Source organism: Ambystoma mexicanum, chromosome 5p, assembly GCF_040938575.1.
Source record: "Ambystoma mexicanum isolate Mex_15411 chromosome 5p, UKY_AmexF1_1, whole genome shotgun sequence".
In the NCBI taxonomy this organism is placed as follows: domain Eukaryota; kingdom Metazoa; phylum Chordata; class Amphibia; order Caudata; family Ambystomatidae; genus Ambystoma; species Ambystoma mexicanum.
Window position 1 is genome coordinate 934777017 of NC_090930.1, and position 72089 is coordinate 934849105.

The following is a 72089-nucleotide window of genomic DNA, read 5'->3' on the forward strand; positions in this document are numbered from 1 at the left end:
GCCCTTTAAGGGAAAACAGAGAGGAAGCAGACTTTAAAATGAAGAATATCTGGTTTTGTAGGCAGGGGCACTCAGGCAATGATTTCAGTGCAACATGTCTAAATTATTGAATGTCTTTCAAAAGGTAGAAAAGGGGGCTTAAGCGTTACTCGGGTCCTTTACGGTGAACCAGAGGGGACTGGGCCACTTCAAATACCTTTAGTTATTTTCTTTCAGGGCTCAATAGCATCGAGGAGCCAGGCCTTTCGCCACTAAACCAGGAGTCAAGGTGATTTTAGCTTTTATCACCAAGCTGGGATCAACTCGGGAAGTGGAGGCGACTGGTCCAACAACGAGGTGCAGTTCTGCAGCAGCAACATTTTGCAATTCGGAGATGCTTGGAAACAGCAGATAGTGCAGGATAGGCAGTTCTCTGATACAGAGAACTGGAGACTTGTCTTCAGTGGCGAATAGGCACAGCCACCTCAAACAGTGTTGTACTACTGCAGCAGCGAAGGCTTGGGGTTTAAAGAGCCTGGTAGCCAGGCAAGCGATGTTGAGTTGGGGACACTAGAGGACTTGGCGGGTCTGAGATGCGGAGATAGCACGGTTGCAGTGCTTGAGGTCGAAGATGACTGTGGTGGCTCCCTTGTGGCACCTTATGGACGGTGCTGAAGGTGCCTAAAATGGCAGTGAGGCAGTTTGGAGATGAAGGGAGAGCCAGGGGTTGCTTCCGTGGTTCTGTGGTTACTGAGAGACACAGTCCAGGACCCCAGAGGCAAGATGAGTCCTTTCTTCTGCCTCTCTCAACAAGGTAGGCTTGTAGAGGGGAATTTCAGGGATCACAGTCCGCCAGTGAGTGGGGTCCTGGGTACCAGCATCTCAGTAGTCCTCATCCAGCCAATTTGTTATACCAAATAGGCCCTTGGGATGGTTAGGGAGAAGAGCTTGCCTTTTTTTTGGAGCTCTTGCTCTTCACCTCTACGGCAGAGGACTTTGGATCAGACTGTACTCCCAACAGAGGTCCAGGTGAATCCTTTTTCGAGAATGTTCCAAAAGGTGTATCAGCTAAAGTGAGGGTCTCTCTCCTTATGTAGGCAAAATGTCAAAGCAAATCGGACCACAGAAATCCATTAAGGGTCCAATCATGGTTTCTGTAACAATCCTCCTTTACTGTGTAATGTCATACTCATATTGCTCTGTCTGCAGGAAGTGGGGTGGGAGATGATGTGACCCCTCACCTGACAGAAGCTCACTCCTGAGCTATTCTAACTCTGTCCCATTCCTCTGTATGCCTACTTCAAAGGAACTTCAGTAATCAGCACCCTGATGTGAATGTACCATTACACGGGACCTACAAGGGAATATTCCTGTTACCTGGAGGAAGTCGACAACCCTTCTCAGGGGATCAAAACGATGTCTTCCTGGGATGGACCCAGCATGGTTGTTATGGGTACACCCTGGCCAGACAGCTTAATACACATCAGCCCTGTCATGAATGGGACACAGTCCATCACAGTGACAATAATATGATACAAATGAGTGTGTTTGTATAATTGTGTAATCTCAGTAGCCACCATGTGCAAACTAGACCTACTTATATTTAGTTTTAACAACGGTTATCTGAGATATGCAATTATGATGTTTTTATCCAGAGCCACCCCTGACTCTCACTGGTTTGTCCAGGAATACACATGCAACCTTTGAACCTGCCCTGCTGCCACTGCAGGGCCGCTGCTGGGGATGTCAGAAGACAGTTTCATCAAGGCAAATGTCTGTATTATGCTTTTTGTCATGGAGCATTATGAATGCAGGGTCTGATTAGCAGTCCTTCAAAAATACAATTAACTGCATTATTTTAGCATTCAAAATCACATTCAAAATCAAAACAGTTCCAGCTTCCCACCCGCACAGATGGCCTTCTGTCAGTGCCAGAGACAACTGCAGGGACCTAATTGAGAGGTCTCAATGACAGGTATAACTCCCAAGCTACTGACATTCCTTTGAAAACCGGAAACCATGTTTTTTGAGGATAAAACGGGAGCACTGTGATCAACTTCAACATCTCCTTCATGAATTTCACCAGCACTTTGGAAAGGGGGGACATTCTGACAGTATGCTCCTTGGAAAAGTAAGAGACACAGCACCCATTACCCAAACCTGGGCATCCCCGACCCTTGAGCATAACCGTGGAAGAAGGGTGTTGTTTTGGGAGAAAAATAAGATAATTCCACCGTCAGGGTCCCAAGCATTTAATTTAATAGGTGAAAGGGACAGGCAGAATTGTAGAGAGTATGAAAAAACGTAAACAATCGGCTAACCTATTGTGGCTCCCTCTTATGCATGCTGCTGCCAGGGACACCAGATTGACTTCTGCCCAAATAACAATCATCTCTTATTTGATCCTTGGGCCCCTGTGTCAATTTACATACGCTTTCGAAACTCTCTTATCTGTTCTGATGAGTACTGGTCTTCCTCTGATGTTTTAGGCAAAGGCATGTAGAGTTTATCAAATTATTTGAAGATCTTCCCAATGTGGGTATCCTCTTTGTTGGCCTATAATCCATCTTCATGGTACTTTCAGAGTTACCATGGTCCATTTTAGCTCAGACCTCTGTCATCTGTCATTGCAGTCACCGGCACATGGGGGTCAAGAACTACACCCTTTTCCATATTTTGTGAAAGAAGCCACAGGTCCAGTTTTTCTTTGGTTTCTATTGTCAGTGAATCGCCTCCTTACAACCGTAACTGATGCAGATGTCCAGTGTGAGGAAATGCAGTTTACCAGATTGTTTAGAAAATACTATGCCCATGACACTACACATAGTGTCACAGCCATGAATGCCTTTTTTTTAACCAGGCCCTAGCAGAAGCCAAAAAAAGACTTGGAGCCTCTTAAGACTGAGTCACTTTTTCTAGAACCTTGTAGCTGGAAAAACACATGATCCAGGTGAGTGCAGGATTGGGCACATATACATTTCAGATCTTGAAGTGGTTTTAGGTATACTTTCTGGTAATTTATCATAAATCCTTGTTGATCCAACAGACTGCACACTAGTGCTATAGCCTTCCTTCTCTGGTGCATGGATGTGAAATTCATCCAGGTCCCAAAGTACTCCTAAGACTTGAAAAATGAAACTTGCAAATCACTGGTGTAACCACCTTTGTAAAAAATAAAATAAAAAATAAAACCCTGTTATTACTAGTTCAAGGATTAAAAGACTGGGAACTAGAGTGCGTGCCTGACCTTTTCTTTTTTACTTAATGTTGCAGGAAGCCCGGGTCCTGGAGTCAGCAGCACCGGGGGTTGTCATTCCCTCACTTTGCAGAGCCATAATCATGGTTTTCCCCCCTGCCCCAATTTTGGGTAAAATGTGTGTGTTTGGAGGGGAGTTAGTTCCTGGTCTCCTGAACAAAACATTGTGCCATCACTACAAAGACCAGAATTCCTTGAGACTGTAATTAAAAAAAGCAATTGGCAACAGCTGAAAAGAAACACAGCCTCCCTGAAGAGAGTTGGAGACTCGAAAATACTTGGAGGAGCAGAACTACTGTGCATTTGAACTGGAAGTTGTGATTTAACTCTGGTATGTTTTTTGAATATTTTGTGGCATATGGATTTAACCCTGGTATATTTTTTGAACATTTTGTTGGATCCAACCCTGTTACCACTTACATTTGGGATTGAACCCTGTTATTTTTTAACATTGCTGGGATCAAACCCTGTTATTACTAGTTTAAGGATTAAAAAGACTGGGAACTAGAGTGCGCACCTGACCTTTTCTTTCTTTTTCACCTTTGTAAAAACTAAGGAAGCCATATTGAGACATCCAATGCCCTGTGTTCAAATAACATGATGAACTGGAGAAACCCGGTTTGAGCTATCCATTTTGGTATGTGGTTATTAGCATTTTGCAGGTCAAATGTCATCATGAATTCCTCTGAATGTAGTAATGAAATAGCTTTCTTCACATCCTCCATTTTGAAATGCAATCTTTGATATGTCTGTTTATATCCAGGACTAGCGTGTATCTCACTGGTGTGCTTGGCACCAGCAAGCCAATAGAGTAGAATCCCTCCCTCTTTCCTTTTGTGATACAAGCTGATCACTTTCTGCCTAAGCAAATCATGTGTGGAGGTCTGGGTTTCTGGGTTTTCAATATTTGGAGGGTGTGAATGAAAATGTTATCTTGTACCCCTATATATGTAATTTATCGAATCCATGCATCTGATATCCTCTTGTTCCATGTCCCCTTGAACATCTGAAGATTCCCCCCCATAAATGCCACATCATATCATTGTATTGCATTAGAGAACATGGCCATAGTTAGGACTGCTGTTGCTACCCCATCACATGGCCAGGTCCTGCCATTGAAGAATGAGGAGGAGATCTCTGTCTGTAGATTGAAGGTCCTGGTAGCTCATGTGGGTGACCACTTCTACGTTTTTTTCAGGATTATCATCAAGGATAGTTTCACCAATAGCTTTTTTGAAGGGAATGAGTCTCTTCCTTGCAACAGAAAAGATGATGGCTGTCCTCCACAGTATTATTCACAATGTTTTCCAATTTGCAACACAATTATATTCCTCCTAGCAATGGCATATGGAGCAATACATTATTTTGTCTGGTGTCTATCTTCCCACTTCTAGGATCACCAGTCCCCAACAGATCTTCAACTGAGGTCCAGATAGTGGGAAGGCTACTGAAAACTGCTTCTGGCTAAACAATAGTCTATGTGGCACTTAACAAAATAGTAAAATAAGTGATGACCAGTTTACCAATCTTAATTGTGCTGTCCCCTCGGTAGTTTGACCCTCACTTCAACCAGGAGCTTCCTTATGTTTGCTGCCTTGGATTACACAGCAGGCATCGGGGTACAGGATTCTTCTCTGGCCTATGGTTGAATCTTCACAAAATAGTGACTCTGCGTGCAGGCGGTGTGCTCGAGGGCCAAGCGTCTTTTCTTCTAATCTAATTCTCTTGTTTGCTTAGGCACCTCCTACATGGGATGCAGAGGGATGTAGGATGTGTTTGGTTCTGTCATTATCAAGTGTGAAGCATGCCAGTTGCATGATGGCTTCTCCGTACTCCAGGGTATCAGCTTTGCTGATTGTTCTGCCCTTGTGTGAGTGCAATCATCTTACCGGCAGGACGGAGACGATCCCAAAGATTACACAGGCTGCAGGGCCGAGCACGGGTCTGCTCCACCTCTAGAGGTGTGGGCTAGTCCGACAGCATGATGCTCCACAGACTCAGAAGCAGGAAAGATTTGGCAGTAAGGTCCTTGGCTAAGGCCAGTTGAGAGGAAACAATCAGGCAGGTTTTGTGGTTGAGGGCTTGTCTCTGGGCCTATTTTCATAGAAAGCTTCCCTAAAAGATACACTCGCTCACACAGAGGAGCACCAATACAGAGAGAGAGGGTTTCCCCTAAATGTTTCTTCTATTTACTCCAGTGGGCTGGGGTAGTGTCAATCATGTTACACTGTCACAGAGGTCTATAAATCATTTCCTTTCCCCTGAAAAGGATCAGTCAATTTCTAATCGAATTAATAGATGTGTACCCACACTTTAAATGTCCTTCTTCAAAATGGTGCATCTTGCTGGGGGACAGTACCCAGGAGAGTAGATTGCACCTTTCTCTGTTTCTCTTGTACTTATTCAGCTATGCACAGTGCTTTGTGGAGTGCAGAAGTTGTCCCTCCCGCGCCATGGTTCATTACTATTATTTTCATTAATCCCTCCTGTAAAGCATGACTCCTTTGATATGTAATCCAAATAAAGTACACAAAGTAAGTATACACAGTGCAAGAAAGAACACTGCTTTATTTCAAAACACAGCTCGGAGAAGCAATTCTGACAGTCCCGTGGAACTGAACTGGGTCAAGGAATTTCTCACCCCTTCCCAATGCCGAGACACATTTTTTAGAACAAAACATGAATTACATTTTTGGGGCAATTCAAACTAAATGATTGGCTAGCATCACTGAGCTTCCTAGGGGACTCTATACATTAGTCAATGCTGATTGGTAGAAACACTTCCTCGAACAAAACCCCTCACCACCCATTCATGATGTCATGATATCAAAATACCCCACCCCTTAATTACATCACTTTAAGCTGACCAGCAGAAAACTTCTTAGCTATAACTGGCTGGCAGAGTTCGACACACAAATAGGTAATAGCTGTAAGCTAATTAAATCATTTGTTTGGAGATAGCATGAGCCACAGACATTGTTACAGCCCTTGGAACATCATATCCCAGTCTCCTGATTAATTCCCCTCCTCCCTCGCTTTTTCCCTTGCATTGGGCCAGCTTCAGTTAGAAAAAACGTAGCAGGACACCGTTGATGGATTTCTATTTCTCCTATTTACTCCTCTTCAGCTATTGTATTCGTAATGACATCTGTAGCCTGAACTGTGCCCTTGAAATGTATCACGTGGGATAGTACCTGTGGTCTGGCTGGAGCTTTCTTCCCTTGAGAAACTTTTCTCTTTGCAACGAATAATTAGCTACTGTGGGCACTGATCCACTGTTTCTTCGTGTCAGCAGAAATTCAATTTTACTGTTCTGTAGTCTTTCAAACACTTAATAATAATGGCTTCTATCAAGTCTGCCCTGGGCCTGCTAAAACATGACCACACTGTTGTTCATTAATACACCTAACACTTAACCTTGTTATACTCCTATTTTACTCCTAATTCTACCTCTTGTGATTTCAATATATATATGTGTTGTTAATACAACCTAGGAGCAACAGTTCTGCTCCACCTAGGCTAATTAAATAAAAGACAAACAAAAAAGATCTATGTGCCCACATAACAAAGTGTGCATAAGTGTGCTCTAATATATTTCTCTGTGCAGCGCCTTACACCCTGGCGAGTGACACACTGTGTATTGTGCATGTGTTGGGATTTCACCATCCAAGTTACTTTTTGGCATTACTTTGTTACTTCTTTAGCTTGTATATGCACCCCTCTGCCCCTTCTCTGCACCGTTTAATTTACCCCTCCAAACTCACGTGAACCTGTGTATGTAAAGGGCCAATTAGCTAGCTGCAGGGGAGCACAGTGGTTGGTGAGATCTTGCCCCACAGCCCACTGCACCAAAACTGTCTTTGGGGGCTTGAGCCGGTGCCGGGAATGTGCATGACCCATGCATCTTCCTTTCTGTGATGAGGAAGCATGACACAGAATGTTACAACACTACAAAGCTTCACCCACTTTTATTTTCAGAGGGGTCATGGCTCAACTGTTCCCCAACATTGAGCACGTCAGGTACAGTGGCTCATGTTCAATTTCAGGTTGTGCATTCACTTTCATATCCACTAATCTCCACCAATATACTGCTTATATCAAAATGGGTATATCCCTTGCCATGCCCCTTAAGAGGTGCAACTGGTGGAATGAATGGTGGGTGATTGGAAAGGGCAGGGTGCACAAAGCTGCAAGCTGTGGGGTACAATAACTGAAAGTAATTGTGGTCATTTTTTTTCAGTGTTGATAGGTGTGACAAATCAACTTCCCAGGCAACAGTGGTCCAGGGATGAACATCGTTTTCTAAACCATCAATCAGCCCGACACCTCTAGTACACCAGAAGGGATCCGAAAAGATTGGAAACACAAGCAAATTATGAATCTCCTTGTCCAATTTTGGGAACGTGAGCGGAACAGCAGGCTTATCTCTGCAAGGTCGTTGATCATTTGTTAGTTGCAACACAGCGAAAATACAATTATTACCCAATGATAAAAGGAACTGTCCAGTCAAGGTTGTATAAAAATATCTACTTTATTATTATTCAACAGACAGTTCTAGCACACTACAAAATACAAGCCACCCTGTAAAGGAATGCAGAGGACAGACAGATTCAAGAAGGAAAGGGGATGGACTGTCGATAGTGACGGGAAGGTAGTCGGTAAAGTAATTCATCGCAATAGTTCAAGGATACTTGGTTTCAGCACAAAGGGAGCAATGGGTCGTAAAACGTCACTAGGGGCCTTCAGAGAAGGATCAGGGGGGCAGAACCACAATGTACCTTGTGCTTGTAGAAGTTCTTGGTGCTCGACGGGTTCGGGTCAGTTTCAGGGAGCTTTGCAACTTCAGCAACAGAGTTCAAGATGGGAGACAGCTGCAGGTATCAGACGGCAGGCAGTTCGGCAAGCGGGGCTGGATGGATGGCTGCAGGCTGGCCTACACATTGGCTTGCAGTCAGGAATCATTGTCTCAGTGCTGGTTGGTGGGTCTGAAGCACTAGTCGAGGCATCTCAGATGGCATGAGCGCCTGCGGCGTAACAATAGTCAGTGGTTCAGTCGGTTGCAGCTCGAGGGGCTCGACTGGCTCGAAAATGTCCTTTAAGGCGTACACTGGTGGATGCTTGTTGATGCGCTCCTCCTAGCTTCTTCACTGGACTCGTGTCGTAAGGCGGATGGCCCAATACTGAAGAGATTGTTGCAGGCAACGGCCTGGTCCTTGGTTTGGTTCATAGACTCTCTGGCACTTCCCAGCTAGGAAGCTAGCTGCAGAGCCTAGCAGGGTATGCTGTCTGCTGGCTGGGTACCGGTTCTGGAGCTGCTGGAGGGACCTCTGGATCCAGTATCTCCCGCTGTTTCCTGGGAGATGTTTAGGGGATGTATCTTGCCTCCCTGGCCTTCCGTCACTGGCAGAAGCTGTAAGGCAGCCTGTACCTTCAGCCATGGTCCAAATGAGTTCTTCTTGTTATTCCTTGCGAAGCCTTCAGTTGATCTGCCCAAAAGAGGGGCTTGACTCTCTTTTAAAGCCAAATGGACTCCAGTGATAGCCATGGGCTAAGTCTCCCTTAATGAACCAATCCTGGGCCCCCACCAAAAATCTCTGGTATGCATGAGGTCATAGCCAGAGTGCTTTGCAACAGAAAAAGTAAAGGGGTGAAAACATGTAATACTAAGACCCACCCAGCTTCCTGGCTGTTGTGGATCAAAGGGTCTCTCTAGTTTATTGAGCTCTATGTGGTTCCTGATTAAAGCAGCAGGTGTCCCTTGAAGCTGTGGCGGGACAAGACTTTTGGTCTCTGCCAAGGCACATACTCGTACCTTCTGAATGGGATCTACCTTCGGGGATGACTACTGTAAATACAGAATTCCAGACATGACAGGTCACTGCCCTTGATACTGAGAGGTGGGGGCTGGCTTCAGGTTGACACAGTGCATATCAAAGTTTGGTGGTGGGTTTTATGTCCTTTGTTTGTCCTACGACTAGGCCTCCTGTGGGCCTGTCTGAATGAACTCTGATTAGCATGCGAGGCTGCCACCAGCAGCTAACAAAGGAAAGGGCGGATCCGCATAGCCTTTGTTAGTTAATTAGGCTGGCCATGGCAGGAGCAAGGTTTTGCCTTCCCCCTTCTGAGATACCTTGATGTACTCTTGGCTGTCATATTCCAACTAAATATGACATGGGGGGTGGCGCCTGTAGGCTGTGTCCACCCAGAGTACACAGGTCTATGTGTATGTCATGCGGTAAGCATAGGAAAACGTGTGCAGATTAACCCAACACATTTTCCAGAGGTTGATCTACCATCATTCCATTTCATATAACATTTCAAAAAATCCCAGGTGAGCACACAACCCACAATAGTACTGTTGTAAAATACAGTGTTAAGGGATGGAGAGAAGAAAAGGCAGAACCCAGGTATTGGGTTTGTGTTGGGGGCATGAGGGTGGGTATGGGTCAGTGGGGGTCTGGGAAAGGGGCATAGAAGAACATAGTACCACTACTTTTTCTGTACAATTCGGAAACTGGCGACTCCCATGATTCCTCTCTATATGCTGGCTAAGGCCGATAGGGATTGTAGACCAAAACATCGGGAGATCAAAGCTTGGGGACCGCTGCTTTGGAGACATGATGCCTAGAACAGATGTGAGGACTCATATTGTAAAATTAACTTCTTTTATGATCCTCATCCTCATGAGCCGTGGTTACTAGGGTGGGGAGGTGACAGTAAACACATATTGCATAATAATAAAAAAAATCTCTGGCATCAATGCAGCCAACACCCACACAATAGGAAATTGCTGCATTACATGTTTTGTTGGAAACATGGGAATCAAATTGGTGTGTTTATATTGCAAATCGATTGATTTTAGCGACACAAAAATCCCCACAGTTTATCAATATTTATCTTCAGTTAGCTACAGAATAATACCATCTAAATATAATGAGAGGTGTTGTATTGTCCCCGCAATGCTACCCTGTGTAAAATAATGTGAATGCATTGGGCGGCAGTATATCAAAAAATAATAGTGTCGAGTATTGACTCCATGGAGAATGAAGGAGTGTTTCTTTCGATCCAGTGCCATGCGTTTATAGGCTTACCATCAATCAAAGCCGCGAAGTTAGAGTTTATTTACGGGGAAAAATACCAACAACAGCTTAATTAAAAGCTAAAAAAGTATACATGAAAAATGGCTTGCTCAAGGGCTCTTGAGGCCTGTCTAAATTAGCCCTCTTCTGAAAAGCGCTGGTGCTTCGGTTCTCTATCTCACGGGGTCATCAGGTTAAACTTTATGGTAGGCTCCATAACAACGCAGCATTGAAAGAAGGCTTTATGGTGCGACTTTTAATGGCGATTTCTTTCACAAGTCTGCAAGAGGTGTCGGGTGCATACACACAGGCCCTCTTTATGTTCAGGACAAGAATTTCCATATGGCGCCAAAAACGTACCTTTAAGACGAAAGGCGAAACTGCTCTGCTTGTAAACAATTCACTTGCTCAGAAATGTAAACTCCTCTGGATGCTTACATGACCCTAATGTGACTGGTGCAATGTACCATGCCGTTTTCTGTAGTCTGATGTTAACTTCCCGCCTAGGGCACGTTCCTACTGCATATTCTGTCCGACAGACTCAGAATGAATAGAAGCAAGTTTCGACAAAGCCAATAGCGTCGCCTGATGTTTAAGCACTAGTCAGGCATTGGTTCCATATTCTAAGGTTCTCACATCATACACTAGTAACTGCCATGAAAACCCAACGGAGTGGAACTATTTAAGCGTTTAGTTATTAAAAAAAAACAAAAAAACAGGTACTCACAACAGTGTAAACTCACACTCTCAGGTACTGTCACTGTTATGGGGCTGAGTTGCCTGCATGCATGAGACCAGGACAGGAGCCAGTGAGTTCAGTTGCTCCCCTTTCATTTTGCAGCATCACCTGTTGTCATACATGTCAGAAACACGTGACGCCGCACAAGCACTGGGGGGGGCCGCAAATCATAACATCCCATGCCAAGGGTATAATGTTGAAACAACATTATGCAACATGAGACGCAACACCTACATTACAAATAGTTCCATTAATCACATACAATTATAGACACACTTACAATTATAGACACACTTCAGGCGGGCAGTTGGTCATAAGGCAGCAAACACATAAGGAAAACTTTAATAAAAAGGGGACGTGGGAACTCCCACAAGCAACAATGTGCCCAGGCACTGGGTCCACTTTAAGCATGCCAATCATGTGCGGGATTGCAGTTCCAAACATACATCATTACTGGAACTACTTTGAGCATATTAATAATGTGCAAGCCCCCAGCATCAAATGTGCAGCATTACTGTGTCCACTTTAAGCAGTTAGGGCAATGCAGGACGACAGCACAACATAGCACACACCATTGCCTGTGGGAGCAGGGGGCATGACCGGCTTCTGACACACGCTGGGGCCGCGTGGCCACAAGGTTTGGCACAGCCATGGGGTTGAGGGTCCACTCACTTGGTCAATAACACTTTATTATTCCTAGAGAGTTAAGAGCACACATGACAAACTGGCAAGGCCACACCTGGGGACACGGGGGCCAGCTCGGCTGCAGCTCCTTGATGGTGGGGTAAGCAGCGCAGACCTTCTCATTGCATCCATTCCTCTGGCAGGCAAAACCGCACCTGGGCGCTCCAGGGGCCACATCTGCTGCAGTGCTTTGTGCTTGGTGGTCCAGCCGGCAGCAGGGCCCTTCATTTTTCTTCACTCCTCGAGGCAGGAGCTTGTGTTAGATCAGGGTGACAGCAGCATCTGAGGCAAGGCCGCCCCACCATCTCCCCGAGGCAAAAGCTTTGTTGGTGTCTTTGCTGCTGCAGCGGCAGCGCACCACTTCTCAGTCAGGGGCCTTCCATGGACAAAGGTGCTGTGTCTGCCAACACCGGGACAGGGCCCCCCCCAGGCCAGAGTGCTCTCAGGATAACGGTAGGGTTAGGGTGGGCAACGTAGATAGTAGCGGCCTAGGCCATGCCAGGTCACTCTCCCCAAGTCAGGAGTTAATTCAGTTAAAGGCATACTCTAGTAAAAAATGTTATTGTCCCTATGGGTCGGCCATGTTTTTTTAAGGCTAAGTGGCTCGATTTTAGAAAACTTTCCTATGGACCTTACCCGAGTTTTCGTCCATTAAACGCACGCGAAAACAAGCACCTGGGAGCCGCCATTTTCTGATAATCCTATCTTTTCCCCGATCGCCCTGGCTCACCTGCTTTTGCGGCACTAAATCAATTCCACCGCCCCTGAGCCTGACATTATCAAAACATTCATATTCCCCGCCTCTCCCCGTGACGTTACTGTGCTGCGTAGGCAAACGCGCCCAGTCGTCTTCTGCGCGACTCCACACAGAACCCGGAAACCAACACAGATCAACTCACAACACAGCGCGCCACAATTCGGAATATGAAACTGTACTTTACAATGAAACAGCAACACGGTACATTTGGTAAAGTACATTTATTTGGCATCAAATGTTTAGAGAATATTCATATGAACTCCGGAAGACATTTATTTTCCTTTATCTGTATCCGCAATAACTGTTCCGTTTCATCTTGGGTCACACGCTGTTCCATTATGGCACACAGGGTGTTCATTTTCGTAAAAAGAATTACTTTGGAAGCACGGTGAACCGCAAGGCTGTTCCATCAACTATGCACTAGTCCAGCCTAAAGTTTGTTATGTTACTTCTAGCCACTAGTACAGCGTAAGGGCATGTGGGCCCTTGGCGATCGTCCCATAATATGGTGATCGTGCTCCAGTTGTTGACACGAAGCTGCTGGTGTCTGCTGAAGAATCCGTCCGCCGGTGTCTCAAACAGGTGGCAGTTGCAGAACGGGATCAAATACCTGTTAAGAAAACAAATAAATGATAATTAGTCTCACTAGCCGAACTTCATTAATATTACTCATTTCATTCATTACGGCCGATCAGAAACTATTTGCTTGCAAGGGTAGTTCAATGGAGTATGTTCTTCTCTAACATAAATGCGAAAAGTAACGAGATAAATCTAGGGCAACACACAATGATAAACGACACTCTACATGCATGAGGAATGATATGATATATGATATGGCATTTGTAACGCGCGTATACTCAAGTGCTTCTAGGCGTGACGAGGCAGGTGGGGAACAAGGGCAGACAGACAACGATCCTACTAGGCCAGGTGTTTTTTTCTGATCGCGCATGGGGATGGGCTGTACAAGGATAGTTGAATACAAATTAAATAATAGGGCCAGCTGGTGGCAAGTGTAAGGTAAATGCCAGGACAAGGGGCTGAAGGATACAGAGACAGTCCCGTAGTGCAGGGAAAAGTGGCTGGGCCAAGGAGCCAGATCGGTGACACCAGTGAACCTGCATGCCCATGTGCCCACTACGAACAGTTTCAACATCTTTTACAGTCATCATTCATTCATTTATTCATGCATCCATTTACTAATTCTTTATTCCGGTATAAAAGCGTGTAAAGATTTACTTACATTATATTTGAAATTTCCATTGTGTCTCTTCGTAATGCAGTCTGTAAAACGGACCATGCTCTTGACAATGATTTTTCGTATACTGACCTAAAACTGAAACTCGGTCTAGTTTCTGAATTTTCTGCCTTATCGTCTCTTACGTTATTGCGCACTCCCTTCAAATGTAGTTCTTTCTGCATGGTCCCTGTCTCAAGGTCAAAAAACAATAGACCCTTATACTTCCAGTGCGACTTGTGGGCCTCATCTGTGCACTGTCCTTCGCATTCTTTATTTGCAACATCACGTAGTATAGGCATCTGTGAGAACTTGAAGTTTAGAATCCGTCTATGTAGTGCGCCTCAATGTGCAAATGCGAACTGGCTTCTCTCCCAAATACCACGGCCTGCTTGGCTGGCGCGTTCTAAGTGCCCCAATTTTGTCCCCGTTGTCTGCGAGCTTTGCAGCCTAAATTGAAACATTTAATTTTTTGCGGAAGGTCAGGGAAAGTATAAAGTACCACAGGAGTTGAGTTAAAAGTGAGATTTATTGTTTGTTTGTTTGTTTTTTTATTTGCAATACGCAAGCCTCCCCTCCGTTAACAGTGCGCAGCATTTACATTTACATGAGATGAGACATGAGAAAAATATATACATACACATATGTGAGGTGAATAGAGAGAATTCAAAGATGACACCCAGCTTCTTCGCCACCCATGATGGTGAAGTTGGGGGTTAGGTTTACTGGTACACTGTACAATAACATTTATTTACAAAAATACAATCCTATTGCAATTATTTAAACAGCGATTTGTACTTTACAATCAGCTGTGCATCGGGTGGGCATGGCACAGTCGCAATGTTTGGTGGCAATGGATCACTGCTCTGTACAGAAACGTCCAAAATTCCATATCTGTGCTTCTCTAACACAGCAACAATAAGGCCTTTCACAAAGTCGAACTGCATTTCATCATAGACTGGTTTGATCACCCATTGCTTACTTCGTTTTGAAAACACCTTGGTGTAGTGAGGCATCCTTACTTTGCCCCTAGTCCTAGATTGTTCACGTCCGACATTGCTGTTATGGGCCAAGACGGCTAGTAGAGTGCGATGTTTCATGCCCCGAAAGCTAAAATGCAAGCGTTTTGGCCTGTACTTTAGGCACATATTGTGGAACACCTCCAAATCTCCTGTGTGACAGAATTCTGTCAGTCCTCTCAAATCTCTTGATAGAGTTTTGTCGAAAACAATCTTCTCAATGGCTTTGTGTGTCGGTGATGATGGAATCAACCACTTCTTCTTCCGTGCCTCCTCTGGGGACAAAGGGCCATGTTCACATTGGTGGAAATGTTCATTTGCTGTCCAGCGGTGAACGTTGGTACAGTGGTGCATCAGTGACCGCCATTTTTCAAGTAGTATTTCCACTGACCCCTCGCAAGTTTTTGAGCTCCACCAAAGATGGTTGGTGATAGAATGTGACCACTGCAAAATACTTTCAAAACCTTTTTTTTTTCCTGCAGCCGAGATTTTCTTATTGATTGATTTAGCAAGATGCCATACGTCAAATTGATGTTTAATATGTGGGAACTGCTCTCTCATTGTCTTGGCAATTGAAACGTGTCTATCCGTGGCTATGAGCTCGATGTCCATCCCCCTCGATTGTAGATGTTCCACTGATTTTATAAATCCTAGTTTCTCCATGGCCACTGAGGATGTACATTGTGTTACCTGCACGACCTCCGAACTCACAATTTTCTTACTATCCATGTCCTGAAAGTGGTAGGTGCAGTACTTGGCAGAAAACCCAGGGCTATCGCACTGTCCATCGCCGGCTAGCCTGAATCGTTTGCCTTCGAATGTACTTGCTAGAGTCAATTGTTCAATTCTCCAAGCATCACTAATGGCCGGAAACAGATAATCACGTTGGTATGTGTAGTACAGCGCACTAGAAATGAAATGGAGTCCCACAAACTGAAAAAAAGCCTCTAACTTTCTAAAACTGGAGCCACTAAAAAGTGATGCAGCTGCACACAGTAGATTGCCTGCTGGCAGTTTCCCCAGCATCGGTTGTGCAGACCATGAGAACCTATGATTTAATCTACAGGCGGCTTTTATTTTGACGTTAGTGCCTTTCATTTTACGAGTAACATTAATCAATGGCTTCCCACATACTTTCCCTCTAACGGAATGCACACATTTCAGCATACTTATAATTTCCATCAAGCAACTGTCGAATACAATGTATTTGCTCTCTTTCATTAGACTGTCATCCTGCGTCAACGTTGTTTCAGCTTTTGACGCTGTGGAGATGTCAACACATTGGAAAGTAATATCGCTGCTATCAAGTATTGTTGCGTCTATGGATGCTGCGGCTGGTTCATTCTCTCTCATTTCAACATCTGCTAATTCAACATTGATGGGAGAACACAACAATGTCGACATATTTTTTGGTGGCAATTTTTTGGCTGGTGTAGGTTGTGTAAATTGATCTGCAACTACTTCAGAGCTATCTCCAATACATTCAATAACATCTTCTTGTAGTGGTCCAGTCGCACAGTAGCTATGGTCCAATGCAACTTTGCTGTAGTCTCCAAACAGAGCTAATTCATGTTCTGGCCATTGGACATGAGCATCTCGAGCCTGAACACGCCTCGCCTCAATTAATAGTTCCTCCATGGTGGACATGGTCTGGCAAGCCACATCTCTCATTCGCTTCAATGTCTGTGTGTGTATAGTTCTGATGCCCACGGGTAACTGGAGGAGAGATTGGAAAAGGGATGTTCAGTTTAAACACAAGATGGAGTGTAGTAGAATTGACTAGAAAAAAACATAAAATAGTCCCCACCACAAAAAAAATGTTAAAGTTATTAACTGTTTGTAACTAACCTTTTTTTGTTTTTTTTTCTTTGCATCTTTTTTGACTCGACCTTCAACATCTGCACGCTGTAGCTCCGATTCGTTTCCGCATGTCCTCCCTTCCTCTTGCGCTGCAACAGGTATATTTTCTGTATCCGCATAGACAGCAAGGAATGAGGCTCCATCGTCTCCCTGAAACATAGTACTTTCATTACTATGTATCAAAATATTGTTAGCATAAAACACGTGAGGACGAACACACAGGTACATCTCAATAGCCAAATACGATTTAAACATTGTGTGCAACAATCAAACGACAAGTATTCGACCAGTGATGATCTATTTCGATGGAACTGTCAGTATCCATACCTCCGGCTCTGCATGGACAGCCATGAATGGTTGTATTGGAGAGGAGGCATCCGCATCTCTCTGAAACACAATACTTGCATTAGTAGGCTTTTCAATATTGGAAACATAACACACACTTGGGGTCGACGGCACAGGTACATATAAAGAGATAACTGCAAATGATGCATTGTCCAAAAGAATCAAGGAAAATCCAAATATGATCACATTTCATCGACTTATTTCAACGATTCCTTTACATCTGCATCATCTCAATGAGATGTTGTGATTGAGGTGGAAGATCCGTCGTCTCCCTGAAACACAGTACTTGGATTAGTATGGTTTTCAATATTGGAAACATAACACACACTTGGGGTCGAACGCACAGGTACATATAAAGAGATAACCGCGAAAGATGCATTGTCCAAAAGAATCAAGGAAAATCCAAATATGATCACATTTCATCGACTTATTTCAACGATTCCTTTACATCTGCATCATCTCAATGAGATGTTGTGATTGAGGTGGAAGCTCCGTTGTCTCCCTGAAACACAGTACTTGGATTAGTATGGTTTTCAATATTGGAAACATAACACACACTTGGGGTCGAACGCACAGGTACATATAAAGAGATAACCGCGAAAGATGCATTGTCCAAAAGAATCAAGGAAAATCCAAATATGATCACATTTCATCGACTTATTTCCATGATTCCTTTACATCTGCATCATCTCAATGAGATGTTGTGATTGAGGTGGAAGCTCCGTCGTCTCCCTGAAACACAGTACTTGGATTAGTATGGTTTTCAATATTGGAAACATAACACACACTTGGGGTCGAACGCACAGGTACATATAAAGAGATAACCGCGAAAGATGCATTGTCCAAAAGAATCAAGGAAAATCCAAATATGATCACATTTCATCGACTTATTTCAACGATTCCTTTACATCTGCATCATCTAAATGAGATGTTGTGATTGGGGTGGAAGCTCCGTCGTCTCCCTGAAACACAGCACTTGCGTTTATAGGGAAGAAAGTATAGCAAATGGAATCACGTTATATGATCACGCATGATGGAGCTGTCAGTATCCATACCTCGTGCTGCTGAAGAATATCTATGGATGTTGCAAATGTAGTGCGCACTTCCGAAAGCTGTTGCGCCGATTCGTATACTTGAATGTCAGGCTCTGCATCAAGTGTAGGGGTTGACGCTCCATCGACTACCTGAAACATAGTACTTGCATTAGTGAGGATTACAATTGTGAAAACATAACATACACCTGGGGTCGACAGCACAGGTACATATCAACGGCTAACCACGAATGAAACATTGTGTAGAACAATCAAACGACAAGAATTCCAGCTCCGATGATGATGCTCGATGGAGCTGTCAGTATCCATACCTCCTGCTGGTGAGGAACATCTAGAAACGTTGTAGATGTGGCGGACGCTTTAGCATCTCCCTGAAAGACAGTACATGCATTAGTATGGATAACACTAATTATAACTGAAAACAAACACCAGTGGACGATAACTAAGGTGTATATTAATTGGAAAGCAGTAACCAAACATTCTGTAAAATAATTACACGATAGAATAAAACTATTACTTGACATGCATAAAACAAGTATGTAGCGGATTAGCCTAATAAGATTACCTGATACGCGCTAGAAGTGGTTGATAACTGCGACCACGTCAAGGATGTAGAATGTTCTTGCTTCAGATTCAAGGGATAGTCAAGAAGTTGTAAAGGTCAATTAATGATTGATAATGAAATGCCAATATTGAAAATAGCCATGTAAGCCGACAGAATACTTGAAAAATGCTCAATACAGCACAGTTCCCTGTCCCCATATATATATACATTGCGTTTGTGGGTTATGAAATCGAAAAAGAATATATTGATAAATGTCATTATTCAAAAAACTATACACTCATATCAATATCGAAATTATTACAAGGGATAGAACACTTACAATATCAATTAATCAATTCGGCTACACACTACCGCAAGGCCGAAAGCTAAATCCGGACACTTGACTCACCGGTGGCGGAATGTGGACGAATAGAGTGGGAATAGCGTTTTCGAGTAATTTCCGTGTAGTTCGCCGTTTATTCTTCTTTGTTACCCAAGAAGTTGTGTACATGTCCAAGGAAAAGTGCCGGCTGCAGATGCGGTATCGATCGCCCCTCTTGTCCTCTAAGACTTGTTGGACTCTACTTTCCAGCTCATCCAGTGGATATCCGCAATGTCTGACCCATTCTCTTATTCGATCGACAGTTTTCGGGAATACATGCATTGTAGTTCCTTCAGATTTCGCATGGGTCTTCGAAGGGCAACCGCTAATCGAACAGGCAGGCATTGTTGATAAATCTGAAAAGTAAATATCGACATTATTATACAATCTTCAAGAATAAAGATTTGATACAAAAGTAAATGAATCATACAATGATCAATGCAAGGTTTGTTTTGGTCGCAGGAACTGTACCAGTTCATTATGTGCAGCTTAGTATTTGCATAAATTGCAGAAATGTATAAATGATGTGACTAAAATCTGAACATGTGACTCATCCCTTGGATGTTCTGTATTGCACGAGAAGGAAACATGCTTACATCATAGACTGGATCCCCGAAGGATGAAATTCGATGACAATAGACACAGATGAAAATAAATAGATCTATTGATAGCATAGCAATGGAAACTCTAGTCAATAGCAATGAGACCAATGAACATAGCACTATTGTGTACTCTACTCGCAAATAGATAGAAATTTAAAAATCTGCGAAATATGACTAGGATACATGGCCTTACCTTGACCAACAAACAGTCGGATTCAGCAAGCAGAGCAGTATGTTGCAGGAGAATAGGTGGGTGGCCACAGGTAGCACACTGATGGGTTTGCTCTAAGCGGTCACAGAAGTTCACGGATAGCACGACGACGACCAGATTAGCGTAGATCTCGGTGGTTGCCAGGTAACACGTTCAGGAGTTGACTTGCAAAGCACAAAGATGTTCTCATGAGACATATCAAGTGATTTATAAAGTATTTGGAACAGGGGTGTGTTTGTGATTGAATGACGTATGTATGTCGTGGTCTTAGGGGGGCGGCCTGCTTCAAGGGGAGGCCTGGCTGGAGACACGGGGTCTGGGGAGGCCATGTGACCGATGGCCCCTTGGCGTGGGACACCTTTTGAAGTGTACATGTAGTTTGGCACCTTGGCCTTTCGCGCCCCGGACAGCCCCCCCCATGCCAGCGAGCATCTACCAGCGCGAACCGCCTTTGATACAGGGGGGTGGGATGGATGGGCCTGGGGCGTGCAGATAAGGCACAGGAAGACTGCTGAATGGAGACACACTTATGTGGATTGCAGGGGGGCGGCCTGCTTCAAGGGGAGGCCTGGCTGGAGACACGGGGTCTGAGGAGGCCATGTGACCGATGGCCCCTTGGCGTGGGACACCTTTTGAAGTGTACATGTAGTTTGGCACCTTGGCCTTTCGCGCCCGGGACAGCCCCCCCCCCCATGCCAGCGAGCATCTACCAGCGCGAACCGCCTTTGATACAGGGGGGTGGGATGGATGGGCCTGGGGCGTGCAGATAAGGCACAGGAAGACTGCTGAATGGAGACACACTTATGTGGATTGCAGGGGGGCGGCCTGCTTCAAGGGGAGGCCTGGCTGGAGACACGGGGTCTGAGGAGGCCATGTGACCGATGGCTCCTTGGCGTGGGACACCTTTTGAAGTGTACATGTAGTTTGGCACCTTGGCCTTTCGCGCCCCGGACAGCCCCCCCCATGCCAGCGAGCATCCACCGGCGCGAACCGCCTTTATAACAATATACAGTATATCGCCTTTATATGAATGATAGTATATTGTTGCTTATCAATAACAAATGCCACATACCGCAGATTCTTGTGAGCACAGACCCACACTTCAACCAGTGTATTATAGTGGCCCAAGACCCGAAGGTCTGTATAATCCAATGGTAATTGATAGTATAGATATATGTGATTCATTTAAAAAATCGAGACAAACGTTGTTAAAATAAATGTGGTGTTTTATTTTGTATCTTATTTTCATGACACAAAAATACAAGACTTTAAAGATTATACAGGTCAGGTTGCAGCACAGCGAGAGAAAATCCCCTGTACTGACCGCTGTCACTCGGGAACGTTTCTCTAATGGCACGAACGGCACAGGCGGGTATCACTCTTCGAACGCGGTGTCCAAGCCTCCCGTGAAGCCACCATGTATAGGAACGATAGGCCACCAGCCTGTACCACCTGTGAAAAGGAATGAAACAAACTGTTTTTAAATGACCCAGATAAGTTTAATAAACGTTTGTTGTCAATGACAATTCTTGTAACTAATGGCATTTTACATGGACAAATGCTATCTAGACAATGCACACTATTCAACGCCTTACATGCGTTACAATGATATGTAGATGTAATTTTGGATATAGTAGAAGAACATGAAATAGGAGTGGCATGACGAGCAGAGTATACTTACTCGTTACTCGGATTACGAGGACGAACAGTTGCTCGAAGTTCGTGCATAAGCACCATCAAGATTCTCAACACGGCCCGTGTGAGGCAGGCTGCCCTGAAGTCTGGCAGCTCGGTGATGCATTGCGGTCGTGGCTCGCCTTCCGAAATGTAGGCCAGGCATCCCGAGTTTTCTCGGCAGCAGCAGTTCTCGTCCTCGGATGGCATTAGCTTGCACCGATTGCATGTGCACCAGGTGGAGACGCCATCCATGCGACTAGGCCCAGGCTCTTCATCTGTTGAATCGTCCTCCCAACTGCCGTCCGAATCCCCATCGTTTTCACGTGCTTCCCTTTCCAGTAGTTCCTCCTCGGTATACTCAGGCTCGTACATGTAGGGCATTATTGTAGCCATTGTGTGGTAAACAGAGTAAAATAATTTACTGAGATGGTACAGGTGTTCACACGGGCTACAAGCGGCGAAGGTAGCTGACCAGAGCACTGAAACAAGTCACAGAATACTCAAAGTAACACAGAGAGAGGAATGGAATCGAAAACCTGCTGCTGTGTGTTGTGAAACGGTCTGTTTATACTTATTGAGGAAAGAGGCGTCCTGCCATTTCCATGGCGACACGTCATTAGCTGAAGCGAAGCGAATGTTGACACGAGACGTGCTTTGGCGTTGGGAAATGGGCGGTACGAGTCTGCTGATGACAGGCTCAGGGGCGGTGGAATTGATTTAGTGCCGCAAAAGCAGGTGAGCCAGGGCGATCGGGGAAAAGATAGGATTATCAGAAAATGGCGGCTCCCAGGTGCTTGTTTTCACATGTGTTTAATGGACGAAAACTCGGGTAAGGTCCATAGGAAAGTTTTCTAAAATCGAGCCACTTAGCCTTAAAAAAACATGGCCGACCCATAGGGACAATAACATTTTTTACTAGAGTATGCCTTTAAGGTCACGGGCTGCGCCGCAGTCTCTCCCCTAGTCGGGAGTATTGCGTAAAGCCACAGCGGCAGCGATCCTTGCTGCACCACTTCATCTCCCCCAGGCAGGAACTCAATGCATGTTGGTTTAGCGGCGGTCACCTCTGCACTGCTTCATCTCCCCCAGGCAGGAGTCCAAGATACATTGATGCAGCGGCAGCACTTGCCGCACTGCTCCACTCGTCAGGTGGGAGCAAATTTAACTTTCTCCAGTACCACGAGCACGCTCCTGGGACTGAAAGGCATCCGCCTCCGCGAAACGGGACCTCGTCCGGAAGGCCGAAGGTCGTCAGGAGAGACCCGACCAGCTAATGAGCACTGCGGGGTGGGCCATATAGACGTGTGCACCAGCAAGACCGGTCTGCACACCAGGCCACTCATAAAACTTAGATGCCAGTGTTATGTGGGCGAGTAGGGCCACGACCCCATGACATCACAACAGGAGCCAGTGAGTTCAGTTGGAAACGGGTGCACAGTAAACATTGCGCCCCTTTTATTTAGAAGCATCACCTGGTGTCATACGTGTCAGCAACACATGACACTGCACAGGCCCTGGGAGTGGCCGCAAACCATAACAGTCACTACTGCTATCTCATACCTAGGTAATGACTAGGAGTGTACAATCTCCCCCAAAAGTGACTTGTGAAATATTGTGAGTCACTGGTCCAAAAGTTCAATAACCCTGAAAATGTCAGGTTATGTTTGGGGATGCAAGGCAACACTCTTCTCGTGCCACACTCATCCCCTTCGCTCCCCCACCCCAGCACTCCAAGTGTCAGGTGTAAGCCCTGCGTCCACCGCAGGATTGGCACCCCCCGGGGATTGTAGCGGACAACACTTCCCATTATGCTTTGCTGCAAGGACTCTCATCACGTCATGACAGCAACACGTCCATCCCAGAAGGGGTTACAGCAACACGGTGTGATAATAAGATTGATAAGCAGAGCACTGAAGACATGTTCTTCTGGGCTTCTCAATGTCGCTAGTGCATTTCGTGAGTAGGCCGTTTTAAGTAACTTTGGGTCTCACCCTAAGTTACTAGGGGAATGCAGACGTGGACCCCTTGGTCAATATTCTTAGAGAGGCACAGATCAACCCTACTAATGAGGTCCAACCAGACCAAAACATGTGTCTAGGGTTTCTGTTGGTACTCTTGTTCAGAGGAGAATTGCCTAGCATTTCGGTGCTGGAATGCCCCAGGGCAGGACAAAGAGTGATATGTTTGGGATATTTCTTCTCTGTGAAAGATAGTGAGCTAAAGACTCTGGGTAAGTCTCTCGTAACCAGGACTAATGTCTGGCAGAGGGATTCCCAGGACCCCCTTGTTAATTTGCTTACTTTTTGTGTGCCTTCGTTTTTTCGTGCTTTGTTGGATTTTAATGTGTCGTTATTGGAACTTACCTGATACTTGCATATTGGTTCTTGGATTTGTTCTGTAGGGACTGCGCCCTTGTTCCACCCAGGTTAGAATCCATCCCGTTCTTCATGGACTTCATTTGTTTAATTCCTCAAGAAAGAAGTTAGATCCTGTACCTTCCTACTTTGCCTAGAGGGAAGGGGAGGGGAGGTGGTGAGATCCTTGTTATCAGAATGTTCACTGTATCCCCTTTCACGGTTTTCAGATCGACGGACGGCTTCCACCAGCTGTTTTCTGCAGCCTTTTGACCTAACCAATTTGCAGTCTAAGTGTTTCTGATCGGGGAGTCAGTATGTCAGGGAAAAAGTCCTCCTGTATCGGAGCCCCATTGGGTTTGCTGCTGCCTCCATCTATAGATCCTGACTGAGGTCGATATCAAGACGGGTTTATGCATTTTCACACTTTTTTCTATTTCCAGCTCAAGAGACCTGGAAGTGGAACAAAAGTTTAACATACCTCAATGCCAATGTGGGTTCCCTCCAGGCCCCATTAGGGCAGTGGGGCATGTTATAGATCCTGGTGGGTGGGGGAGGGGAGTGGCCTGAGTTCCCCTCAGTGCCCTAATTTTCTTTCTCTGGGTCACTGCAAACTTTTCTGTATGACACTCTGAAACAGTTGTAACGGTTTGAGTAACTCAAAATAGCTCAAATGTGTGTGGTTCGAGTTTTGCCCAAACTAGATCCCCCACTTCTAGTCATGACACCATTGTCTCAGATACGCTTAGTCGGATTGCCACTGCGATGTTCCAACAAACTCAGTTGTACATCATGGTGATATTCAATTGTGCCAAGTTAGCTTAGCAGACTTAGGTTTCATTATGACTAGCTGGAAGAGCCAGGCCATATCCATTATGGCCCATTAGCACAGAGCTGGATTCCCTTTTGTGCACACATTTTTACTATCAAGCAGTAAGGATAATGTTATGTCCTGGTGGGCAGATGGACAGATGGAGTTCTAGGACAGACCAGCTGTGAGCCACTTGATGTAGAAAACCAGTCAAGCTTTATTATACATATGTGCAGTCCATATGTTCCAGCTACTCTTAGGATATATACATGGCAGAGAGACCACTCACCGGCTATCCTCACACACACCAGCTCAGGCCCCAACTGACACTCACAGAACTCTCACCAGCAGACATCCATCATCTGAGCTGTCACTCATACCAAGCACCAACATTCTCTCAACATACATAGATTACCAGAGGGAAAGGACAACCATAATACTTCATAGCATCTCTCCCTCTACAAACCAATCAACAGCCATTCTGTCCAAAAGTACTACATTCTTCCATTAGCAGACAAAAAAGGACAATCAATCATGCACCCATACAGGTACAGGGAGAAAGGGTGGGTAACCAAAGGTTGTCTATCATCCAGACGGGGTGCACCCCGCCAGAGTGTAGAGCCCAGGCGGATCACACAAGACCACAACACACCCAGCAAACAAACAAACAGGCAAGTAGTGTTACAGAATCACAGAGCCCCAAACAAGTGAGGCACGTAGCCCATCACTTTTCACCATCACTCAAAACACCCACCAACAACCTTTCCACTCAACTGCTAATGCCTAACACATCCCGTCCAGATGAAGTCACACATCACCCTGCAAACAACTCATATCGCATACAAGAACTGCAGCGAAACCAACTTATAGAGGAGCAGCTGCATACCTCTGCAGGAGACCCTGCCCCCTTCCTTCTGAATGTTGGCAACATGAGACCGTGTCGTGTTTGATACCAGCCATTGTGCCAATACCGCAGCATGTGTTCGAAAGAAGATATCCTTGGCACATCTCTACTTCACTAAAAAGTCTCCACTGGCTCCCGGTTGCTGCACGGATTAAATTCCCAGGACCACACTATCTTCAACTTTATCTCACTAAATACTCTCCCTCTAGACCACTACATTCCACTGGCCCCAACTCTTTGTGTTTAAAGCTTTTTGCTAAACAGAGGGCTGGTGGTCGTTCACTTTCCTCAGTGGGCACCCTCCTATGGAATAGCCTCTGCCTATTACAGGAACCTTGCAACATGAGCCTTGAACTGGAACTTCTCAAATTCTGGAAGCTCTTTAAGACTTTCCTCTTTTCCTCCTCCTTCCCTTCTCTCCTCTGCTAATCACACAGTTGCTGCGTTTGGTGTCCTGGTCCCTTATGCATCCTCGGGGCAGTGACCTCCCACACCGCTTCAGCACTTGCATCTGCACACCCTCTGACCTGGAGGTTTGCACTTACACCTCCCGCGGCCCTAGTCCGGGTAGTACTCAACATCCCTTGCACTTCATCTGTGGCTCACCCATGAGCTCGGACTCCCCAACACTCACCACCTCTTCCTTGCTGCACTTGCACGTTCTGAATACTCACAAGGCATAGTAGTTTTGGCACTTCTACCTTTTTCCACCCACTGCACTTAAATATTGTATTTTAATGTATTTCCCACCCTTGCTCCCTCCCTGCCCTGTGGATGGTTTGAAACTGTATTTTCTTGTGTAAGCACCTAACAAACAAACAAACAAACAATAAATAAATAAATAAATAAATAAATAATAAACTGTGTTTTGAATACAGAGATAGTCTCCTCTCTCTTTCCTTTTAGATAGGTGGCAGACCATCGTCAACCTACAGATAGCCCTCCCTGGCAGGGACAGGGTGTGCTTCTACCTATGGACAGTGCTAGTGGTCCTCGAGATTGATTCCGATATTAAATTATATTTGTTTGTTTGTTTTATTCACTTTTTATGCGTGCCAGACCCATGGGTAGCAGGGCGCAACAGTAAGAAAATGCAAAGCTTACATAGTTACAACATAGAATGATATGCAGTGTACAATAAAGGTCTCTAGATCACAGATAATTACAAAATATACAATGTTCAAGGTATGGTCAATCCGAGTTACATAAATATACAGTAAGGTTCGACGCAAATGATTACAATGGGAGGTAGGTGACACAGGTCAGCTAAGGTCAGTAGAGGTTAGGAGTTGAATGACATTTTTTCTGAAGCGAAGGTAGGGTAGGTACCCTCTCAGGTCTTGTGGCAGTGAATTCCAAGTTTTTGCAGCCTTTACAGGGAAGCTATTTCCACCGATCGTGTGAGTCTGAAGTTAGGTATTATCAAACAGTTAGAATTGACAGCTCTGGTCGGTCTGAGAGAGGTTCTCCTGTGGAAGTTGTCTATCAAGTATCTGGGGGCAGAGTTATTGAGGGCTTTATGGGTCAGAGATAGCATCTTGAGTTGTATTTTGTTGTTAGTGGTCAGCCATTTGTGATGGCGTCTGGCGGAGGAGATATGGGTTCTTTTGTTTATGCCTAGTGCTGCTCTCAAGGCATTATTTTGTAATGTTTGTAGACTTTGAATTATTGTTTTATTGGCTCTGGAATATAGTGCATTACAGTAATCAATTCTGGAGAGTATTAAGGCTCTGGCCAGGATTAAACAATTGTTATTAGAGAGGAATGGTTTACTGGCTTTTATCAATTTGCAGGTGTAGGCCGTAGAGGAGGCAAGGGATTTTACCTGTTTATCAAGTGATAGGATGGAATCAAGATAGAATCCAAGGGTTTTTTACATCCTTGGACACTTGGATGATATTCCCATCTATATTGAAGGTGGAGAATTCCTGGCCTAGTTTTTTAATATTGGCTTGGGTGTCTAAGATTATCAACTCAATCTTATCATCGTTCAGACAGAGGCCATGAGTGGCCAACCATGCCTGGATGATAAGATATACCTTGTTCACCAATTTTGTGTCCTTCATGTGATCCCCAGAAAGCGGGAGGAGGATCTGTGTATCATCTGCATAGTTAGTGTAGGTGATACCTAGATGGTCCAGATCATCAAACAGGGGCTTGGTGAAGATGTTATATAGAGTTGGGGAGACACAAGAGCCCTGGGGGACACCACACGAGATGGGGGTGGGATCTACCGCTGCTGAGGGAGAGAATGACTCGATCCATCTGATGGCCCCCGGGGAGAAGTGGGCGGCGGAGTCCAGGTGACTACAGAGGACTTTATGATCCACTAAATCAAAGGAAGCTGAGAGGTCCAGAAGTAGCAGGAGTACTGTCCTCCCTTTGTCTCTCAGCTCGTCAATTTGGGATTTCAAATCAATTAGGGCAGTTTCTGGTCCATGTAATGGACGGAAGCCCGATTGTCTCTCTCCTAAGAGGTTGGGCCTCATTACGACCCAGGCGGTAAGTTACCGCCTGGGTCGTACCTTTACCGCCATGGCGTAAACTACATTTACGCCATGGTGGTTGGCGGATTTACCGCCCCATTCCAAGGTGAGTGGGGCGGTAAATCCCCATTTCCCACTTACCCTTCCCCATTCCCATTTTTGCCCCATAGGGCATAATGGGAGTGGGGAAGGAGATAATTACGCCACCGTAAATTACGGTGCCGTAATTATCTCCAAGGTCCCTTAGCGCCATGGATTTTAACGCCTGCAAAAAGCAGGCGTTAAACTCACCATGGCGCTAAGGGACCTTGTAATCAGGCATTAAGGGTCGGCGCTGTTTACGGCGCCGTAAACCCCTTAACGCCTGGGTTGGAGTGAGGCCTGTTGTGTAGTTCTAGATGCTTTTGAATTTGGTTATATGCAGCTTTGTCCAGTATCTTGAGAAGAAACGGTACCGTAGTAATGGGGCGGTAATTAGTAGGGATGAGGGGGTCTAAGCTCTGCTTTTTAAGGAGGGGGAACACCCAGGACTGTTTAAGGTTGGCAGGGATGGTGCCTGAGGCAAAGGAGGCGTTAATCAGTTTAGTGATAAAGGGAGATCATTCTCTGGCAGCATCTTTTATTAGTTGTGCTGGGCAGATGTCACCTTTACAATTGTAAGGTTTGAGCGAAAGGATGATTTTTTCTACTTCCAGGGTGGTCATTTTGGAGAAGTGGAAGGTATTGCTGTGCGCCAATAAATTATTAGTGTGAGGCATTTTAGGCGAGTCCTGAATTTTCAGCGTTTCTTTTTTTTTGCTGAATTTTATTTTGGAGTGTGATAATTTTATTTGCTAGAGCTTGTTGGATATCTGGGCACCAGGATTTGTCCTTGGTGCAGGTGTCCTGTATGGCGATTGGAGACTCAAGTTCTTTTAGAATTGAAAAGAGCTCTTTCATGCTAGAATTGGATTTGGCTATACGATCGTCGTACGAGTTGCGTTTTGCCTGGCAAACTTCTTTTTTGTATAGTGGAGAGAGAGAGGTTAATTTAGCTTTGTTATCAACTGAAGGACAGAGCCTCCAAGTGGTTTCGCTTTTTCTTTTCAGGATACGTAGGTCTCTTAGCTGTGGTGTAAACCATTTGTTTAGATGAGCTTTAGGTTTGCTTGATCTAAGTTTGAGAGGTGCCAGTTTATCTAGGGTAGAGAGCATAATGTTATTGAATTCATGCACTAAGGTACTAGGATTTAGATTTTCTGATGCGTTGAGGGTGGGTAATATAGCTGTGATAGCTTTCTCTGCAGTAATGCGTGTTTTATTTCTGGTTAAACATGGTGGCGCGAGAGGCCACCAGGGGGCGCACAGGCAATGGCTGCCTGAGTGCGTAGCTCCCGCCGAGGCACGGGTATCCCACGGGATTGAGCCCCCCCCGATACCCCCCCGCGAGCACAACTGGGGCAACCGACTTGGCGCCCCCCCCTGGCCCCCCATCGAGAGAAAGAACGGAGCGCGAGCTCCCCAGGGAGCCGGAGCGCGGAGCCCGTGGAGCCGGGAAGGGAGACGCAGCAGGAAAGGAGCGGCCTCGGGACCGCGAGCAAGGCGGTCTCACCCCGGGCGCGCACGGCACCCCAGCCCGACGGACCTTCGCTCCCCCCATCAGTACCCCCCCCCCGGGTGCGGAAGACGACCCGGCCGTGGACCGAGCCCCCGGGACTTCGGGGACGTGGCAGTGGGGCGGCCCGCTCCGCCCCTCCCCCAGCGGCCCAGACCAGAGCGAAGAGCGCTGGGGCGGCCCGCGCGGCCCGCTCGGTGAAGAGACGGCATCAGGGGGAGCGGAGCGGGGCTCCCGGGAAACGGCATCCACCCCCCCCCCCGAAAGTGAAGAGAAGGAGCGGGGCGGCACCCCCCCCCCGACAGCGAAGACCAGGTCGGCGGAGGAGGCGGCACCCGGGGGCCTGGAGCGGTGCCCCCGGGGACTCGGAGCCCTCCCCCATCCGGGAGCGAAGGATGGGAGAGGGGCAGCTCCCCCCCTCCCCACCAGCGCCGGAGCCCAGCACAGCACAGCAGAGCAAGGGGGGCCCCGGCGGGCCGGGACTCACCCCCCCACAGGTGAGCCCCCCGAGCGGGGCAGAACCCCCAAAGCAAAAAGACCAAAGGCGGGGTCCGGGGACCAGGGCCCCCCCCCGGAGACAACAAGGCCCGAAGCGGGGGCGACCAGGGTGAGAGGCCCCCGCCAGCAGTTGGTGGGGCGTGTGCCCGCCCGGGGGTGCCCCCCCCAGGACTCACGGAGCGAGCCACAACGTCCCCCCCCTTTATTTGGATTGGAAGGTTGGGCCCCCTTGATCCACCCCACCCCAGGAGACCGGAGGAGGCCCCAGAAGACCACGAGGCACTCGAAAAGGGTGTGAGGCCCCTGCCTGAGAACAGGTGGGGCGTGTGCCCGCCCCCCCGGACCTTGCCACCCCATTTGGGTCACAACCCAAGCAAGGAAGGACGGACCAGTAGGGGACCCCCCGCCCCCCGTCGGGGCTGCGGGGACCTAGACGACAGGACACAGGGAAGACCCACATGAGCTGGAGGGAAGCCTTGCAGAGATACCGCTTCCGGGGAGTTGAAAGAGGTGACAAAGGTTCAACCCGCGAAGGAACCATGACCCAATCGGGGGAAGCTTCCCCCTCCTCGGCGGCAATGGAAAGGGGCTTTGCCTCGATCCTACAGGAAATAAGGGACATGCGCTCCGACATTGCCCAAAAATTTGAAAAAATGGATCAGAGGGTGGACAAAATTGAGGACAGGCTCCTACAGGTCGAGTCCAACCAATCCTCCATAGCAGTCCAAGACATACAATATAGCATGAGGTTGGAAGCCCTGGAGAGGAGGGACGAGGAGAGGGCCCGGCAGATGGACGATTTCGAAAAAAAGGGAGAGGAGGAACAACCTCAGAATCTTTGGGGTGCCCGAAATAGAGGGGGAAACGGAGAGGGACGTCACCCGAGCAGTACGAGACATCATTACTCTCCTGTTCACGGAGGAAATGACAACTGAGCCAACTTTTGACAGGGTGCACAGGGCGGGGGGCAGGGCCGGGGCCCCCCGGTCGATCCTGGTCCGGTTTCACTACTACTCAGAGAAGACGAAGGTGTTGGAGGAGGCAAGAAAGGCCAGGGAAATCACTTATAACAACGCACAAGTCTCGATATACCAAGACCTCTCCGCCTACACGCTGGCCAGGCGTAGGATGTGCCGCCCTCTCACACAGGTGCTTAAGGAAAAGGGAGTGCGCTACAGATGGGGCTACCCCTTCTCCCTGACCTTCGAATACATGGGCCAAAGATCAACCCTGATCACGGAAGAGGACATAAGGGGAGCCATACAAGAATATGCAGTGGACACGAACCCCCGGAGGGGCCCATCGGGGCCAGAGCACGGGCGACCCGGAGGCCCTGGCCCGCCTGGCGAGAGGAGAAAACGCACCGGCGCGAGGAAATTCAGGAAAATGAACACCCCCTCCCCTTCAAAGGACGGAGAACGTAAAGACTCCGGGGACTGAGCACGGGGGCACCTCGGTGTGCCCTGGTCGGAGGGACGCAGACTCAGAGGATTCACTACTATCAACGTCCCTACGACCTGCAAGTAGGTGGGGTCCGCAGAGGGGTCAGAGCCGCGGGATATCTTAGGGGGCTCAAGGAGATGAGCTTCTAATGCAGATTGCCTGGCCGAGGTGGGCAGGCTGGTGGTTCGGCCAAAAGCCAGCGATGGCAGAACTATTTGGCTGGACGCCGGGGCGGGGGGTGGGGGGGATCACGGGAGTTGGGGAAGTTCAGTTACGGTTTGGGGAAGGGGGGCAGTTGGGGTTTCGTATCAAGCCCACCCGGGGGGAGGGCGCGGGAGGAAAAGGGGAACACAGAGTCGAAATAACGGAGCACACGGGGAAGAGCGTAGGGGAGGAGCTGACCGAGAGAGAGAAAAATAGGGACTATGGCTGACGGGCTGCCCGCCCTGGGAGTGGGCTCACTTAATGTCCGTGGGTTAAACACCCCCACCAAGAGGTCCTTGCTCTGCAGGGAATTTAGAAGGGCACACCTGGATTTTCTCTTCGTTCAAGAGACTCACTGGCCACAGGGGAAGGAGCCCAAAATGCGGGGAGGGGGAATTGGCGAGGTCCACACTGCATCCCACAAGTGCAAAAAAAGAGGGGTCGCCATCCTGGTAGCGAAACACGTGGGCTTCGAGAAAGAAGCCACGCTGAAAGACCCGGGGGGCCGATACCTGCTGGTGCGGGGGTCCCTGCAGGGGGCCCCACTGACCCTAGCGGCCATCTATGCCCCAAACGAAGGCCAAGCCCAGTTCTGGGAGGAGGTGGGGGACAAACTCAAATATTTCATCCACGGCACGGTGGTGGTGGGGGGGGACTTCAACATGGTTCTAGACCCCACCCTGGACAGGAAACGAGCAGGCCCGCATTCCTCTAGGGCTGCGGACGAGACCATGGCGCGCACCTTCCAAAAAGTCAACCTAGAATTGGGCCTGTTGGACACGATCCCCCTCCCTAGAACAGACTCCCCCTCCTTCACATATTACTCAGCCATCCACACGTCGTTCTCCAGGATAGACTACATCCTGGTAGACGAGACCCTACGTCCATTTGTCTCGGGCCACAGGGTAGACCCCGTCCCCTGGTCTGATCACGACTTGGTCCGAGCTACAATAGCAAGGGGAGGTTTACACGAACGCAGAGGGAGATGGAAGTGCAACGACTCCCTGTTAAAGGACGAAGTCCTATCCCAGGAGGTCCTCGAGGCCATCACAGAATTTTTTGAGCTTAATGACAATGGGGAGGTGGGTCCACATACCCTCTGGGACGCCTTTAAGGCAGCCATACGGGGAACCCTGATTAAAATAGGAGCCCAGAAAAAAAGGCAAAGGGAGGGCCAGGAAAGGTACCTCAGGGAGAAAATCGCCCTACTTCAACCTGGGGGTCTCCCCACAGTTCCCCTAGACAACGAGCAGGTGACAGCATTGGACGACTACAGACTCCAATTGAAGGATCTCCTCCTCCACAAGACGGAGAGGAGTCTCCAACTGGTTAAACAAAAGTACTATGAAAAAGGGGACAGGGCGGACAGGATTCTGGCTTGGAAACTGAGGGAGCTGCAGAAAAGCCGACTAGTGAAAGAGGTTAAGGACGAGGGGGGAAAGGTAGGCCACGACACACCCCACATTGGCGAAGCCTTCCGCCGATATTATGAGAAATTATATTCGTCCGAGTACAATGGGGAGGAGGCGGAGATGGTGGGGTTCCTGAATTCAATCCAGATCCCGGCCCTGTCCAGGGAGATAGCGGAGGGGTTGGAGGGCCCGGTGACCGAGGACGAGGTAGAGCGTGCGATTGGAGGAATGAAGGTGGGCACTTCCCCGGGCGAGGACGGGTACTCCGTCTACTTTTACAAAAGGTTCCGCTCGGCCCTCTCCCCCCATTTGGTAAAAGTGTTCAACGCGGTGCTGGAGGGGGGGTCTCTTCCGGACTCCATGATGGAGGCAATTATTGTGGTGCTCCCCAAGGACGGCAGGGACCCTAGGGAATGCTCCTCCTACCGACCCATCTCCCTGTTGAATGTTGACGTGAAGATTCTGGCCAAGGTGCTTGGGGGACGGTTGGAGGGGGTCTTGCCGAAATTGGTCCATGGCGACCAGGTAGGATTTATTAGGGGGAGACAGGGCTCAGATAACATCCGGAAGACCATAGACCTGATCCACTATGCCCAGAGGTCAGACCTGGATGCGAGCGTCCTGTCTCTAGACTCGGAAAAGGCGTTCGACAGGGTGGAGTGGAGATTCATGGAACTTACCCTCCAAAAAATGGGCTTTGGTCCACACATCAGGGATTGGGTGGCGGCTTTATATAGGGCCCCGAGGGCCAGGGTCCAAGTCAATGGTGGGTTGTCGGAGCCCTTCCCCCTGTCGCGGGGGACAAGACAGGGATGCCCGCTCTCCCCCCTAATCTATATCCTCTCCATGGAACCTCTAGCCATAGCAGTCAGAGCCCACACAGAGATTAAGGGGATTAAGAGGGGGGAGGTGGAATTTAAGCTCTCCCTGTTTGCGGACGACATCCTGGCTTACTTAGTAGACCCGAAATCCTCGCTCCCCCCGCTCCTCTCCTTGATGGCCACCTACGGGCGTTTCTCTGGTCTCAAGATCAACGCGTCCAAATCTGTCCTGCTCCCTATGAGAACCCGGGACCCGGGCTTGGACGCCCTCGCACGCCTGGAAGGAATATCGGTGGGAAAGGCATCCATTCGATACCTGGGAGTCCTCCTTACTCGGGACTTAACCAACCTAGCCCCTGCTAACTATGATCCCGTTGTGGCAGGAATCACGGCTGATTTGAGGAGGTGGAGGTCTATGATTCTGTCTTGGTATGGCCGCATGACGGCTGTGAAAATGAACATTCTCCCGCGACTTCTTTATCTTTTCACCGCCCTCCCATCTGTAGTTCCTGACCGGTCCTTCAGAGCCCTCCAGAATGCGGTGCGGGAATTCATATGGCAGGGTAAGACCCCGAGAACTGCTAATAGGGTCCTGACCTTACCGAGGGAGGAGGGAGGGTTTGGGTTACCAGACTTTCAACTCTATTTCCGGGCAGCCCAACTACGCGTCCTCCTAGAACATATGAGAGAGGGGATGGGCACTTACTGGTCATACCTGGAGGACATGGACGCCCACCCACTGAAGATTCGAGACCTCCTTTGGGCCCCTAGCAAGTTTATTCCAAACAGACTCAAATCCCACCCAACCCTGGGAGTCCTCTGGACGATCTGGAGGGAGGGTCCCCAGACGGCACACCTAACATCATGGCCATCACCGATGTCCTCTCTTTGGGGTCACCCCCTCAATCTGGGAAGCAGGGGGTTCCGCAACGCCCAGTTGTGGTCAGACTTGGGAATGGAGTGGGCGGGGCAGATGTTCAGAGAAGGAGAATTCCGGCCATATGAGGAACTGAGGGACGCCCTCGGCCAGGGGTCCCTCTCCATATTTGAATACATTCGCCTGAAAGGAATTCTTTGTGACCAGGCCTGGGGCCAGAACCTGAAAAGACAACTGACCCCCTTCGAGAAGCTCCTGGACTCGGCATCCTCCAGGAAGGGTGCGGTGTCAGGGATGTACAAGCTACTGAACACGGTTAACCTAGGGGAGAGGAGGGGGTTCCGCTCGTTCTGGAACGACTTAGCGGGGGATGAGATCTCGGAGGACGCCTGGGCGAGAATATTTAAAATAGCCTTCCATGGGAACTTATTTACGGCAGACATGGAACACAACTTCAAGATTTTACAGGGGTGGCACAGAGAACCAATGAAGTTGGCTAAAATGTACACGGGAGTGTCCCCCGCGTGCCCAAGGGGATGTGGCCAGGTCGGTACGAGAGGGCACATGTGGTGGCACTGCCCGAAAGCCCAGGCATACTGGGAGAAGGTGAGGGGCTGGATCGCCGAAGTTTCTGATGAGCTTCTCCCCCAGAACCCCCTGACAATGCTGCTGGGCCTCCCTCCGGAGGACTCGGACATTCCCCGATACCCTAGGATGTGGGAGACAATGCTAAGGGCGGGAAGGGTAGCACTGGCCCAGAAATGGAAGAGCCCGGAGACCCCATCGAAGGAGAACTGGCTAAAAAAGGTAAAAAACATGTACCTGATGGATAAACTGACGGCAATGATGAACAATAATTTGGGCTCTTTCCACGCAAACTGGTACGAGGCACAGCAGACATGGGGGTGGGATGTGCACTGATCCTCAAGAGGGACAAGGAGCGGACAGGGCCCTCGGCCCGGGGGAGGATGGTAGTTCTTCAGCCAATTCTAATAGTTAATGCTCTCGCTCTTCCTGGGGCTCCAGACTCTCGGAGCTCACATAGTGGTTCCCCAGCAGAACGGCTCTATGAGGACTAAGTTTTTTGGTTTGTTCCTTTTTCGGGGGGGTGGGGATGTTTGGGGTGGGGGAGGGGGGGGTTTGGGCCTGTTACTTGCACAATCTGTGAAAATGTTCTGCGCCCTTTCGTTATATTATGAAAATGCCAATAAAACAAAGTTGAAAAAAAAAAAAAAAAACATGGTGGCGCTAGTAGAGGGCCATAGGGTTGGGTCTGGAGGTGGCTAAGTTAAAGGACACCAATGAGTGGTCTGTCCAGGATAAGGGCATTATGGAAGAAATAGTGGCTGAGCAGTTGCAGTCTGCTATCCAATCTAGTGTTCTCCCCTTCAAGTGCGTGGGCTTGTCAACTTTTTGAGCTAGGCCTAGTGCGTGAATCATATTGGCTACCATTGAGGCATTAGTAACCGTAATGTCATGGAAACCTAGGTTAAAGTCCCCAAGAAGAATTAGTTGAGAACATGGTTTAAGGTTGTTAGTGAGTAAGTTATGGAGATCCTCTTCAAAGGTGCCAAACGGACCTGGAGGTCTATATAATAGGTGAATAGTGAGTGATTGATTATTATTTAACTGGAATTTGGCAGAAAAGGTTTCGCAAGATTGAAACAATTGAGTAGGGACTAGTCTGAGGGAGAGGCTCGTTTTGGAAATTATGGCGATACCACCACCTCTTGCACCTTCACGGTCTTGTCTGACTATCGTGTAGCCATCAGGGCTGAATTTGTATGTGCTCCAAACCGTGTTTGTGTGTTAAGACATGTTCTATATTTACTGGTGGAGTTGAATATTACATTTCAAAATTGCTTTGCTGTCCCTGACTGTTAGAGTGCCTTACTATAGGTGCCATTCGTGTATAGGCTTACCATCAATTAACGCCATGAATGTGGATTTTGTTTACGAGGAAAAATACTAACAGATTAATTAAATGTCAAAAAAGTTTATATGAAAAATGGCTGGCTCAAGCACTCTTGAGGCCTGTCTAAATAGGGCGCCTTCATTCCATCTTTACTTCACACAAGACAAATTGCCCGAGCTCTCCTGTGTGATGTGAAGATGGAATGAAGCAGCAATGCAGTTTCCCGAGACCTCTATATCCCTTACTCAAGTACCTCGGCTCACGCTCAGGCCCTTGCCATTGCTGCAAGGGGATACACTGGAGAGAGCAAAAGAACAAACACTGGCTGGCGAGATCCTAAGCAGCGGGCTGTGTGCAGGGCAACAAGATCCATCTTTGTCTTGAGGTCTCCCCCAGACTCAGGGCTTTCTTCTTGCTCAACAGTGCCTCTGGGTGTCCTGGATTTATCTACTCAATGCAGGTTCAGTGCCTACGTCACCTGAATGAGATCAGTTAAGGACCTGCAGCCCTCTAAAGGGTGAGATTGGCGTTGTAGTGCGCTGCTTTTTGTTCGTGGTGCTGCTTGCTAGATTGCAGGGTTTAGGTAGGTAAGACACTCAGCAGGTGCCCCTGCCTACGTGCATTGCCTTCAGACCAGCCTTTTCATCTTCTTGATCTACTTTGTAGAAAATAGGTTGTGCATGGGTGCTGTTGACTCAGAAGCTATTGATACTGATGTGAGTGGCTGCAAAGTTGTACTATCAGTAGCATGTGTTTTTCATGCCATTTTTGGGAACCTTACTGCTTTCTCTTCATAGTTGTTGCATGGTTTTCTCTTTTCCTTCTTTGCTAGTCAAACTAAAGGTGACTTAGGGGACGATTCATGGAACAAATGTGCACCAAAAATCATGGCGCAAGCTGGCGCAAGCGTGAAAAAGCAAGCGCACGGGCACGCGTGCGATTCATGGAAGGCCCTGCGCATGTTTTCCCCGGGATGTGCGCCAAATCCATGCGTGGGGCAAACGGGCGCACACGTCATTGCAACATCCAGAACGCTGTGCACAACGTGCACAGCGAAAGCGCTCAATGTTAGCGCACACACCAAAAAGGGGGCGGAACACGGGGCGGAACGCACGGAATGGGGAACAACGCGTGAAAATAAGGGCGTAACTAGGGAAGTACTGCTGGGAAGTACACGGAACACCCACACGCACGCGAACTACACGTATTCATGGAATCGAATAGGGGAAACCCGTGCACGGCCAAAGACACGCACAGGCCTAAACACGTCCGCCACACGAAGGCAGGCGGTAGTGCCCCTGTGCATTACAAAAGTGCGCGCAAACAACAAACACGTATATGCAGCTACGATGAATGTCTCATTCTGTGGCCCCCTAGGAGAAATGTTGTGTCACGCAATGCTCAGGCATCCCAAAAAAAGCAAGAAAAAGAGATAAGCGACCCCTGTAGCCCACGTGCATGTAAAAAAACACAAGCATCACGCTGTAGCAGGCAGGAAAACAAAAAATGCGTACATGGTCAACACGCAGGCTAGCATGCCTGAGAAAAAGGGGTACGCGACTAACAGGGACACCCGCAGTAGGAAAAAGAGCGTGCGTGACTCACCGTCTGCCGTGCGTGTAGAAGAAGAACGTGCAGGCAACACCCCTGCCAAAAGAAGAAGTACGCACTGTGGCCGCTGTGAAGTCATCCCGTGTGAACCCCAACGTCTAGAAAACACATGCACCGCTCTCCATGAAAAGCACGTACAGAGCGATGGAAACCCACGTGGGACCTATAACCCGTGCCGAGGTAAACGCCTGTGCGTGTTACATCACATACGCGCTTACGCGCTAAGGACCTTTCCTCAAATTACACGCTGACGTGCTGTTATTTCACGTGCCAAATCACTCTCTATCAAGCTGGCCACCGACTACACACGGAAGACCACGCTCCTGCCCAGAAGGCTGAATTACTGCCCCCCAGAGCCCCGAGCAGCCTCCCACGAGCCATCTGCTGCTACCTGCCTGCTGCCACCGTGCCCTCCCATTTGGTGCCTGCACATCTGCCATCTGCAGGGGTCCAGTTGCTGTGACCACCCCTGCTGGAACAGAGGACTCCCTAATGGTGTTCCATCACTCCACAGCCCAGCCCCAGGACCCAGTTGCCCACCCACACCTGCCTCTGGTGTTGCCATGTCCGACGCAACACCATCCGACACCAGTGGCAACCCCCCAGCAGAGAGGCAGAGGGCTACCAGCTTCAGTGAAAAGGAAGTTGGTGTCCTGATGGAGCAAGTTCTGGGGCATTATGATGCCCTCTTCACACGATCACGCGCCGACAAGGAAGGACAGAAGAAGATCTGGAAGGACATAGTGGGTGCCATCAACGTGGAGGGGGTGGCACCCCACGACATCAAACACGTCCAGAAGCGCTGGGAGGACTACAAGTCCAGCCCCCTCAAGAAGGCCCGGTACCTCTTGAAGACAGCGGATGCAGTGGGGTGCCGGGTCCAGCTTACCACCCAGCAGATGAGGGTCCTGGAGCGAATTCGCCCAGTGCTTCACCACCAGATCCTCAGGATGCAGGCCCGTCTGGATTCGAGCGGTAAGTGCCCATGCATACACATTTAAAAAAGTGCATGTAGCAGTGTGGTGGTAGTTAGCTACTCGGCTGCATGTGTGACATGGGTCCTGTATGGATGTGTGTGTGCAGGGACATGATGGTGCTGCATGTGAGTCCAGTCAGGCGTGACCCACATGGATGGTGTATGTGTTACAATGCATCATGCAGAGCGGCATGCAGAATGCATACATGTATGCATGCCTGTACCTTGACATGTTTGTGGTGTGATAGATGTGTGCTGCTGTCATGGACATGCATGGTGTACATGTCCGTGTGTCTGAGTAGTGTGTGTGCCATGGATGCATGACACATGTCCGTGATGATGTGCTGAATCACTGATACAGCCTAGTCATCCTTGTATCAAGGGGGTGTACAGGGCGAGATGCATGACCCTCCGGTGATGTGTGTGCATGTGATCACCATGTCCCATGATGCATGTGAGTTTCAGCCCACCATTGGATGTTACTACAGTGCCTTGGACATGTATGCAAATGTACGTTGCATGTGCCATGCCTGTTTCTGCATGTGTTTTGCCTGCACTGACCCATGTGTTGTGGAGGGACATGATGGAAATGACGTTTGACAGTGCCACTCATGTGCTATTGCTTCCTGTCTAGGGGACTATTGTACAGTACCCTGATGCTTGTGTTCAATGTCTCCCTTTAACAGTGGCAAGTGAAGAAGAGGGCAGAGACGGTGCTGTGGAGGAAAGCATCAGGGATGCCTCCACCGGACGGTGACACAAGGCCCAGTCACCCTCCCAGGAAATTCCATCATCTGGGAGCGAGAGGACTGGTGCTGCGCCCGCCACTACGGCTGCATCGGAAGGGACGGGTGAGCCCCCGCAGGGGTTTGTGATGGCGGAAGATGGTGCAGAGCCATCCCGGTTGGTGGTGTGTGAGGAGGAGGAGGCCGCTACTGAGCCGCACATGGGGCCTGGTGGGGGTGGTACCACTGGTGCAAGTGGTGCAGTCCAGGGGCAGGAGGGAGCACAGGTCGCCGCGGAGGGGCCTGTGCATGTCACTGTCCCTGACACTGTGACTGCATCACCATGCACCAGCAGGGATGCCCCGTCCCAGGCTCGTCCGCAGGTAGGGGGGAGGCCCACGTCATCTGGCACTCCTCTACCTGCAGACGAGGGGACCTGTGAACAAATTGAGTCTGTCCTGATTGGGGTCGCGTTGCACAGACGTGACATTCGTGATGACGTGCGTGCTTCCTGGGGGGACCACGCACATCATCACGAAGAGCTGTGTGCCAACGTGGCCCAGTTGGGAGGGACCGTGGTCAGGGGTTTCCTCCATGTGTCGGCCACTCTTGCGGCCCTCTCCTCCTCTGTGCACACTATACGCCAGTCGTTCTCCGTGCCGTCTTCTGGCCCAGATGCCACCTGAGCCCCCTCTGGACCTTCCCCAACCAACGCAGCTAGCGAGGTGGAGATCCCATCCCTGCCGCAGTCGTGAGTCAGAGGTCCAGCAGGGGTGGCCACCCCACCAACTGGTCCCCAGCAGATGGAGGATGTGCCGGCATCATCGGGCAGGGCACGTGCACGATGGCGCCGGGGGATTCCATCAGCCCGGATGCCGTCGTGGTGGCAGAGGCAGTTGCGTCAGAGGCAGCAGCAGGCTCAGCGTGGGAGGCATCATGGCTCGGGGCCATCAACACCACGGGGGCAGGCATCAGCCGAGGGGCAGAAGGACCTTGGACTGGGAGTGTCTTCCGTGTGGCAGATGTTGGGCCGGCAAATAGATGCAGAGAGGCGGTGGGCGGAGAGGGCACGGCTCAGGATGGTCAGGGCGGAGAACTCCATGCACCGGGCATTGAGGCGGGCAGAGGGCCTCAAGGAAACTCACAGGGAGTTGAGGGATTCCATGGCTGCATCCCTGCGAGACCTCGAGTCCAGGGAACAGGCCGGCCTCCGGAACATCGACGTGGAGTTAGATGATGCCCTGGGCCGGAACATCAAACAGTGAGCAGTGGGACTAGCCCGCCGCCTTTGTAAATAGTTATGTAGTTGTAGGTTTCCTTTATAATTTTTTTTCCTTTGGGATGCATGGACTATACCCCGCCTTTCTGTAAATAGTTATTTATTAGTTAGGTTTTTTCCTTTGGTTTCCTTTGGATTGTTGGGCACATGGACCCTTGATTTTTACATTGTATATAGTTATGGACCTGATTTTACATATTTCTTTTTACCATGGAGGAAAGGTTTTGTTCTTGTTTTGACTTTGGATTTGGTTTTATGGACGGACACTTTGGAGGCATTTTTCTTTGCATTTTATTGATTTCACCATTACTATTTTTTCCTTCATTTCAGACATCCTTTTTTAATCATTTTTTTCTTGTGTAATTTCGTTTCATTTATTCAGTTTTGTATATAATGCATTTTAATTTTTTACTTCATTTGTGTGGTCTTCTCTCATTGGTTTTGTGCATGTCACAATGTGAGTTTTCTCAGTCATGTGTCGCCATTGTGTGGGTCTGACAGACTTGTACTCATGCGCATACTGGTTATTTGGGATCTATCATGACATGGGGATTTCAATGTGGAGTGGATGGAATGCTTGTTTGGGTGTTTGTACTGGGGTGGCATGGGGTGGGATTTGGGTGGGCATAAGGGCCATGGATCTGGATTGTGCTGATGTGTTGGGTGGGGGGCATGAGTCGGGCCTGCTGGCAGGTGCCCGTCACTGGGGGTGGGGTGGGGAAATGAGTCGGGCCTGCTGGCATGTGCCCGTCACTGGGGGTGGGGTGGGGACATGAGTCGGGGCCTGCTGGCAGGTGGCCGTCACTGGGGGTGGGGTGGGGACATGAGTCGGGGCTCCCAAGTGCATGGTGCCATTTGGCCTGCATGCGGGTTATGTTCAGGGATGATGGGCTGCCTGCGGGGCATGGGGAGGGTGGATGGGCTGCCTCCGGGGCATGCCCAGGGGTGTAGGGTGGTCCCCTGTGGTGTGGGCTGCCTGCAGGGCATGGGCAGGTGGGAAGGGCACACCGGAAGGGCCGACACTGCAAAATTGTGTGTAAAACTCCCACGCATCCCTAGGAATACACATACCCCGCTCACACCAGCGAAATCGCGTGAGGAACTCCCCGCGCATCCCTCGGAATACATGTACCCCGCTCGCACCAGCGAAATCGCGTGAGAAACTCCCCGCGCATCCCTCGGAATACATGTACCCCACTCGCGCCATGTACACGTATTCGGAGGGTTGCGTGGGGAGTTTTCCACGCATTTTACCTGACGCGAGCGGGGTACGTGTATTCCGGGGGTGCGCTAGCGCGAGCAGGATACGTATATTCCGAGAGGTGCGTGGGGAATTTTACACACGTTTTCGCTGGCGCGAGCGGGGTACGTGTATTCCGAGGGGAGCGCAGGGAGTTTTACATGTGTTTTTCGTGGTTGGGGGGCTGTATGCTGGTCAACTGGCCTTTGCGCCTTGTACTGGATTTGTGAGATGTTTTTGGCGCACGGGGCGGGGTTGGGGGCGTAACTGGCGCTTCTGCAGGGCTGCTGCGCCACTCTGCACCGCAGCTGCTTATGGACGTATAAATCCATGAATACGCTGTGAGCCAAAATGGGTTTTGGCACATGTGGCTGGTGCAGACTGCCGCACCCGCACTTTGTGCGCCAGCTGCATGCGCCACTTGTGCGCTGAATTCTATGAATTACCCCCTATGTCTCGAATCAGGGAAAAGACCATAATCTTTGTCATCTTCTTCCTTATCCTCTTTTTCCAAGGAAATAAGAAGTGGGGAATTGTTTGCAATCACTTCTTGTTCCTCATAAGTGAATTGCTCTCTTTTTTGCTAAGCTGATGTCCCCTCACCTTCCTCTTGTGCTTTGGATGGTGGGAGCTCAGATTCCTCCTCCTTCTAAACTTCATCCGGTGGTGCGCCTTGTGAATAGGTGATGCATGCATAATTACATTTCTTCCTGCTCCACCAGACTCTCTTGAGATACATGCTCTGGTTCTTTGCAGAGCAAGAGATCTTGGGATACCGACACACCTGTGTGGCTGTCACAGGTGCCCACATACAATCTGGGCTTCTCCAGTGCATACAGTCACAACAAAATGCCCTACAGGCAGATTCCTACTCTACCCCACTTTTCCTCTGCCATATTTAGGTACTGCAGAAGGTTGAAATATGTTAATTTACTTCACCTCTGACTTTCAATGGGCAGAGCACCTAACACTGTGTTTCCCTTCTCATTTACCAACTAAATGCACATGGATTGCTCTTTGCTTTGGCCTTCTTCTATGTCTACTAAATGCATGTGCCATTCTCAGTGCTCTGGACTTCCCCTTGCATACTAAATGAAAGAGCGCTTCTCAGTATTTTTGCCTTCGCCTACATCTACTGTATGCACGTGAGTTTCTCAGTGCTATGGTATCCCACGCCTAATGCACATGGGGTTCTCAGTGCATTGGCTTTCACGTCTCCCACAGCAAAGGAGCATGGGATTCTTAGTGCTCTGGTCTCTAACTGTGACTGAACCTGCACTGAATCTGCAACTGGGACCCTCTCCGATCTCGGACCTTGGCCCAGCCACTCTTCCTGCACTGCCTCCCTGCACTACGTGACTGTCTCTGTATCCTACAGCCCCTCCTCCCGGCACTTACCTTGCACTTGCCACCAGCTGGCCCTATTATTTATCTTGTATTCTACTAACACTGTACTGCACTTTCCCCTTCCCCTCTACCCTTGCACTTGCGCGATCTGAATGACACCTGGCCTAGTAGGATCGTTGTCTGTCTCCCCTTGTTCCCCCTTGCCTCGTCGCGCCTTGAAATACTTGTGTATAGGCGCCTTACAAATGCCTTATCATATCACATCATATCATATCATAAATGCAAGTGGCTTTCTCAGTCCTTGGGCACGCTCCTGTATCTAAATTCATGTGGGGTTCTCAGTGATATGCAAGAGACAAAAGACCAAGAATCGCGTCCTCACTGGCATGTGCTCACAAAAATGGTTTTAATACCACTGCATACAATTTACATACAATAAAAAAAAAGAATAATTCAAAATCCATTTTAGAACCTTGTGGAGCGATTTTTAAATGTGCACAGCCTTCCCTCTAAATCATGAGGAAAAGAGACTACCAATGGGCAGTCCATTTGGTACTGGTGCCGTCATCAAGGTAGAGTCTGTGAAAACAAAAATTAGAAAATGTATGAAACTCAATTGTAGTGATCGGCATGCAGTGATTAAAACAAATTCAAAATAACGAATGCAATTTTTAACAAACCTAAAACAACAAATAAAATATCTAATTTAAAACAAACATGTAAGGGTCGAGTAAGTGGTTAAAATGAGTTGGGAGGGGTTGGGGTGGGGTTTTAAACATAGGGAAACAGGAGTTTGGGGAGACCCTCCAAATAAAAAAACAATTAAAAAAATCGATATTTTCCGTCATTTTAGGTTAGTTAAAAATGCTTTATTTATTAATTAATTCGTTAAAATCACATGTAATAGTAGTAATCATTCCTGAAAGAGCATACATGACATGCTAATATGCATGCTACATAATTATATACTGAAAATGTTCCATACCTGTCTCCACAATGCATGGTATCAATCTCTTGAAAGTGTCACACAAAAATGTAAAACAATGGTATTGAGAATCAGAACAGAACATTTTCTTAACTCACAACTGAATGATCATTAAAAAATGTGACAAAAAATAGGGTATCTGATCCATGCATTAGACAAATAAAGCTGTGAAAGGATTAAAATGTGCAAGTGCGTTCCTCAAAAAGCAAAAAGGCTGAAACAAGTTTACATTTTGAGTAAAAAAGGATGAGGTAACTTCGTCAAGAATGAATGTGGCAAGCACGCAGCAGTCGCTGAATGCAGAATACAATGCCACGAAAGCCACCATACAAAGAGAAAAGACTCAAAAAATCAACCGTGTGCACGCATATACCCAATGATGTCATCACATCAAACACACGTTATAAAGTGGTAAGCGCATTGTATCCCTCCATTTTTAGGGTATTATAACTAAACTGATATGCCCTTCTAGACCTATTACCTGCACCAGTGGCTCTCAATGCTTTGGCCTTCGTGTACACCGAAAAAATGCGTGAGAATCCTCATTTGAACATACCCTACATCTACTAAATGTTTGACCTTCTCCCCCACCTACGTCTCCTATTTCTACTTCTATTTCTATTTCTACTAAATGTATCTGAAGTTCTGAGTGCATTACATGTCTCCTACACCTACTAACTGTAAATATGCAGGTTTATGAGTGCTCTGGGCCCCTCCTATACCTCCTAAATGCATTTGAGGTTCTCAGTATTTTGGTCTTCTCCTACACCTGCTAAATGCACACGGGGCTTTCAGTGCGTTGCCTTTCTCCTTTGCTTACAAAAAGGCATGTGTGGTTTTCAGTACATTGGTCCTCTGCTTTGCCTACTAATTGTACATGGGTTTTCAGTGCTTTCACCTTCTAGTATGCCTTACTAAATGAACATGGGATTCTCAGTGCTTTGGTCCTCTACTCCACCTACAGAAATGCCTACTAAATGTACATGTCATTCTCTTTTCTTTCTCTCTTTTGCTACACCTACTAAACGCACTTTGGATCCTCAGTGCTTTGGTCTTCCCCACCTACAAAATACATGTGAGGTTCTCAATGCTTTGGGCTTCTTCTCTGTCTATTAAATGTATCTGGGATTTTCTGAGTTATAGACTCCTCCTCCTACTACTAAATTCATGTGGGGATCTCAGTGCTTTACCGCCTAATGGCACATGCTGTGCTTTGACCTTCTCGTCCACCTACAAAATGCATCTGGGGTTTTCAGTGCTTCGAACCCCTCCTATGCCTTCCTAAATGCACATGGGGTTCTTAGTGCTTTGGCCCTCTCCTAAAAAATGCATGTGGGGATTTCAGCTCTTTGGCCCTTCCCTATACCTACTAAATGCACTTGGGTCCTCTCCTTTGCCTAATAAATGTACATGGGTTTTCAGTGCTTTCCCCTTCTTGTATGCCTTACTAAATGCACGTGGAGTTCTCAGTGTTCTGGCCCTCTACTGCACCTACAATATGCCTACTAAATGCACATGGAATTCTCTTTGCTTTTTTCTTTTACTACACCTACTATATGCACTTTTGATTCTCAGTGATTTGGTCTTCGCCTACAAAATACATGTGAGGTTCTCAATGCTTTGGGCTTCTTCTCTGTCTATTAAATGTATCTGGGATTTTTCTGAGTTATAGACTCCTCCTCCTACTACTAAATGCATCTGGGGGTTTCAGTGCTTCAAACACCTCCTATGCCTTCCTAAATGCACATGGGGTTCTTAGTGCTTTGGCCCTCTCCTAAAAAATGCATGCAGGGTTTTCAGCTCTTTGGCCCTTCCCTATACCTACTAACTGCACTTGGGTCCTCTCCTTTGCCTAATTAATGTACATGGGTTTTCAGTGCTTTCCCCTTCTTGTATGCCTTACTAAATGCACATGGAGTTCTCAGTGTTCTGGCCCTCTACTGCACCTACAATATGCCTACTAAATGCACATGGAATTCTCTTTGCTTTTTTCTTTTACTACACCTACTATATGCACTTTTGATTCTCAGTGATTTGGTCTTCGCCTACAAATGCATGTGAGGTTGTCAGTGGTTTGACCTTCTTCGCTGTCTGCTAAATGCACCTGTGATTTTCAGTGCTTTAGCCTACTTCTCCACCTACCAAATGCACGTGGCTTTCTCAGTGCTTTGGCACTCTCTATGCCTACAGGTTGTCTGTGCTTTGGCCCTCTTCTCCACCTACAAAATGTGTGTGGGGTTTTCACTACTTCTGCTTTATCCTACAACAATTAAATGCACATGGACTTCTCTGTGCTTGTGCCTCCTTCTCCTTTGGCTACAAAATATAAGAGTGTACAGCCTCTTCACCCACAATTCACACCCACACTCTCCCACAAATCATATGCTACCAACCACGCCAAAAACATTTCCTAATTCCTTAATTTTTCACTTACCTACACTTTCCTAGCTACAATACCCTTCGCTAACTAGATAGGGTTCTTCCTCTTCACACACCAACCTGTGACTGTCTAAGGGGGTCATTACGACCCAGGCGTTAACCATGGCGCTATTAGCGCCATGGTTGACGCCGGAATCCGCCATGGTGAATGGCGGAATTACTGCCCCCATCACAAGGTTGGCGGGGCAGTAATTCCCCATTCACCATTGGCCATTCCCCATTCCCATTTTTGCCCCATAGGGCTCAATGGGAATGGGGAAGGCGGTAATTACGGTACCACAAATTGCGGTACCGTAATTTCCTCCAAGGTCTCTTTGCGTGCCCGTTGCTTAATGGCTGGTAACACCAGCCGTTAAGGTAGGGACCCACAAAGGGACCTCGTAATTAGGCGGTAAGGGGTTAACTGCGCCGCCACCTTTTACAGCACCGTTAACCCCTTACCGCCTGGGTCGTGATGAGGCCCTAAGTGTCTACTCGCCTGTCGAGAAACCATTGAAAATTGAGGTGTTCCAGATTTCCATGAGCCGTCCCTGTGCTACTACAGTTGTGTGGATAGTTTTGCCATCTCCAGTCATCTCTATTGTTTTGTGGCGTCTCAGTATGATATTATCTCCTAAAGCAAATGGAGTTGGAAATCTGCTCATTGAATCCTGCAAATAATAAGAGCCAGAAGTAGTAGTACTAGTAGTAATAGTAGTAGTAGTACTAGTAGTAGCAGTAGTAGCAGTTGTAGTAGTAGTAGTACTAGTAGTAGCAGTAGTAGCAGTTGTAGCAGTTGTAGTAGTAGTAATAGTAGTAGTAGTAGTACTAGTAGTAGCAGTTGTAGCAGTTGTAGTAGTAGTAGCAGTAGTAGTAGTAGTAGTAGTAGTAGCAGCAGTAGTAGCAGTTGTAGCAGTTGTAGTAGTAGTAGTAGCAGTAGTAGTAGTAGTAGTAGTAGGGCTGGGATTGGAGCACACGTTTTGCACAGCCCGGTCCTCTCTACACATCCAAGTGTCTGGTGCAACCTGACACCCAGAAAGTAATTGGAGCCAAGCACTCATGTGGCTGTAGGGCTGGGTGCACCCCTTTCCACACTCTGTTGGGCGCCCATTTTACGTGACTGATCTTAAAGGGCCTATCACCTGAAATGTCACTTTTTCATTTCAGACCCTGCCTATTGGGAGGACATGTAAAACTAAAAAGAAACACTTATGCTGTACTCTTGAGCGTTTCTATGTAGGATTCTGCAGTGTGGGCAAGGTTCTGAAAATACCCTTATCTTCCTGTGCCTTTCTGTGTGCTTGGCATGTGAAAGGGCTGCTGCAGCGCAGTCCAGGGCAAGGATACAGCAGTAGGAGATCCTGGCTAGGCCCATGCTATGTGAATTAGGGATGTGCCTAGGAGTACACCACATATAACGCTACCCTAACGCAAATGTTCTGTGTTGAGAAAAGTGCATGCTCAAAGTTATTTGTGCATGCACGGATTCAGTATTGTGATTCACACATCTGCAGGGAATGCTAGTAATAAATCAGGTTCATTTTCTGGATGTCGTATGAACTATTGCAGTAATACACATGTTTTATATGTTGCTTTCTACCAGATCTCCCCTGCTTAAAAGCACTGTAATAATAAAATGCGGTCATTGTTATTACTATACAGTGTATGATGCTCAGTTTATCAATCTTAGAAGGATGAAGGATTGAGGCACTCGTGTTGGAATTGGAACCAGTGGCTGCAAGTTGCAATCAGATATCTGAAGCGAGTAGTTGATTCGTAAAAATTCTCTTACGACTGATCAGATCATGGCTTTTTTGGGATCCACTACCATCTTAAAATTGCCATAAATGTTCATGTTTCTCTAACTGCTCACACATTCTGCCATTGCTGGGATGAAAGTACTGCTCTGCAGAAATACAGGGAGGAATAGTGGCCAAACGGCCTATTCAGCACCACACTGCTACTAAACCATTAGCAATCCCAATCATCAAAGTAAAACAGACACAGCCACACGGGTATACATACCTCATTTGCCTTTTGAGATAACGTGGCCTGAGGGCAGGCTATACTCTCAGGAGGAGTGTGAGGTGAAACTAATAGCAGCCCAAACAGCAATAGAATTAAGACTCCACGATAAAAGAATGTCCAATCGAGGTGCTATAAAAATGTGTAAGCTTTAATTAAACAGTGATGTCAACTAACTAAAAACACCAGCACTGCCACACACCCACCCCTGCACAGAGAACGCATGGGAAACATGACTGGTGCATATAGTATGGCACTCTGGGAATTTGAGCAGGAGTGATCAGGTAAGATATTGCAACAATGGCACTGTTCAAACACGATTTGTCTTTGAAAAAATAAGATGGAGAAGAGGGCTTACAGGTCACTATGTTCCCAGAAAGTTGACCTTGGGGGCATGGCCTCCTAAAAGTACCCAATTCTTGTCTTGGCAGGCTTGACAGCATCGAGCCAGGCTTCCTAGTGCTTTAGCTGAGGTTGAGCTGATATTAAGACAGTTGAAGTTGATGTCTTCCTCCACTGCTATCACATGTCTATCCTAATCTTCCTATCCTTTCCTGAAAACATTTAGCAACTTTTTTTTTCAACTCCCACCGTTGGCAGTGAGATGATGGATTTCTGCTGTGTCGAGTGTGCATTCGCGATGGTGAACTTGATGGTTTCCAGCAGGTTGAGATGATGCTCAAAAAGGTTGAATCCTTGAAGGTGGAGCATGCAATCAGGTTTTATGAGGTGGTTTGTAGCAGAGTGGCGAGCCAGCGTCTTTGTGGTTTGAGACGCAGCAAACTATTCAAAGCTTGCATAAAGTGCCAAAAGCAGCACTGTAAGTCCTGTGGCAGTTCAACATTGTCGAGAGTGGCCTAAACATCTAAGACAGCTCGAAGACAGCTCGAAGACAGCTCTAACTGTCAAAACAGGATTCCAACTGCTCTTGGACTTCTTCAGTGCTGTGTGTCCCAATCCAAGGGCTACAGGACAAGGTAGGTCCTTCTGGGGCAGTACCACTTGAGAGAGCTTGGCTGACAAATATATTGTCTCTTTTGCCTCCAGTGACAAGGTCCTGGTTCCAGTGCAGCTCAGTAATGCCATGATCAAGCAGCATTTAACTTGCAATGTGCCCTGGGGGTGTTTAGGGAGCAGAGCTTTCCTCTGAATCGGGTGCCTTCTGCTTCCGCCTCTGTGGAAGAGCATTCTGGAATAGACTGCACTCCCAACATAGGTCCAGAGGCCTATTCCTTTTCTTCCTGGTGTCCAAAGATAATTTAAAAAGGGGTTAGAGGTCCTTTCCTTAAAAATGTAAAATGTCGCAAGGGGTTGGTCCAAAGCAAGCCTGCTGTAAGCAGTCCTATCCCTGTTGATGTAACAAGTGACCTTGATTTCTAACATCATACCCAGAGTACATTGTCCTGCAGGTAATCTAGGTGACAGAAAAGAAAAGAGTGCAGGCAGAAAACAATGATTGTGGGACTGCTTCTCATGCCTACTCCCTTCCCCCACTGGCTCTTCTAAAACTGCCCTTCGCTGTGACTGCTAAATTCAAAGGAACTCTGGTGTGTGGCACCCTGGTGTGAGGATTGGCTTTTGTTATGCTCATGCTGTGTTTGAATCGCTACTCCAGGAGATCTCCTACTGAGAGGTCCTGGGCATTGTGGGGAGGTGTTGCCCATCCTCTTTAGGATTCAATTGAGGCAACATCCTGGCTATTGTCTGACATGGCTGAGTGAAGATAGCCAGGCTATCCATGAATAAACATTGCTCTGATATAGCCTGGGCAGGGGCGTACAGAGTTGACAGTTGCATGATATTACATTGGCATGTCTTTCATAATTGTGTGCTCTTATCAGCCACCACACCACAGTCAAGAATGGCTTCTTTTTAGAGATTACCCTGCTACCAGACTGATTAAGTCAGACAGTTATTATAATTGAGATCAGAGGTGCAAAATTTGAAATGCCACCTCTGCCTCTGGTGACTTTGGATCACAGCACCTGTCAGGGATTCCCACGTGAACTTTGAACTTGTCCTGTGCCACTGGAAAGTATGAGATGCAGAGAGCAGGTGACTGGTGCAGCAAAGGTACAGGGATGCAATAATCTTCTGGAATCGAGATTTTATAGAAGGGGTCTGGTTAGTATGCCTCCCTTTCAGAAACATAATTACCCACATCATTTTATTTATTAATAGAAATCAACAAAGCTAGGGCTTTTACATCTGTGGCAGATGGAATTCTGTCACAAGTACTGTTACTCAAAATGTGTTTAAGGTGTACAACATTAATGTTGCAGCTGCCGGCATCACACTGTCTAATGGTGTTTTGGTGTTGGTTGTGGGTAGGTAGTATTGTCAATTTTACCATTTCCCACACAACTCTGCTGCAAATCACTCTCCATATTCAGCCACCAGAATATTGCACCCCTGGTACTGCCAGGTGATCTGCTGCAGGTGTGGCCACGGCTCACCCACCACCACTGATATTGAGGCTGTAACTTATGGACATCAGTTGTCAGACTTAGCAGCAAGATGTTTGTACAAACGTTCTCCTTCGGAATGGTATGCAGGGGGTAGAAACAATTTGCTATCAGTGCTATTCCTAACACGTATCCTAGCACGTGGCAACCCAAGACAGCAACACAATGTACATGATGCTGGAATGATCCAAAGGGCTCAAATCCTCAGCCTTCAGGTTGTGTCTCCAAACAGCAAAGTGTTTCCATAGAATGAACACATAGTGATGTTCATCGTTTTATACATCTAAAGAACCCTCAAAATGATGCAAACTGTCCTAAGAAAAATGTAAATGAATACCTCAAGACAGAAAAGGTGGAATGGCAGTATTTCTGCTTCTGGGTGGTAATTTCTTCCCATCCCTGACTCAGATCTTACCATATCCAGGCAGTCATGGGGTGACCATAGATAAAGTCTATTGACTGGTTCACATTAGTAATTGTACCCAGCAGCTAAAAGGCACTGACAATTGCACTGACCAAAACGTCATTTGTATTAACTGATTAATGCAAAAACCCCATTGTTTACCAGTTGGCAGGTGCGAGTGAGTATGCTCCTGCATACATGCTGATTATAGAGGACCTGTACAATGTATGTGACTCGGCCATTCCCGGTGAGGTCCATAACCCATTAGAGGACAATGTCATTGGCACTGACGCCTTCTCTTCGCTCCCTCCAGGCACGGAGCAGTAACAACAATGATCTTTATTCTGGGACATATTATATATACATTGTGCTTCAGAGAATGTATAAAAACAATTGTGATGGGTACGAGATTTCACACCATTATCTTAAAGCCAAATTCACAATCTTATTAAAGGGAGCAGTCAACACTGCCCAGCTACTCGATACACACCGAGCATATTAAATGACTTCCTTTATTGTTCACATGCAGCCTCTCGCAATGCACACTGTCTGCTTGCACCAGACCATTTGATCAATTCAAAACAGATTGATGGGAGCATTATTATTTGAACTGAATTAATTCATGTATAACCAAATCGTTAATTCACTGAACACCCGCCACAAATACAATCCGTCAAATATACATGATATAAAGAAAAAGGCAGTTTATTGTGTAAAGTTCATAATTCCATTTACATAAAATACGAAATCCACAGACAATGTTGTTCATACTCGACATATTAGTGGTAACTTGTTTTGCAATTCCAAAATTGCATGAAAGCTTCCTTCTGCATTCTTGCACAATTATTTACAATGGAAACTATGGGGTCGATTCATGGAATTAATGTGTGCCGAAAATTCCTGCGCAAAGGTGCCAAAACGTGCGAATCGCAGGAAAAGTGCGAAAATCGCAGTACAAGTGCGAAAATCGCAGGAAAACCAGCGCACAGCAATTCATGGAAGTCCGTGCGCGAGAAAAACATTGGATGTGCGCTAAAAATGTGCGCCGCGCACGCCGGCGCAGAGGTCATCCAACAGCGTGCGCCACGGCCACTGCGAAATCGCACATAGCACGGCGCACATCACAAAAGTAGGCGGAACACGGGGCGTAACACTCGGAATGGGGAACAACGCGTGAAAATATGGGCGTCACGGGGGAAGTACAGGAGGCAAGTGCGCGGAACGCCCACACGCTCGCCTACAACCCGTATTCATGGAATCAAATAGGGCAAACCAGCGCACTGTCAAAGACGCGCACAGGGCCAAACAAGTACACCACAAGAAAGCAGGCGGTAGCGCCCCTGCGACTGAAAAAAATGTGTGTCAAAATGTGCGCTAACAAAAAGCACCCATATACAGCCATGATGAATGGGCCATACAGTGGCCCTCTAGGACAAATGAGGTGCAAAGGGGCACCGCCAAACACGGACACCCGCTGTGTGAAAAATAGCGTGTGCGCGTGTCCCTGGGTGCGCGGGAAGTTCCACACGCGATTAGCCTGGGTATGTGTACTTCGGGGTGCGTGGGAAGTTCCACACGCGATTAGCCTGGGTACGTGTACTACGGGGTGCGCGGGAAGTTCCACACGCGATTGGCCTGGGTAGGTGGGGGAGCGTGGGAATTTCCACACGCGATTGGCCTGGGTACGTGTACTACGGGGTGCGCGGGAAGTTCCACACGCAATTGGCCTGGGTAGGTGGGGGTGCACAGGAAGTTCCACACGCGATTGGCCTGGGTACGTGTACTTCGGGGTGCGCGGGAAGTTCCACACGCGATTGGCCTGGGTACGTGTATTCCGAGGTGCGCAGAAGATTCACACGCAAATTCTGCAGGGTACGTGTAATTCGGTGGTGCCGGGGAATGCTAAACGTGATTTGGCCATGTGGGTCCTCCCAGGTGTTCCCTCTACACCCTCCACGGCCCCTGCAGGCAGCCCACACCACAGGGGACTACCCTGCACCCCTGCTCATGTCCCACAGGCAACCCATCCACCATGGCCATGCCCACCAGCCAACCCACATGTCACCTTGCGCTACTGATCATCAACACATGTCTCCCACCACCCCCACCCCCCAGCCACCAGGGGCAGCCTCCACCAGGCCCCCACTCATGTATCCCGGCACCCCCACCCCCCAGCAGTGCAGGGGCAGCCTCCACCAGGCCCCCACCCATGTCTACCACCACCCCCACCCCCCAGCAGTGCAGGGGCAGCCTCCACCAGGCCCCCACTCATGTCTCCCATCACCCCCACCCCCCAGCCACCAGGGGCAGCCTCCACCAAGCCCCCACTCATGTCCGCTATTACCCCCACCCCCCAGCAGTGCAGGGGCAGCCTTCACCAGGCCCCCACTCATGTCCAACTCATGTCTCCCACCACCCCCACCCCCAGCCACCAGGGGCAGCCTCCACCAGGCCCCCACTCATGTCCCCCTGCACCCCCAGCAGTGCAGGGGCAGCCTCCACCAGGCCCCCACCCATGTCTACCACCCCCCCGCCTCCCAGCAGTGCAGGGGCAGCCTCCACCAGGCCCCAACACATGTCTCCCACCACCGCCACCCCCCAGCCACCAGGGGCAGCCTCCACCAGGCCCCCACTCATGTCTCCCACCACCCCCACCTCCCAGCCACCAGGGGCAGCCTCCACCAGGCCCCCACTCATGTCTCCCACCACCCCACCCCCCAGCAACCAGGGGCAGCCTCCAGCAGGCCCCCACTCATGTCTCCCACCACCCCCACCCCCAGCCACCAGGGGCAGCCTCCACCAGGCCCCCACCCATGTCTCCCACCACCCCCACCCCCCAGCCACCAGGGGCAGCCTCCACCAGGCCCCCACTCATGTCTCCCATCACCCCCACCCCCCAGCCACCAGGGGCAGCCTCCACCAGGCCCCCACTCATGTCTCCCTGCACCCCCACCCCCCAGCAGTGCAGGGGCAGCCTCCACCAGGCCCCCACTCATGTCTACCACCACCCCCACTCCCCAGCCACCAGGGGCAGCCTCCACCAGGCCCCACTCATGTCTCCCACCACCCCCACCCCCGAGCCACCAGGGGCAGCCTCCACCAGGCCCCACCCATGTCTCCGACCACCCCCACCCCCCAGCCACCAGGGGCAGCCTCCACCAGGCCCCCACTCATGTCTCCCACCACCCCCACCCCAGCAGTGCAGGGGCAGCCTCCACCAGACCCCCACTCATGTCCCCTATTACCCCCACCCCCCAGCATTGCAGGGGCAGCCTCCACCAGGCCCCCACTCATGTCTCCCATCACCCCCAGCCACCAGGGGCAGCCTCCACCAGGCCCCCACTCATGTCTCCCACCACCCCCACCCCCCAGCAGTGCAGGGGCAGCCTCCACCAGGCCCCCACTCATGTCTCCCATCACCCCCAGCCACCAGGGGCAGCCTCCACCAGGCCCCCACTCATGTCTCCCATCACCCCCAGCCACCAGGGGCAGCCTCCACCAGGCCCCCACTCATGTCTCCCACCACCCCCACCCCCCAGCAGTGCAGGGGCAGCCTCCACCAGGCCCCCACTCATGTCTCCCATCACCCCCAGCCACCAGGGGCAGCCTCCACCAGGCCCCCACTCATGTCTCCCACCACCCCCACACCCCAGCAGTGCAGGGGCAGCCTCCACCAGGCCCCCACTCATGTTCCCTATTACCCCCACCTCCCAGCCACCAGGGGCAGCCTCCACCAGGCCCCCACTCATGTCTCCCACCACCCCAACCCCCCAGCCACCAGGGGCAGCCTCCACCAGGCCCCCACCCATGTCTCCCACACCCCCATCCCCCAGCCACCAGGGGCAGCCTTCACCAGGCCCCCACTCATGTCTCCCACCACCTCCACCCCCCAGCAGTGCAGGGGCAGCCTCCACCAGGACCCCACTCATGTCTCCCATCACCCCCACCCCCCAGCCACCAGGGGCAGCCTCCACCAGGCCCCCACTCATGTCTCCCACCACCCCCACCCCCCAGCAGTGCAGGGGCATCCTCCACCAGGCCCCCACCAATGTCTACCACCACCCCCACCCCCCAGCAGTGCAGGGGCAGCCTCCACCAGGCCCCCACTCATGTCCCCTATTACCCCCACCCCCCAGCCACCAGGGGCAGCCTCCACCAGGCCCCCACTCATGTCTCCCACCACCCCCACCCCCCAGCCACCGGGGGCAGCCTCCACCAGGCCCCCACTCATGTCTCCCACCACCCCCGCCCCCAGCCACCAGGGGCAGCCTCCACCAGGCCCCCACTCATGTCTCCCACCACCCCCACCCCCAGCAGTGCAGGGGCAGCCTCCACCAGGCCCCCACTCATGTCCCCTATTACCCCCACGCCGCAGCAGTGCAGGTGCAGCCTCCACCAGGCCCCCACTCATGTCTCCCACCACCCCCACCCCCCAGCCACCAGGGGCAGCCTCCACCAGGCCCCCACTCATGTCTCCCACCACCCCCACCCCCCAGCAGTGCTGGGGTAGCCTCCACCAGGCCCCCACTCATGTCCCCTATTACCCCCACCCCCCAGCAGTGCAGGGGCAGAATCCACCAGGCCCCCACTCATGTCCCCATGCACCCCACCCCCCAGCCACCAGGGGCAGCCTCCACCAGGCCCCGACTCATGTCTCCCACCACCCTCACCCCCCAGCAGTGCAGAGGCAGCCTCCACCAGGCCCTCACTCATGTCCCCTATTACCCCCACCCCCCAGCCACCAGGGGCAGCCTCCACCAGGCCCCCACTCATGTTTTCCACAACCCCTACCCCCCAGCCACCAGGGGCAGCCTCCACCAGGCCCCCACTCATGTCTTCCACCACCCCCACCCCCCAGCCACCAGGGGCAGCCTCCACCAGGCCCCCACTCATGTCTCCTACCACCCCCACCCCCCAGCAGTGCAGGGGCAGCCTCGACCAGGCCCCCACTCATGTCCCCCTGCACCCCCACCCCCCAGCAGTGCAGGGGCAGCCTCCACCAGGCCCCCACTCATGTCTCCTATTACCCCCACCCCCCAGCAGTGCAGGGGCAGCCTCCACCAGGGCCCCACTCATGTCTTCCACCACCCCCACCCCCCAGCCACCAGGGGCAGCCTCCACCAGGCCCCCACTCATGTCCCCTATTACCCCCACCCCCCAGCAGTGCAGGGGCAGCCTCGACCAGGCCCCCACTCATGTCCCCCTGCACCCCCACCCCCCAGCAGTGCAGGGGCAGCCTCCACCAGGCCCCCGCTCATGTCTCCTATTACCCCCACCCCCCAGCAGTGCAGGGGCAGCCTCCACCAGGCCCCCACTCATGTCCCCTATTACCCCCACCCCCCAGCAGTGCTGGGGCAGCCTCCACCAGGCCCCCACTCATGTCCCCCTGCACCCCCACCCCCCAGCCGTCCGATTTGCCTGGGTATGTGTACTTCGGGGTGCGCGGGAAGTTCCACACGCGATTGGCCTGGGTACGTGTATTCCGAGGTGCGCGGAAGATTCACACGAGATTTCTGCAGGGTACGTGTATTTCGGTGGTGCTGGGGAATGCTTGCTACACGTGATTTGGCCATGTGGGTCCTCCCAGGTGTTCCCTCTACACCCTCCACGGCCCCTGCAGGCAGCCCACACCACAGGGTACTACCCTGCACCCCAGCTCATGTCCCACAGGCAACCCATCCACCATGGCCATGCCCACCAGCCAACCCACATGTCACCTTGCACTACTGATCACCAACACATGTCTCCCACCACCCCCACCCACCAGCCACCAGGGGCAGCCTCCACCAGGCCCCCACTCATGTCCCCTATTACCCCCACACCCCAGCAGTGCAGGGGCAGCCTCCACCAGGCCCCCACTCATGTCCCCCTGCACCCCCGCCCGTGCGATTTGCCTGGGTACGTGTACTTCGGGGTGCGTGGGAAGTTCCACACGCGATTGGCCTGGGTACGTGTACTTCGGGGTGCGCGGGAAGTTCCACACGCGATTGGCCTGGGTACGTGTACTTCAGGGTGCGCGGGAAGTTCCACACGCGATTGGCCTGGGTACGTGTACTTCGGGGTGCGCGGGACGTTCCACACGTGATTAGCCTGGGTACGTGTACTTCGGGGTGCGCGCGAAGTCCCACACGCGATTGGCCTGGGTACATGTACTTCAGGGTGCGCGTGAACTTCCACACGCGATTGGCCTGGGTACGTGTACTACGGGGTGCGCGTGAATTTCCACAGGCGACTGGGCCTGTGAGAGTGGGGTACATGTATTCCAGGGGTGGGCGGGAATATTTACCCGCGACTGGGCCTGGGAGAGCGTGCTACGTGTATTCCTGGGGTGGGCGGGAAGATTCACACGTTCGCTTACAACGTGCCGAAAAATAAATGGTCCAATCCTGAGACACGTACGCCAGCATTAAGCAGGCGTACGTCGACCCGCGCAGCATAAAAGTGCGCGCAAACAACAAACAAGCTCATACGCCAGGATGAATATACCATTCCTAGCAGCAGTGGCCGTGGGTTACCAAAGGAGGAGGAGGAGGATAGTGAGGGCCCGAATTTTCACTCCCAGAACCAGCCTTTTTGGGATGCCTGATGAACAGGTGTATGGGAGGTACAGGTTTCCCCCACACATAATACTGGACCTGGTCAGTGAGTGGGAGGATGACCTCACATCACCCACCCTGTGCTCCCAAGCACTCAGCCCCCTGGAGAAGGTCCTCAATGTACTGCACTTCTTGGCCACAGGATCATTTCAGCGGACAAGTGCCATAGTGGGTGGGGTGTCACAGGCCACGCAGTCACGCTGCCTACACCAGGTCTTGAACATCATCACTGCACGCCCATCAGTCCGTAGGCACATATACCTGCCCAGGACACCTGCAGAAAGGCAGGCTGCCACCCTCGATTTCTACGGTGTGGCACAATTCCCAAAAGTGCTAGGTGCCATTGACTGCACCCATGTGGCACTACGTCCTCCCAGGGCATCTGAGCACATCTATAGGAACCGCAAGCACTGGCATTCCATCAACGTGCAGGTAGTATGTAATGCTAAGGGAATCATCACCTCAGTATATGCCAACTATCCAGGGTCCACCCACGACAGCTTCATTTACCGAATGTCTACCCTAAGCCGGGACCTAGAAGCTGGGCGGCATGGCGATACATGGCTGCTTGGTGAGCATGAATGCCACTGCACATGCATGCATGTCAGATGCAGAGTTATGTCACTACCCCACTAATGATACCCATCACCACCTCACCAGGGGACAGTGCCTACCCTCTGAGCACCCACATGATGACGCCAATTCGGAACCCCATCACGCCTCCAGAGGTAAGATACAACACAGCCCATATTACAACCCGGAGTATAGTGGAGCGCACATTCGGAGTGCTCAAGTCACGCTTTTGCTTCCTTGACCGTTCTGGCGGGCAGCTGTTATATGCGCCCCCAGTAGTGTGCAGGATCATAGTGGCAGCATGTGTCCTGCACAATGTTGCAACACGCCGGGGCCTGGCTGTGGACATGGTGGTGCCCCCACATCCCCAACCACATGCACGCCCGCTGCGCATGGGAGGGGAGAAGGCACGGGGTGAGGCACCCCGTACGCAGCTGGTGGCTAATTACTTCACATAGAAATCACACCCCAGTGGAGTGCACACAGGCCTGGCACATACCATCTGATAAGCAATGATGACTCGACCTGACAATTAAGACGAACAAAAGGACTGTCAACTGTCTGAACCATAGCAGCCTGAGATTGTTCATGTGGAAGCGTCACAATGTGTGCATCCCTACCTACACAAACACCACCAATGCAGTGTCATGAAAAGACACTTCCATGCTGCAGAAATGAATACGCACTTGCAAAATACTACATGAAAACAGTGCCATGTCACCCAACTCCTCCCTCCCCGGCACGGCCACACAACACACCATGGCATGTCATGCAATGTGAGAGGAAAGAAATTAATCCCCACAACATGCCCCAAGTGTCAGCAGCTACAGTGTCCCTAATGGAAAAATGTCCACACATGAAATGCTCACAGTAATGCAGGACCTACAACCCACATTACCAAATACTTACCAAGAATACCAATCACCTACACAACCTCCAACCTACCTTAAACATAACATTACAGACTTAAAAATTAGCTAGCCTCACCACCTGATGATGACAGCCCTCCGAACACTTCCAAGTATACAGTGTTAGCGCCACGCAAGAGTGTAGGTGCACTGCTTACAACATGGACTCCAGATCCAAGGTGGACCGCATTGTGAAGACATGAGGAATGGACCTGCAAATATGGAGGATGAGATGGATGCAGAGGCACATATCAATACACCACGCAGTGTACAATACAACAACAATATGCACTATGAATGTATACACAGTATTGACTACAGACTGCCCACACAGCTCACGGGAGTCCAATGTCACCATGTACGTCAATGTCACTTGGCACACCCTTTGCAAGCCCATGGAAACGGGAAGCAGGAGGGGTGTGTGTGACAAAAACCCAAGCATCTGAACCAAATCCATGACAAGCCTGCATGTGCCCAGCCACAATGCAGCATATGCCCACGGGAGCCACACAAGGCAACACACTGTCCCAAAAAAAAAGAAAAAAAAAAGAAAAAATAAATAAATCAAAATGGCCATTAATGGGCCCAGGGGAGTGGGGGAGGCCACCCAGGAGGTCCGAGGACAGGGTGCACACCAAAACCCACCTGTGTGGATCTTGCGAAAAAAAAACACCTCCATGGGCTCATGGCCTACACGGCTACCCTATTGTGGGAGTATCACTGCTGTCGCTATCCTCACCCTCTGCAGCTGCATCAGGAGGTGGTGGCACTATGGGAGGCAGCCCACGCAAAGCCCTAGTCTGTTCCTCCATGGCTGCAATCATGCGGGTGTGGTAGGTCTTGTTCTGAAGGATAAGTGTGCGGAGGTTCCCATACAACAACTCACGGGATGCCCGGACCTCCGCCCTAGTTGCCTGCATCTCAGCTGAGAGCGTACAGGTGAGACGCTCCAGCTGCTGTTCTATCCTTCGGTTTGTTGAAGCCTCAAGCTCAACAAGAGTCGTCCTGAGGTGAAGGAGTTCCAGCCTCAGGGCTTCCCTGTGGCCCTGGGACTCTATGGAGATGGCTTCCCTGTGTGACTGGCAGATGGAGTCGGTTGCCTGCTGTAGTCGCTCCATCAGCCTTTCGGGGGGGACAATGGAAGTGGCCACCCTATCCATGGCCTCAGCCATCATCTCTGATGATGCTGCCTGTTGGGTTGCCATACCGTAAATGGATTGCTCCCATGCAGTATTGCCAGGTGGCGTACGGCCACCACGTCGGCGGGCACCACACCTGTCTGGGGCAAGGCGAACTGCGCCTTGCTGTGCCGGCACTGCCTGAGGCTGCAGGACTGCATTCCTCCTCTCATCTGCTGGCCCAGGAACAGGATCAGATGTCGCGGAGTGTGACCCTGCATCCGTAACCACCAAAGGCGTACCTGCCGAACACTGACATCCCCATTGAGGGTTCTAACCCTGGTGCAGGTGGGTCGGACAGAACAGAATCCCTCCCAGGAACACTCACCTGCGACGGCACGTAGGTCTCATCATCCGAATCGACACCTGAATACAGCTCGGGGGAGGTGCAGCCAGAGACACCCCTTGAGAGCACAACCTGCAGCAGTTGTGGGTTCTCACCCACCACCACACCACGTCCCTCACTGGTGGTCGGTCGGCCCTCAGACCCCTCCTGGGTCTGCACCATCTCCACAACCCCAGCAGTATCAAGTGCGTCTTCCCCTGCAAGGACATAAAAGAAAACAAATGGAAACAGGCATTAGCACTATGGCACACAATTAGGGCTGAGAGGCTACAGAAACAGTACTTGATTGACACATGTCCCACATGACTAAAACACTCCCATGCATGCACCGTCACTGCGTGTGATGGGGAGGCAGATGGCACACATTGATGACACCAAGATGGAAGATGAACACATTTGCTGCATGCTGCCTAGCAGTGGCATCACACATTGGCCAGTGATTGGCAGGTCAAATACACATGCCATCACACAGATGGCATGTACCCTAGCCATGAAGTGAAGAGGGAGAGGAGGTCAGCAATTGTTCATTCAGTCCAGTTTGCTCATATAATTGATTATTTTCATTGTAATGGTTCAAATGTTTAACCTGCAGCTGCCAGTCAAAAATGGTCCTATAGCACAGGGACATGTCCAAACTAATCATGTCCACGAAACTGAGCCAGTCCACTGTACCATAGCCATGTCAGACATGTGACAATAGGACTGAGAAATCCAGAGTAAAAGTGGTGGTATGCAAACAATCTGCCTAAATAAACAGAGGTAAATAAGCAACAGTGTTGTGGCAAGATGACACTCCAAGGGCAACTGGCGTGGTGTTGGGCTGGATGTCTAATGTTGGCCGAAGGGATGCTGATATACCCAAATGCTGGTGCCAAGAATGTATAGGAAGAGGCACATGGGTGAGCCGAACCACTCAGTCACACACACCCTCCCCTGGCACCCAAACAGAAGCCCTCCCACACACACCATGCACATGGATGACACACACATGCATGTGCACTCACCGGACAATGCCTCGTAATCTGCCAGTTCTCCCACGCCTTGGATCTGTTCCTCCGTGGCGTAGGTCCCAGCAACCTGCTCATGTGGAGTGAGTTCTATGTCGTCTGCTGGAGACCCACCTCCAGTCACTAGAGTTGCGGCATGACTTGAGGCCAGCTTATTCTTTGCTCTGCGCTTCAGGTCATTCCAGCGCTTGTAGCATTCATTAGCTGTGCGCCTCACGATTCCAAGGGCACTTATGATGTCCGCAATGGTCTGCCAGTGTGCCTGACGTTGTGCAGGTGTGGTCTTGGATCCTGCAACAATCACCATTTCGTGGTCATGTGCGGACACATACTCTACAAGTGCATTCAGTTCGGCCTCATTGAAGCTGGGCTTCCTTGACGGGCCGGACTGTGTAGCCGTGTCTGGAGCATCAGCCTCTACTGGACGAGCACTCTTCCTCTTCCGCTTGGAAGGTGGTGGGGATCCTGAGTGTCCTACGCCGCTCTGGACACTAGGGGCAGGAGCGTGGGATTGCACACTCAGCATGGGAGTTGGTGCAGGCATTAGCTCAAGTGTGATGGTGTCAGGGGGAATGTCAGCATGATGGACTTGGACCGACATTGTCCTGGATGGGTGTGTGAGAGGTGGGGTGGATGGAGCTGCAGCTGCCCCTGCAGCCTTCCCAGCCTGCCTACACGGGGCAGCAGATGACCTAGCTGCCCATGATCCACGTGGCCTGATGACACCAACGTTCAACGGCGCACGTGGCCTAGACCTGCTGTCCTGGAAGTCAGCCATGGAGTCACCCTGTGCCAGGTCTGGTTCCACAGTGGGCTGGTCCAACAAGGGCTGAGCATGGATGGTGTCAGCCACGGTAACCTCAACCAGGGGGGGCATAGGTGTCCCTGACTGCTCCTCCACACATGGGGGGGCTAGGGGCACCCTGCAAGTCACGGCCACGTCCCCTACTGGATCCACCACGGCCACCACTTGGGGCTCAGCCACCTTTGCCACCCTTACGGCTTGGTCGCCTCCCAGCCATGGCACTGATGTTATTGTGCGTATGGGAGTCGATGTGAACTATTGTCCTGGGCAATTGGGGGTCAAAGGGGTTGGGCACCAGATGGTAATCGTACCCTAGTGCTCTAGCAAGGCTGTATGTCACCCCTGGGGAAAGATGACGGGTCACGCAACGCACAGGCACCCCAAAAAAGCGAAGTAAGGTGCACGCAACCCCTCCTAGACCATGTGCGTGGAAAAATAAACCTGCACTACACTGTGGCACCCAGGAACACAAGAATGAACGTATGCGTGTCACACGCAGCCTAGAATGACCTCTGAAGGGGTACGCGACACACGGAGCAAGCACAGATGTTAAATACGTGCACGACTCACCGTCTGCCAGGAACAAAAGTGTGAAAAATATGCGCGTGTGCGCGTTGGCAACACCCCCGCCAAAAGAAGAATTGTACGCTGTCTGAGGAGACAGGACAACAGTAGAAGGGAACGCTGTTTGAGGAAACAGGCCCAGGAAAAAGAGGAAAAGAGAAAAAGCTGTCAGAGGTAACAGGGAGTACGAACTGGAAACGCCGTGAAGTAAATCGCGTGTGAACCAACAAGAAGTACAGATTTCACCCACTCGCTCTCCACGAAAAGCACGTACAAGGAAATGGCGTTCTACACGTACCTTTTATACACACGTCACAGACGCGCATACGCGATGAGGCCATTTCCACCAATTACGCGCTTTGACACTTGGACGTGTATCTCTTCATTTTTACACGCGCCATTCTCTACGGCCATGCGCGTGACGTCACAGCTGCGCATGGTGGCTTTTGGGCCAATGAAATCGCATATGCGAGCACACGTGGTAAAACTGCACGTCCGAGTGTCATCGCGTGTAATCGGAGGGAAGTGAGCGTACACGCGATTGGCCTGGGTACGTGTATTTCTGGGGTACGCAGGAAGTTCCACACACGATTGGTGGAAATCCACGTGTGCTCTGTCATCACGTGTAATGAGGGAAACACCCGCGCGCCTCACGTCACAGATGCGCTCACGCGCTAAGGGCCTTTGGTCCAATGAAATCGCATATGCGTGCTGACGTGCATAAGCGCCAAGGGCCTTTCCTCGATTTACCCGCAGATGTGCAGGATTTTCACGTGCCAAATCACTCCGTATCAAGCTGGCCACGCGTAAGCACACGGAAGACCACGCTCCTGCCCACAAGGCCGAATATCTGCCCCCCAGAGCCCCGAGCACGCTCCCACCTGCCATCTGCTGCTGCCTGACTGCCTGCTGCCCACGTGCCCTGCCATTTGCTGCCTGCACATCAGCCAGGGGTGCTGTTGCTGTGACCACCCCTGCTGGAACCGAAGACTCCCGACTGGGATTCCATCGCTCCACAGCCCAGCCCCAGGACCCAGTTGCCCACCCACTCCTGCCTCTGGGGTTGTCATGTCGGGCACTGCAACATCTGGCACCTCTGACAACCCCCGGCCAGAAAGGCAGAGGGGCACCAGCTTCAGTGCCAGGAAAGTTGGTGTCCTGGTGGAGCAAGTCCTGGGGCAGTATGATGCCCTCTACGGAAGTGTGCGCACCAACAAGGAAGGACGGACTCGGATCTGGACCGACATCGTGGCTGCCATCAACGCGGAGGGGGTGGCAGTCCGCGACTTCCAACATGTCAAGAAGTGCTGGGAGGACTTCAGGTCCAGGACCCTGAACAAGGCCCGGAGCCTCTTGAAGGCAGCGGATGCTAAGGGGCGCCGGGGCCACTTGTTGGAAGATCAGATGAGGGTCCTGGAACGCATATCCCCAGCGCTCCACGTCCAGGTCCTTGAGAGGCAGACCCGTCTGGAGTCGAGCGGTAAGTGTACATGCATCATGATTGTAAGCTGTGCGTGTGGTGATATGCCAGTAGTGTGTCGGTTGCACATCTGTTTGTATGGGGCCGAGTATGGGTGGGGGTGTACAGGACCGTGAGGCTAACACATGCGAGGGCTGTCATGTGTGAGACATGGATGGTGCTTGTGTGTGAAGGCTTGCATGCCAAATGCAGTTGCATGGGCACACATGTTTGGATGAATGTGTATGTAAGTGGGCATGTTCGTGATGTCACGCATGTATGTTGTTTTTAGCTGCATGTATCAGCACTGTGTACATGTGCATGTGTGTGTATTTGACAAGGGTGCAACAGTGAGGCAACATGGATGTATGTGACAGCGGGATGTGGAAGCCTGATTGGCAGATGTGACATGGATGCCCATCGGAACACTGCAACAGTTGGCTGAGGTGTACACATGCATGCAAGTGTGGTGGTGGCGTGCATGTGTAGTGCACTCCCTGTGTTCCATGTGATGTCTGGCTCACCTTTGCCTGCTCATGCTATTGTATGTGTATGGATGGTGCTGGCAGTTGCTATGTGGCTGTGGTATGGCTCATGTGTGCAAGTTGAAATGACATGTGTGTTGCCGATTGTGATGCCATGTCTGAGGTTTGCCAATGCCACTCATGTGCAACTGTCATGTGTGTATGTGTCCATTGTACAGTGCCCTGATGCCTGTGTTTTATTTCTCCCTGTCTGCAGCGTCAACTGATGAAGAGGGCGGAGAAGGTGCTGTGGAGCACAGTGGCGGGGATTGCATCGACAGCCGGAGACGCAAGGCCCGGCTCCCCTCCCAAGTTGTGATCTCGTCGGGGAGTGAGGAGTCCGGTGCCGCGTCCCAGGCCGCAGCTGCCGGGGGGAGGTCCAAGAGGCGGAGGTCGGAGTTGGACTCCTCAGCAGCAGAAGGGGCAGCTGGGACCTCACAGAGCCCAACGGGGGAAGATGACTCGGAGTCATCCAGGTTAATGGGGGGTTTGGTGGAGGAGGAGGCCGTGCAAGCAACAGAGACGGGGTCTGGAGGTGGGGATTCCACTGGTGCTAGTGGTGCAGTGCAGGACCAGGGACAGGAGGCAGCACAGGTCGCCGCGGAGGTGCCTGTGTGCAATCCTGTCTCTGATCCTGTCACTGCATCATCTTGCACCAGCAGGGATGCCTACGTCCAGACCCGTTTTCAGGCAGGGGATGAGCTCACGACAACTGGCCTTCCTCTGCCTGCGGACGTGGCTATCCGGGTCCGGGTTGAGCCTGTCCTGACTGGTGTGGCGTTGCGTCAACGGGCCATGCGAGGTGACCTGCAGTCTTTTCATGAGGAGACTGCACTTCATCTCGAATGGCTCGTTGACCGCATCGGCCTAATGGGACAGGTCACCCAGGCCGGATTCCTCCGTTTGATGGGGCTTGCTACGACCCCCTCCTCAACTGAACCCCCTATGCGCCAGTCATCCTCCGTGCTATCTTCCCACCCATCAGTCATCTGGATGCCCTGTGGAGCTGCCTCTGACGGTGCGGCCAGGCTGGTGGAGGAGGCATCCCTGCCACAGTCGGGAGTCGGACGTCCAGCCGGGGTGGCCACATCAACGACTGCACCCCAGCCAGCGGAGGATGTGCAGGCAGCAGGAGGCAGTGCACGGGCAGAGCCGCAGCAGCAGCAACGTGGTGGGAGCCATGATGGCTCGGGGCCTTCCACATCGGAGGGGCAGGCATCGGCCGGAGGGCAGGAGGACCCAGGACGGGAAGTGTCTTCCGTGTGGCAGCGGTTGGTCCACGCCATAGATGCGGAGCGGCAGCGGGCGGAAGAGGCACGGCTGACGATGGTCAGGGCGGAGAACTCCATGCGGAGGGCCCTGAGGCGTGCCGAGTGCTTCGAGGCAATCCGCAGAGAGTTTGGGGGGAACATGTGGACGGCCCTGTGGACCCTCGGGGCCATGGAGGAGGAGTGCCTCCGGGACATTGAGCAGGAGTTCGATGATGCCCTGGCCCGGAACATCCCAAAGTGAGCCGTCGGACTAGCCCGCTGCCCTTGTAAATAGTTATATAGTTAGTGTTAGGTTTCCTTTGGTTTTGCATTTTTTTTGGACCTTTTGGACAATGGGCCACATTTTTGTATATAGTTATTTTTTTTAGGTAGTAATATTAGATAGGTTTCATTTCTTCGGTTGGGATCATGGACCCTGGATTGTTTATCTGTACATAGTTGATTTTTGGATTTTCAATTTTTATTATGATTTCCCCATGGAGCAATGGTTTTCAATTTTATTTTTCCATTGCATTTACTTTCGCGGACTGTGACTTTGGACACCTTTCGTTTGCATTATGATTTGTGGTTTTGCATTTTTTCGCGTACCTGCTGTTTTTATTTATTTTTACATTTCTATTATTGTTTGTTTTTTTTTAATTCAATTTATGTTGCTTTTAATACATAATTTTTCTTCAAAGTTCAATGTGTAGTATCATCTCATTGGTTTCATGCATATCATGATATGGGTTTTGACATTCACTGACACCCATTGGGTGTATGTGAGGGACATGTGTTCATTTGCAAGCTTGCAATTGTGGTTTGATCATGTTTTTGCCATTTCTATGTGGGTGGATGCAATACTCGAGTGGGTGTTTGGCATTTGGAGGCTGACCATAAGGGCCAGGGATCTAGATTGTGGGGGCCTGGTGGAGGCTGCCCCTGCACTGCTGGGGGGTTGGGGTGGTGGGAGACATGGGTGGGGGCCTGGTGGAGGCTGCCCCTGGTGGCTGGGGGTGGGGGTGATAGGGGACATGAGTGGGGGCCTGGTGGAGGCTGCCCCTGGTGGCTGGGGGGTGGGGGTGGTGGTAGACATGGGTGGGGGCCTGGTGGAGGCTACCCCTGGGGGGTGGGGGTGATAGGGGACATGAGTGGGGGCCTGGTGGAGGCTGCCCCTGCACTGCTGGGGGGTGGGGGTGCAGGGAGACATGAGTGGGGGCCTGGTGGAGGCTGCCCCTGGTGGCTGGGGGGTGGGGGTGGTGTAGACATGGGTGGGGGCCTGGTGGAGGCTGCCCCTGGTGGCTGGGGGGTGGGGATGATAGGGGACATGAGTGGGGGCCTGGTGGAGGCTGCCCCTGCACTGCTGGGGGGTGGGGGTGCAGGGAGACATGAGTGGGGGCCTGGTGGAGGCTGCCCCTGGTGGCTGGGGGGTGGGGGTGGTGGGAGACATGGGTGGAGGCCTGGTGGAGGCTGCCCCTGGTGGCTGGGGGGGTGGGGGTGGTGGGGGACATGGGTGGGGGCCTGGTGGAGGCTGCCCCTGGTGGCTGGGGGGTGGGGGTGGTGGGAGACAAGGATGGGGCCCTGGTGGAGGCTGCCCCTGCACTGCTGGGGGGTGGGGGTGGTGGTAGACATGGGTGGGGGCCTGGTGGAGGCTGCCCCTGGTGGCTGGGGGGTGGGGGTGGTGGGAGACATGAGTGGGGGCCTGGTGGAGGCTGCCCCTGGTGGCTGGGGGTGAGGGTGATAGGGGACATGAGTGGGGGCCTGGTGGAGGCTGCCCCTGGTGGCTGGGGGGTGGGGGTGGTGGGAGACATGAGTCAGGGCCTGGTGGAGGCTGCCCCTGCACTGCTGGGGGGTGGGGGTAATAGGGGACATGAGTGGGGGCCTGGTGGAGGCTGCCCCTGCACTGCTGGGGGGTGGGGGTAATAGGGGACATGAGTGGGGGCCTGGTGGAGGCTGGCCATGGTAGCTGGGGGGTGGGGGTGATAGGGGACATGAGTGGGGGCCTGGTGGAGGCTGCCCCTGCACTGCTGGGGGGTGGGGGTGGTGGGAGACATGAGTGGGGGCCTGGTGGAGGCTGCCCCTGCACTGCTGGGGGGCGGGGGTGGTGGTAGACATGGGTGGGGGCCTGGTGGAGGCTGCCCCTGGTGGCTGGGGGTGCAGGGGGACATGCGTTGGTGGGCAGTAGTGCAAGGTGACATGTGGGTTGGCTGAGGGGCATGGCTATGGTGGATGGGGTGCCTGCAGGACATGTGCAGGGTAAGCCCCTGTGGTGTGGGCCACCTGCAGTGGCCGTGGAGGGTGTAGAGGGAACACCTGGGAGGACCCACACATGCAATTCACGTGTGGTGCTCCCCGCGCACCCCTGAAATACACGTACCCTGCTGATTTTGCGTGTGATACTTCCCGCGAACCCCTGTAATGCACGTACCCTGCTGGAATCGCATGTGATACTTCCTGCCCCCCCCTGCAGGGGCCGTGGAGGGTGTAGAGGGAACACCTGGGAGGACCCACACATGCAATTCACGTGTGGTGCTCCCCGCGCACCCCTGTAATACACGTACCCTGCTGGAATCGCGTGTGATACTTCCCGCGCACCCCTGAAATACACGTACCCTGCTGATTTTGCATGTGATACTTCCCGCGCACCCCTGAAATATACGTACCCTGCTGCTTTTGCGTGTGATACTTCCCATGCACCCCTGTAATACACGTACCCTGCTGGAATCGCGTGTGATACTTCCCGCGCACCCCTGATGCACACATACACAGGATAATCGCGTGTGGAACTTCCCGCGAACCACTGAAATACACGTTCCCCGCTTGGCGTTTGCTGTTTGCCAGCCCTGTGAACTGGTCCAGGGTTAGCGCAGCCCTTTGCGATTATTTGGGGATTTTGAAGGCTTTTCCTTGCGCAAGGGCGTTCTTGGGGGCGTAACAGGCGCTGCTGCAGGGTCGCTGCACCACGGCTGGTTTTGGATGCGAAAATCCATGAATACGCTGTGCGCGGAAATCGATTTTAGCGCACGCGGCTGGCGCAGACATTCGCACGGGCACGCTGTGCACCAGTCGCGTGCGCCACTTTTGTGCGAATTTCTATGAATTACCCTGTAAATAACAAAAATCTATTTTGGGGTATTCAACTGCTTCAGAGTATTCATTTGCTAAGGTTACTTGAGAGCTCCAAACAAACACTTTCTCCTGTTACATCATCAGATTACTCTGTGCCTATATTCAATAACAACATTACTTTGGTGTTTAAGTTTTCAAACAACAAAGTCTGTGATATTTGTTAAATTGCTTTTTATCTGATCATGTGATGACTTCTTATGAGACTTATGAGAAATGCTTGCAAGTGGCCTCTGTTTTGCGCAATCCTTGTGCTTTGTCAAAGCGTCAAATTTACTTGAATAATTAAATTTACATTATATAATTAAATTAAGGAATAACGACATTTAAAGAAAATGTGTTTCATCTTAAACCATAATTCAATAAACAAATGGGCAAACGCCTCCAACTCTACATTGGTGTCCTAGGAGTCCTGTTCCACTTTCTTTGTAATGTCAACATTATTCAGATTTTCTTATTCCTTCTGTAAAATGTGTATTTTGATATTCTGAAATTTAAAACACAATTTATAATGGGTGTCACTAGCATAAAAGTAGATATTCAGACACCAGTTACATAATGTTATTGTACATAATCAGAAATGTCCACTTGTTAATGAGGTCTGTGCTTTTCTTGCAACTTCCTCCAGTAGCCTATGAAAAACAAAATGGTAAATGTGTATACGGATTATATTACTTGACCATGGTTTCTGACCAAAAATCCCACAACAATATTGCTGTGAAATTTTAAATAATGCACATACCTGGTGTGTGGCGGCCACTGATTCACTAACGAAAAATCTTTCTTACTTATGTGCCCCAATTTATCTACTCCAGAGAAGCGCTAAGTTTTTGACTAATGCTTGAACACCAGAAATGGAAGTGATGCCATAATCAATTTGCCTGGGAAATTTTTATTTATTAACATTCTGCAAACCCTGGTTAGACACTATTAATTTGCCATAATTCGAACTAAATTCAAAATTGAAGTTATCAAATTTGTTTAACTAAGTATTCTTCTGAAGTGCATCATATGGGAAGCTTATTTAGGTGATGTCCTTTTTTGTATTGATTTTTTGCAAGATTTAGATGGAACCAAAAGCAGAGATCCAACAATTCCAGCTAAGCTTTTCATCGGTTATATTAGATGCAAAAAGAAATTTGGGGAATATTTACAAGGATCTAGGTAAAAATACAGATTGTCAGTGTAACACAATCAGGCGTCCACTCTTTCTAGCAAAGCTAATGTTTTGTTCAACTTGTGAATTAGGTTGAAGGCAGAAAATATTGTGTTTTTTAGAAAGTTATATCATCTAGGTAAACAATGCAAATTGCCAGTATATTGATATTTAGGAATATATGTCAATGGGCGTTCTTAATGTTTTAAGTAATTTGCACTGCGCATTTATAAAATTGGAACCAGTTGTACCTAGTGCTATACATTAACCACAAGTTAACCCAGGTCAATACATTTATCAACCTATCATGTTACAGGGTTTAAGCCATCTCAAATATCATACACAGTTCCCATAACATATACTCAAGGCTAGTATGCTCATCCC